The 72,089-nt window shown below is 32.7% G+C and overlaps 4 protein-coding genes and 2 long non-coding RNA genes across 24 annotated transcripts; 3 read left to right on the top strand and 3 right to left on the bottom strand.

Annotated features, from left to right (window-relative positions):
• The first annotated feature begins 8,326 nt into the window (after nt 1–8,326).
• LOC121212244 (myb-binding protein 1A-like protein) lies at nt 8,327–14,650 on the top strand. Of its 2 annotated transcripts, none has more exons than XM_041084648.1 (9): nt 8,327–8,485; nt 8,701–9,305; nt 9,647–9,772; nt 9,851–10,048; nt 10,522–10,746; nt 10,845–11,969; nt 12,339–12,626; nt 12,927–13,380; nt 13,543–14,650. In XM_041084648.1, the coding sequence occupies exons 2-9, from the start codon at nt 8,727–8,729 to the stop codon at nt 14,397–14,399; spliced, it is 3,852 nt and encodes a 1,283-aa protein (XP_040940582.1). In that variant the 5' UTR covers nt 8,327–8,485; nt 8,701–8,726; the 3' UTR covers nt 14,400–14,650. The 2 variants fall into 2 exon arrangements, with proteins under 2 accessions (XP_040940582.1, XP_040940581.1); XM_041084647.1 differs by having other exon boundaries at nt 8,333–8,496.
• Nucleotides 14,651–15,116: 466 nt separating this feature from the next.
• LOC107894181 (transcription factor GTE7) lies at nt 15,117–17,958 on the bottom strand. The gene is made up of 3 exons (XM_016819400.2): nt 16,286–17,958; nt 15,994–16,198; nt 15,117–15,910 (listed from the first exon to the last, which is right to left on the bottom strand). Exons 1-3 carry the CDS (start codon nt 17,732–17,734, stop codon nt 15,852–15,854), a joined length of 1,713 nt encoding a protein of 570 aa, XP_016674889.1. The 5' UTR covers nt 17,735–17,958; the 3' UTR covers nt 15,117–15,851.
• An 11,246-nt stretch (nt 17,959–29,204) lies between these two features.
• On the top strand, nt 29,205–29,867 carry LOC121212243 (uncharacterized). The gene is made up of 2 exons (XR_005907409.1): nt 29,205–29,345; nt 29,536–29,867. It is a non-coding gene; the product is annotated as an uncharacterized lncRNA (long non-coding RNA).
• LOC121212242 (uncharacterized) lies at nt 29,398–30,429 on the bottom strand. The gene is made up of 2 exons (XR_005907408.1): nt 29,861–30,429; nt 29,398–29,764 (listed from the first exon to the last, which is right to left on the bottom strand). It is a non-coding gene; the product is annotated as an uncharacterized lncRNA (long non-coding RNA).
• Nucleotides 30,430–50,795: 20,366 nt separating this feature from the next.
• On the top strand, nt 50,796–58,563 carry LOC107894186 (fatty acid amide hydrolase). 5 transcript variants are annotated; one of them, XM_041084639.1, is made up of 21 exons: nt 50,796–51,069; nt 51,175–51,284; nt 51,395–51,455; nt 51,650–51,840; nt 51,921–52,050; nt 52,188–52,265; nt 52,366–52,513; nt 52,641–52,753; nt 52,841–52,916; nt 53,083–53,154; nt 53,558–53,609; nt 54,394–54,474; nt 54,582–54,665; nt 54,768–54,871; nt 54,998–55,090; nt 55,287–55,355; nt 55,706–55,770; nt 55,866–55,927; nt 56,420–56,515; nt 56,619–57,956; nt 58,049–58,563. In XM_041084639.1, the coding sequence occupies exons 1-20, from the start codon at nt 50,991–50,993 to the stop codon at nt 56,679–56,681; spliced, it is 1,827 nt and encodes a 608-aa protein (XP_040940573.1). In that variant the 5' UTR covers nt 50,796–50,990; the 3' UTR covers nt 56,682–57,956; nt 58,049–58,563. The 5 variants fall into 5 exon arrangements, with proteins under 5 accessions (XP_040940573.1, XP_040940571.1, XP_040940572.1 ...); XM_041084637.1 differs by having other exon boundaries at nt 55,851–55,927; XM_041084638.1 differs by having other exon boundaries at nt 55,851–55,927; nt 56,619–58,563.
• On the bottom strand, nt 55,589–63,218 carry LOC107894185 (phosphoglycerate mutase-like protein 1). Of its 14 annotated transcripts, XR_005907407.1 has the most exons (12): nt 62,995–63,180; nt 61,873–61,934; nt 61,610–61,717; nt 61,387–61,466; nt 59,715–59,877; nt 59,085–59,159; nt 58,866–58,954; nt 58,230–58,349; nt 57,462–57,506; nt 57,192–57,363; nt 56,053–56,288; nt 55,589–55,950 (listed from the first exon to the last, which is right to left on the bottom strand). XR_005907407.1 is itself a non-coding variant. In XM_016819404.2 (10 exons), the coding sequence occupies exons 1-10, from the start codon at nt 63,152–63,154 to the stop codon at nt 57,267–57,269; spliced, it is 999 nt and encodes a 332-aa protein (XP_016674893.1). In that variant the 5' UTR covers nt 63,155–63,218; the 3' UTR covers nt 57,029–57,266. The 14 variants fall into 14 exon arrangements, 12 of the variants coding, with proteins under 12 accessions (XP_016674893.1, XP_016674894.1, XP_040940578.1 ...); XR_005907406.1 differs by lacking the exon at nt 62,995–63,180 and having other exon boundaries at nt 61,610–61,794; XM_016819404.2 differs by lacking the exons at nt 55,589–55,950; nt 56,053–56,288 and having other exon boundaries at nt 57,029–57,363; nt 62,995–63,218.
• Between the last annotated feature and the right edge of the window lie 8,871 nt (nt 63,219–72,089).

Below are 72,089 nucleotides of genomic sequence, written 5' to 3'. Positions count from 1 at the left end.
ACACAACCGTGTGGCTGAGGTACACGCCCGTGTGAGCCAGGGACATGGCCGTGTGAACAGGCTATGTAACTCTCTGTCCATTTGTGCTAAAATAGAGTACAAGGCAGACACGACCATGTATCCAAAACACACGCCCATGTGGGATCCCTAAATATTCAAATTAGCCACACAGCCATGTGGTCAGGCCATGTGGCACCAAATCACTAAATCCCTAATTCCCAAACACACACGCTCGTGTGCCCAAGGGGCACGATCGTGTGAAAATTGACTAATTTTCCCAAATCAGCCACACGGCCGTATGGCACCCAAATTAGCCCAGAAACCCTAAATCCCAATTGCACACAGTCGTGTGAACCGCCCGTGTGGTCAAGAAACCACACCAAAATTGACTGAAAGTATCATTTTTCAATCACTAGAACGACCCCTAATCAAGGTATTTTAGAAACACACCATAATAAACCGAATTTATGCAATTTAAAGCCAATACAAACCTCAATTGCTCAACTACCAAATCACACAAAAAGGGTTGCCAAATTTCAAAGCAATTTAGTAACGAGTTATATAGTTCAAAACACACTCATTACGTCAAATTACCTATAATCAATTCAGTATTTCAATAACAAAAACGAAGAGTTCAGAACCCAGACCTGACTTGCGATCAAAACGCCTAGAACTCAATTAACACACGTCGACAACCTCAATACGAACTCGAAGCTCAAGTTGACAAAAAAATATAAACAAACCAATGCCGCAGGAAAATTCAAAAGGTTAATTAAATAAATTAATTGTGCAAAAAAATAAATTGAGAGAGAAGGAAGAGAAAAGATATTAAGAGAAAGAATGTCAAAAAACACTTTATACCTCTTTTCTTTCCTTTTTTTTAAACCCAAAATAAAATTAAATTAAATAAAACAAATAAAAGTAAATATCTAACATTTTTAAAACAAAATAGTGCTAAATCAAAATAATTCCTTCAAAGCACACGTGAGGACTTGAACCCAAAACCCTAAGCTAAACTAACACATAACCAACCACTAAACCAATAAGCCAATTTTGATACTAAAACGCAGAAACAAACTCAAATGTTTGATCTAGCCACTGACCTACCTACAAATATCAAAACTTTTAACCCCAAAAACTAGGGTGTTACACTTATGTACGAAGAAACCAACTGTATGTTGAGCAAAAGAGCTTAGTGGTACATTTATAATTCAAGTATAACATAAGCATTAACAACCAATCGCAACATAATCATGTATATCTATATGCACATATCAACCACCTACTTACAAAATGGAGTTACCAAGCTTTACATTTTTAATCTAAACACATTATGTGTATAAAACAAGCACCAATTCATCCCAATAAAAAACAACATATGGACAAGTCATTTTACTTATAATTGCATTATAAGTCCTTTTTTGAAATATCATTTATAATATCACATACTTCATTCATTTCTAGAGTCTACAGACTCTTCCGTATTCATTTCGGCTCTTAGGGCTCAATTTCATTTTATTTACAACATTTCATTAGCATTTTATCATAATTCATTTCAAATGTACCAATTTATAATTTGTAACCCCTATTAATCTAACTCAGACTCGGATGAATACTTGGACCATCCAACCAACACACCACATTGGCACCAAAATGCATCCTAACATATAAAACGCATACCTGGCACACAAAGTGCATATTGGCGCATAAGCACATACCTGGCACACGAAATGCATACTGGCGTATAAGCACATAATCCCATACTCAATTCAATCCTACAGCATGCCAACTATAACCGATTCGGCCCAACCAGTTAATAGGGTAACAACATTCACTTCCTTTTTACAGTTTAGTACACATGTCATATTTCAATCATTTACACCATCACAATCCATTTCAATAGCATTTCACATATATTTCATAGAATTTCCATACATATTCACACAATTTTCATGGCACATAACATATTTATAACAATTCATATTATTTAACAATTTATTCAATTTAGTCATTTATTCCAAAAATTCACATTCAAGCTCAATTAACAACTCTTATCATCATTATATACTTACCTTGGTACTCCTATATGAAAGTAACATGAAATGAAAACAATCCATACAACTTAAATTATAAATGTACAAACCGAGATTTTTGCGCGTCATTCATCGACGATTTTCGTTTTTTCTTTTCCTCTCGATAATTCAATGTTGTCATCAACTAGAATAATCATAGAACACATCCCATTATCAAATATCAGATTCCCATCGAAACAGAATCAAATACCAATTTTTACAAAATTTTCAAATCATTCAATTTAATCATTAATACCGAGACAAGCATAACTTTCAATTTAAAGCCTCAGATTAAAATCCGATTTCACCAAAACTCATTAGGGACCTTCTATTTTCTATCCCTACTAATAATTCATTATATTTTTTCATTTTATTTAATTTGGTCCCTAATATACAAAACTAACCAATAAGTTTAACATTTAGTCTTTTTCTTAGACTAAGCTTAATTTCTATCAATTTACTACCTAAATCATCTAATTTTCAACAATGGAATCTTAACAATACATCACCAATTGATCAAATTGACCCTTGGGTTAGATAGATCAAGCTCTCAAGATAAAAATGAAAGAAAAATTGCCTAGGGGCTACTTGTAATGTTGGTTGAAGCTTCAATTAAACAAAAATGGTGTTTTTCTTTAGGTTCCTCCTTGGGCAGTTAAAGAACATGAGAACTCTCATCTCTCTTTCCGTCAATTTCCTTTTATACCTAGTTTAGTAATTAATTAAGCTTTGTTTACTTAATTAATCATAATTTCTTAACATTTTAACCTTTATTTACTTAATTTATTTTATTTAAGTATTATCGTCTCCTAATATATTTTTTAAAATGGTTTACTAATCATTTTGGACCTTTAGATAATTCCAATTTAAGTCCCCAAGCCTTATCCTAATTAAAAATCTATAGCGATTAAACGTTTACAATTTAGTCCCTAAGCCTTAATTACTCATAATTTCGGCTAAATCACTTAACCAAATTTCAATTCATCAATACAATAACTCTGTAAATATTCTTATTAAATATTTATGGCTCAATTTACGGAAACAGGATCCTGAAATCACATTTTCTAACACCATTAGAAATCGGGTTGTTATATTTTTAGTATTTGAAACTTGCTTAGTGGAATGGGTAAACTTATTGTTTCTCCACTTCTAAACAAAACATTTTAATTTTTGAAATATAGGGAACAAAATATGATAATATGCTAGTGTGAAAAAAGAAAGAAAAATAAAACAAATTAAGCATGTGTCAACTTATTCTAATATCAAATAATATAAAGTCTCTCATATTTAGTGATGTTTGAATTGGACTGGATTGGCCATACGGATTGGTTGGATCAAAAATTGGTAGGGTACCGATCCGAAGAATGGTATTGAATTGATTAAACCAGCTAAAAATCGATGGTTGAACCTTTGTTATTTTTTTAAATATATTTTTATTTTTATGATTTTTTATAATTTTTTAACCAAACCAGTTGGAACAACGAACCAATGGCATGACTGATTTTACCATTGATCTAATTTTAAAAAAGTTACCCAAAATAACCAAATATATATACCACAACATTTCTTTTTATTAATTCATCTCTTTATTTTTACGAATATTGAGAAGTTTGTTTGTATACTTAATTTGTATAAAAAATCATTCTCATACCTTATGAATTATGAAAATTGAGAGATTAGTCTTGTTGTTCATAAACTAGTGAATTTAAACTTTTGGTTTTGTTATTTTGTTGCATATAAATTATTGAATGGTAAAATTTAACAGTATTACCTAATTAGATTAACTTCTTGGTTTTCATAAAAGCATAAGCAATAAATTCTAACAAATTAATTTCAAGCGTATCAATTTTTTCTCTCTCTTTGTTCTCCCAATAAGAGTTGAGCTGTTAGTGCCATTCGTATCTTCAACTAAGGCTGTAGGCGATCAAAAGCTCTTTATCTCCTCTTCAATCTTATACCGAGCCTATAACTTCTACAACTTTCTTGTTGTGTTGCCTTTTCCAATTTTTGAATGAACTTGTGGTTCTTCTTTGGCAGCCTACTATTTTGGATTCAAAGTATCGTCATCATCACTATTCTAGCTTCGGACCCCATCTAAATCGAGGTAAGTGTTGCATTTAGCCTTATCTAGATCGATCTATTTGTTGCTTCAAACCATCATCGATAGTTTCCTACATGCGCCACTGGTCCACCTTAACCACTGGTCCACTCGGATCTCTATTAGGGGATTCTAAAAGTCGAGTTGTTTTTTCAATCTTAAGGATTAGGTATTGTAATGGTGGCAAACTTTTTGGTCATCAAATAGTTGGTCACTAGTCCCTGTTTCCGTCCTTGGCCTTCTCTCATTGTCGGGCTTGAGTCAATTTTCGGTAGGATGAGCCCACACCAGGATAATAGTTTTTTACAGCCTTTGGTTGGGCTATGACACTCAAGTTTCGTGTGTAACAATCTAATTTCCAGTGTTACTAAAAATGATGATTTCGGAATCTCATTTTTCAATGATCGAGTCTGTAAACATTATTTATTAATATTTATGAGTCTATTATAGGGTTATATTAAATTTTGGCCCGATAATTTTAATGATTAGATGGTTAATTAGGGTATAAGGACTAAATCATAAAACTTAATCGGTATTGATTTTTATTAGTTAAATGGAGTAAATAGTATTATTGCAAGGGTCAAAATGGTAATTAGGCTATTATGAACACTAGTGGATGGTTAATGCTTGATATATTAACAAAACATATGTTAAAAATAATGTTCACATTAGTGTTATGATTAAATTAAAATACATAAAAGAAAAACAAAAAGGTATGGTCATTTTCATCATCTTTTCCACCCTCCTTCATCATTTTCACCATTGAAGAGAAAACCTAAGCTTTTCATCCAAGCTTTGAGCTTCAACTGGTAAGTCGTTTTTAATTCATTTCTTGTAATTTTATGTTTTTGGAATTCTAGAAGCTTGATTTAGCTAACTCGGGCTTTGACCGTAAAAATATTAAATTTTTAAAATTTTTTTATTGATGATTTTTGAAGTTTTTGGTGTTAAATAGTTGCATGTTAAGCTTAGATGTTATGTAGGACTAATTTGTAAAGTTTGAATGCTTGTTTTGCATTTAAGGACTAAAATGAAATTTTGATAAAATTGTCATTTTTTTATAAATATGGGTAGTAGAAGGTTTTAAAAGGATGTGATTGAAAACATATTGTAAAACAGGGTCTAAATGTGAAAGTTATGATAGTTTCAGTTTTAATGACTAAATTGAATAAAAAGTAAAAGTTTAGAGAAATTTCGTAATATGATATTAAAAGGTCATATGCATATATTTAGACATTATAAGGTATTTGGAATTGATAATTTAAAATTAATTATTATATAAATCAAGATTTGAAGCAAGTTGAAGATAATCAAGGAAAAGAAAAATTTGTTGAATAGTCCCTATGAATAAACTCGTTAGCTGATTTTTCCTGGTAAGTTCATCGAGTATATTTATGTAATTATATGTATTTATTGTAGTTTAATTGTGAATTTATATTGTTTGAATATATTTTACAATGTTTACATGTTAGTACGAAATGTGAGAAATTGACTTAAAGATTTAATTGTAAAGTTTCACGTAGGTTATAAATATAGTTCATGTGGAATGTTGAATGGATATGATATGATATGACATATGATTCGATTCATGGAAATGCTACGGTAATGTAAATGTTCTGAATTCTATATAAATACCCATTTGAACTTAGTAAACGATTAGGATACAATTTGTATGCTAATAGGGTTAGTTGTTCGCTTGTACAGGATTGCACTTCAGTGTCTCTGTTTACACTTAAGTTCCTCTTTTTAGCACTACGATGATCTCTGGTGTGGTTTAGGTACCCGAGTATCAGAATCTTCTTACTATAATTCGTCGAGCTAATAGGATCTGAGTTTAAATGATCCTCTGTTTGTATTTTGGAGCTTTTGTTTGCATTACGGTGCCTCTGTAAAACACTACGATGCCTCTGTATAGCACTATAGTGCTCTCTGGTATGGTGTAGGTACTCGGGTATCTGAATCTCTTTGCTATAATTCATCGGCCAGATTTGAGTTTAAATGATATAAGATGTGATGGAATATGTTGAATCTATGTGAATGGACTACATTAAATATTATTTCAAATGTGGAAATATTTTATGATTCGGTATTATGACGAACTCACATATTCCTTGTGAACTGTAATGTCAGGTTAATAATATTATGCTAATTGTTTTATTGTGTATTTTTTAAGTTTACGTATATTTTAACCTATGAACTTACTCAGTTTACTTAAAGCTTACTCTGTTTTGTTTTCTGTAGTTGACGTTTTGCATAACGTGTCTATTGGATCATCCCCAAAGCTCACACTGTTCAACTTCAGTCTATGTAGACTTTTGAATTGTTCTAAACTCGATTATGTGCCATGTGTATAGGCTTGGTTGTGAATAAGTGTTTTTGTGTTTAAGTGATGATTTTGGAAAGATGATGAAATGGTCTATATGTAATGTTTGTTTTGAAAGTTTTATGGTATGTCTATAAGATTTGAATGTAATGTGTATGTTTAGTTGAGGTGTTCAAGTTATTGAATCAAAGAAGAAGGTGATTTTTGGTGATGCTTGGATATAAATTTTAAGGTATGTATACTAGTTTGTAGTCACTATATTAATTCCTGAATGGTTAAGTTTTAGTATGTGTAAAGGTGAGGTTACTGATATGAGAATTTGGAAAGTTATTTTGACAGTATGTGAAATTTGTAACATATGTTTTATATACATGTTTGAATTGGATGAATGGTTTAAAAGTTTCTTATCTTGGTGTGATGGTGCCATTGAGGCATATTGGTTAGATGATTAAGGGTTGATATAGTATGTTTTAGAATTGTTTGGGATTGTTTTGAATAAGTTTACCATTAGTCAAATTGTACTATGAAATTGTCTTTTTAGGTTAAAAATTGAATCATGTACCTTAGGGCATAATTTGTACCATATGGCCTGCCCACACGGTATGGTGACACGATCGTATGTCTACTAGATAATAGGTAATATTAGCAGCACATGGTTCCCAATCGTCACATGGTTTGGCCACACACCCTGTGAGTACTGTCGATTTGGTCATTTCGTTTTCGCACGGTCTTAGCTTATTACACAGCCCTGTGACTTTTGATGAATTTTTGCATTTTGGTCCACACAACTTCAGTGAGTTACATAGCCTTGTGACTCCAGTTCCGCACAGTCACAGTTTGTTACATAGCCGTGTGACCCTTCTTTTAAAAAATGTCCTACTTTTTAAATTTTTTTCAATTTGGTCCTTATTTGTGCTTGGGTCAACTTAAAAGCTTTCGTAAACTCAATTAAGACTCGAATTAGCTTGTAAATCATATTATGCGTGGATTGTGAAATGTTTTTATTGTTTAATTGAATTTTAAAGCCGGAATTGTATGTGATATACTTTGTTAACTATTGTAGCATCCTATAACTTAAGTCTGACAACCAAACCTGGTGAGGGGTGTTACATCGTGGGACTCAATTCTCTAAGTCCTTAATTACTTTGGTCTATTGAACCCTTTATGGATTTCGAATTTTTAAGATCTCATTGCTACTATTGTTTCAGGCTATCCACTGCCAGAGGCAAGAATTGCTCAAAGACTCACCTTATTAAGGCCTATTACCCTGATGGTTGAGTATGTCACAACTATATTGTTTGGGCCAATGTTTTGTGTCAAAGGTCTCTTATTTTCTACCATTAGGTGAGAAGCTTGATTCAATCAATGATGATCTTTTCCTAACATAAATTGTTAAATTTACTCACTTTTCGATATTTTGTCTCTATGAAGCTTGGGTTATCAACTGTTTCCTTTACCTTGTTTTGCTTGAGTTAGTGGCCTCAATGGCCTTATTTGTATAGAACATTGTTCCCACTTAGTGTACTCCTTTTCCTATGAATCAAATTTTAACTTTACAAAAAAAAAATACAAATTAAAGTTAGGGTGAGATTTATAATTAGACCACAATTTCTTAATGCATAAGTATTTTAATAGATTGATAAAAATATTTATTTGATCAAATTTTTTATGATTATTATTTCCTTAAATAATTTTCGATTTAAAAGATCAATATTTTAAAAATAATTTAAATTTTATTATAAAAAAATCTCCCTAATACGTGATGCGGGGAATCGATTATTTCTAATTTTATCATGTATTTACAATTATTACTGTCACTAAACCCTAATTTTTCCCCAAATCACTGTTTGTTCTATACATTAATAAAACCCTAAAAGGCGTCCCAATCGTCAACAGCCCTCTCTGTGCCTCTCTCTCTACTCTAAAACCTCATAACCCTAAAAATTTTCAAGTTTCTTTAACAAAGCAGCTTAAAAAACCGAAAAAAGAAAAGTAAGTAGAAGGTAATATATTTTTTTATTTGTTTTGAACAGATTTTTTATTTGATTTACAAGAAGTTTAGGATATTGAAATTTCATGCTTTTTGTCCTCAAAGTATAATCAATTTATAGCATTGTCACTTACAAAGGTTATATTTTGAATCTTTTTTTATGTTTTGATTCGTTCTTGTTGGGAAACTTGATTTTGATGCATAGTTATTATTGCAGAAGGTATTCTGGAATTTGGGTTTTTAATGGGTTTTAAGAAAAGAAGCACTAAATCTGAGGAAGAAGTTCTTGAGGGTCAAACTGATTTAGCTGCGGATAATACGGTTTCGGCTCCTTCCAGTAAGAAAATTAAGATGATTGGCAAAAAAGATGCAGACATGGGAGATGGGGTTGCTTCCTCTTCTGTTGCTAATTCCGTTAAACCAATGGAGAGAAAAAAGAAGAGAAAACAGGTAGACAAGGAGAGGCAGCGATCGGTTTTAGAAAATGAGGAATCTCAGCTGAAACAACCGATTATTGAACCGAAAGGAAAGGATGCCACAGAGCCTGTGGCAGCTTCGTCTAGTAGTAGTTCGCCTGAGTTCCATATCAGTGTTTTTAAGGACTTAGCCTCGGCAGATTCTTTGGTGAGAGAAGCAGCAGTGGAAACAATAGTGACTGAGTTGCAGGCGGTGCAGAAGGCATATGATAGGCTTGAGAATAAGGACTTGGTTGAGGGTGGTTTGAAACTGGAAGCTCAAAAGGATGATGGCTTGGAGAACTGTGCATCCTCTTTGGGATATGCCGTGCGGAGGTTGATACGCGGTGTTTCTTCATCAAGAGAGGTTTGATTTGCTGTCTTCACATGCTTTGTCTCACAAGAATTCATGTAGTTACTTGTTGAGGTTTTAGATACTTGTATCTTGCATTTCACTATGGAAGTCATGGCTTTCCTATTTTTCCAATTTGCTTTACCCTTTTATGAGAAGTAAAATAGTCTGAAACTTTTTTACCTAGGACTAGTGATCAAATTACATATGCTTTTGATGTGTTACTTATAAGTTAGCATTTGAATGCAGTTTGACATCCAGCACCTAAAATATACTTATGATCTTGGACAATATACTTTGCCATTATAACTTTAATTGGCCTATTGGTGAATTATGTTTTTCTACTTGTTTTGCAGTGTGTTAGACAGGGTTTTGCGTTGGGTTTGACTGCTTTGGTTGCCTCAATTCCCAGCATTAAAGTGGACTCCTTGTTGAAACTTATAGTTAATTTGTTGGAGGTCTCATCATCTATGAAGGGTCAGGTATGCATGCTTTCCCCCTTGCATATCATCAGGTTGTCATCACGCAATAATGCTCAAAAACTAGCTTCTATCTTGTAGGAAGTAAGGGATTGCCTCCTGGGTCGCTTGTTTGCTTATGGTGCTATTGCCCGATCTGACAGACTCACTAAAGAGTGGTTGTCCGATAAAAATACTCTTCTTATCAAGGAATTTATGAGTGCTATTATCTCCCTTGCTTCCAAAAAAAGATATTTGCAGGAGCCATCGGTTTCCATCATTTTAGAAATTATTGAAAAGGTATTTTCTGATGATGTAATTGGATTTTTTCCTTAATAATATTTTTACTTTTTGCTGCCATAATGTGGGGGGAAACTGTAATAATTCCAAACCCATGCTAAGCTTAAATCAATATTTTGTCTATTCTGATGTCAGCAGTTTATTTGTTTTGTAATATTAATACTAGGTGAGTTGCAATGGCTTCTAAGTGCATCATTATAAATAGTTGCTTTACTACTCTTTTGATTGGATGGTGTAACCAGTGCTTTTAATGCCGTTGCTTTTTTTGTATGCTTGTTCATATATTTTCTTTGTAACTTCCTGTAACTGTATACATATGTTGACTGGTAATAGTCAAGCTGGCAGTTTAAGTATTCTCTTTTTTATGCATGTCTTGTCAAGCTTAATGTCAGTATTGTAAGTGTTCAATTTGCAATCTATGAATTTGTTAAGTAGATGTTTCAGTCTTTATGTAATGCTTCTATATGTTGCAGCTGCCTGCTGAAGCATTGTTGGATCATATTCTTGAAGCTCCTGGAGTTCCTCAGTGGTTTGAAGAAGCCATTGATGTTGGGAATCCTGATGCCTTGCTGTTAGCTTTAAAAATTCATGAAAAAACATCCATTGACAGCAAATTCGGCAAACTTTTGCCAAATCCATTCTGCCCAAGCAAACTTTTCTCTGCTGATTATTTATCCTCAATTAGTAACTGCTTGAAGGTAACTTTTAATGCATCTATATACTGAAGGGATAATCATTGAGAAAAATAAAGTTTAAATATGTTCTAAAGTTATTTATTTGGTCTGTAATATGGCAGGAATCCACATTTTGTCAACCCCGGGTTCATAGTTTGTGGCCTGTTCTGGTAAATATTCTCCTACCTGATACCATTTTGCAGGCCGAAGATGCGGTATCTGCTTCTAATTCCTTAAAAAAGCACAAAAAGGGTCGCAAGTCTAGCTCTTCAGAAGAAGAAATTGCAAATAACGTCCAGTCTTTCTGTGATGTTGTTATTGAAAGATCCTTGCTCCTGTCATCTCATGATCGTAAACACTTAGCATTTGATGTTCTGCTTCTTCTCCTGCCAAGATTACCGTCTTCTTTTATACCTATTGTTTTCTCACCCAAAGTTGTTCAGTGCTTGATAGATATACTTTCCACAAAAGATTCATGGCTGTATAAAGTTGCACAGCATTTTCTTAATGAATTATTAGACTGGGTTAGGAATGATGATGTCAGGCGAGTAGCTGTTATTGTTGCCTTTCAGAAGCACAGCAATGGAAAGTTTGATTGCATTACAAAGACAAAAACAGTGAAAGATTTGATGGCAGAGTTCAAAACAGAAGCTGGTTGCATGCTGTTTGTTCAGAACTTGATTAACTTGTTTCTGGATGAAGGTCATGCTTCCGAGGAACCTTCTGATCAGAGTCAAACAACTGATGAAAATTCTGAGATAGGCTCAATCGAGGACAAGGATTCTATCGGAATTATGGGGAATGCTGATTTTCTGAAAGGCTGGGTCATAGAATCACTTCCTAGTGTTCTGAAACATTTAAAGTTGGACCCTGAAGCAAAATTCCGAGTGCAAAAGGAAATATTGAAGTTTCTATCAGTTCAAGGTCTATTCTCTGCATCTCTTGGTAATGAAGTTACTTCATTTGAATTACAGGAGAAATTTAGATGGCCAAAAGCAACCACCTCGACTGCTCTTTGCAAAATGTGCATAGAACAACTCCAATCTCTGCTAGCAAATGCTCAAAAGGTTGAGGAGCCCCGATCTTTGGCTAATGGACTTGAGCCTAATGACCTTGGTTCCTACTTCATGCGGTTTTTCAGCACATTACGTAACATTCCTTCGGTTTCTCTATTTCGAACTTTGAGTGATGATGACAAAGAGTCAGTCACAAAATTGCTAGAAATGGAGAGTAAACTTTATAAAGAGGTAAGCTTGATATTGTGCTTTACTATCAATAATAAATGCTTTAGATATGGGTCTGATTTTGAGGTTATTTTCTTTAATAAATCCAAGCTCTGAAACAATTTGTGTTCTACCTGTTTGTTGTCACTTGCAATTGAACAGTTGGGGTAAGCATGGTCTTACTCACATGTGAATATATTTTGACACTTGTCTGTGGGTTTGTGGTTTTTTTGATGAAAAGGGGATAATGGCTTAATCTATGTTGAACAAAAATAAGAATGTTTTACTTGTATTGGACTGTTGATCTTGTATGTATATTTGGAAAAGTAATGATCTTGTTTGCTATTGACTCTTGCAATGATACACAGTTTTTGAATGCTTAAAAAATGACAGGAAAGGAACTTTAGGCTCAGCAATGATGCAAATAAAGTGCGTGCATTGAGGTATTTGCTCATCCTATTGCTACTCCAAGTACTCCTCCGGCCTGGGGAATTCTGCGATGCAGCCTCTGAGCTTACAATATGTTGTAAGAAAGTTTTTACAGCTCCTGATGATCTCAACTTATCTGGAGAAGACGAGTTGGATGATGATGCAGCACCAGAATTAATGGATGTTCTTGTGGATACTTTACTTTCCTTGCTGCCTCAGTCGTCAGCCCCTATGCGGACTGCTATTGAGCAGGTGCACAACAATAACTTATTCTAGTCATTTTTATGCGATGTTGGAGATCATCTATACCTTCTTTTGATTTTGCAATACCTTAATTCTTTCTGTTTCACCCTTCTTTAATGTTTATAGCTACCACTTATCTATTCTATCCACATATTTCTTAACTAAATGTTTTCTTGATTGTATTTATATTACTCTTCTAAGTCCAGCTTTGGTTTTTCTGATTTGTCTTATTAGAACAACTCAGATGTTTTTTCATTTTTCTTATGTTTTTTCATTTTTCTTACTTTATTTGACACGTATTGTTTATAGGTTTTTAGATATTTCTGTGGCGATGTTACTGATGACGGGCTGATGCGGATGTTGCGGATAATTAAGAAAGACCTAAAACCTGCTAGACATCAGGAAGCAGGCAGTGAAGATGACGACGACAATGATGATGACCTTCTCGGTATTGAAGAAGATGAGGAAGAAGATGAGGATATGGATGAAGCTGAGACTGGTGAAACAGCTGACAGTGACGAACAATCTGAAGACTCTGAGGCAGTAGTTGGCAGCGAGGGGGCTGATAAAGATATTCCTGAAGATTCTGACGAGTCTGATGGAGGAATGGATGATGATGCTATGTTCCGCATGGACACTTATCTTGCTCAGATCTTTAAAGAGAAAAAGAATCAGGCAGGTGGCGAAACTGCTCAGTCCCAGCTCGTCCTGTTCAAGCTCCGAGTTCTTTCACTTCTGGAAATTTATTTGCATGAAAATCGAGGCAAGTGTATTTCCTATCTGTTTTGTTTATTTGTTAGTATTGTTCGAGTTTAGAAATGTTAAGTTTTGTAATCTAGACTGACTTGCCGAAATGTTTCTTTTTTAACTTGCAACTTATATACAAGATTCTAAGAAGTGTGTATTTATGATCTTTCTGATTCAGGTAAGCCCCAAGTCTTGACAGTATTCTCGAACTTGGCTCAAGCATTTGTCAATCCACATACCACAGAAGGCAGTGAACAACTCGGACAACGTATATGGGGAATTCTTCAAAGGAAGGTATTCAAAGAAAAGAAGTTACCCAAGGATGAATCCATACCGCTGTCTACTCTTGAATCTCTATTGGAGAAAAACCTTAAGTTGGCATCAAAACCATTCAAGAGAAAGAAATCTGCAAGCAGCCTATCAAAGAAGAAGCTGACGGCCTCTTTGACCAGATATAAAATGATTGTTTCGCTTGCTCAGAATTCAATATATTGGATATTGAAGATCATTGAAGCAAGAAATCTCTCAGATTCTGAATTACAGGGAGTCTTTGATCTCTTACAGGCTGTTCTGGAGGGGTATTTTGACAGTAAAAAGTCCCAAATAAAATCTGGGGTTTTGAAAGAAATATTTAGAAGAAATCCTAGAATCAGTCGTCAACTCTTCGGCTTCTTGTTAGAAAACTGTGGCAATGCAAAATCAGACTTTCGACGGGTTGAGGCTCTCGATTTGGTGATTGAAGTATTGAAGTCACAGGTCCCCATGAACTCTAATGAAAGCAAGCGAGATGCGTCGAAGAAATTTTTGAAAAGCCACCTGCAGAGTCTTGGTCATCTTATAGAGACCTTGGTGACAAAGATGCCCGAAAAGAAGTCTCGAAAAACCGAAGTGCATAAATGCTGCGATAAGATCTTCCAAATGATAACAACACTAGACCTAACCAAGGCTTTTTTGAAATGTTTGGAACCCGGCACTCTCTCTGCTTGTGAATCCCAACTCGGTCCCGTTTTTCTCAAGTTGAAGAAGCTCAAATGAGAGCCAAGTATAAAAGGTTAGCCCTTGTTTGTGGAAACAACTTATCAAGGAAACCTCATTTTTGCTTTGCCTTTTTGCCTTTTGTATGGTGCTTGCTCTCACATTGTTGCTTAGTGCCTTTGCTTTGTTTAAAGTGGTGACAGTGGGTGAAAATTTGTTGACATCCTGGTTTAATCATCCAAAAAAGAAAACCATGAGGGATTTTGTTTATCAGCCTTTATTTATTTATATATATATTATATTTAAGATGATTTACCTGCCTAAATGTCATCTGCAATTTATGTATTACTCTGCAAGTCATTGATGTGCCCTAATCATGATATAGGTACTATTTGAGAGCTTGTAACTCTTCGTTTGCGTCCGACAGGAATCTCTAAATACATGGAAAACTAAAAAAAGGAAATCTATGTTTGTGTCGGATACATAGTCTATATACACGCCATTTTATTTCAAGTATGCGAATTTGGATGATGGAAATGTGAATACCTCGTTGCTGTTTTACTGTCGGCATTTTGAGCCTGACTGTGTCAACGAATTGGTATTTGCCATCCAATCCAAATATTTTCTTTTCCTGTGAGACACGTCTCCATGCGTATAATTGAGGAAAACTTGGTAAACGGTAGGTACAACGTTTGTTCGCCGAAAAAGGACGACAGGAAGAGAATTGGATTGTCTACTGATTGAAGAGTGATGATGATATTTAGAAAGTTGAGTCAATTTTAGATTGAATTTGGATCAGTCTATATTCAAAATGTTTTGTTTTGAGTCGTCTCAAATTCAACTCAGCTCACATCATTTTGAGTTTAACCAATAGTTTACTTCAAAATGGCGCATGGGTATAAAGCAATTATGATTTCCCATAGCCTAAAAGACCTTTTTTAGGCTTCACTTTACACTGTTGTCTTCTTCACCTTCCTATCTTTCCTTGGTCCGAAAAATTTTGAGCATTGGCCAACATCCAAACGAAGGAACCCATAAACATAGCTTCAATCTGTAAAAATACCTCTATTGATGATGCTGAAAATCATTTAAGTAAATTTTTTTTAGGGTTAATGCATACAAAAGTATCCCCCCCCCATTCTTTTCCTTCACCCTAACCTACCTTCTCTACCAAACCCTACCCTCTTTCCACTAAAAACCCACCCCTTAAATTCACCATTTTCTCTTCCCAAAGCTGCCCTCCCCTTTCCATTTTCATACTTTTCTTTCCTCCAAAGTGAACAACCATTACAATTTCACACAACATTTAAACCCCCCACCACCACCACCCTGTACATCAACCAAAAAAAGAAGGAAAAAAAAATGTTCATATCTTCAGCATTTAATACTTACTAATATCCCTAATTTTTTTTCCAGTTTGTTAGCAGATGTTAGCAAAATCTACCTCTCATCTACATCCCCACCACCCAATTTTCCAACTGGATTTGCCCCAAAATCGAATAGCTCATGCCTTCAAGACCGCGCATCGTCTGCATCGGAATCACTTCCGGATGAGCTCCCAGAATCTGAATCTGCGATAACAACATTACAAGATGATTTTTTTTCCCGGAACACATTGGTTAAATTCCAAAATCAAAATGGAGAAGAGAAATACCACTCGAAGACGAAGAATCGCTGCTTGAACTACTGGAGCTGCTAGAGCTGCTACTAGCTCGATCGTTATCCTTCTCAATCTCCACGGGTGGGAAACTGCTCATCGGCATTTCGTCCCCAATATCTACATCTTCCTCTCCAGCATCGCCTTTTTTCGGTTTCTTCATCTCCATTGGAACCTCAATCTTCTCCACGGTTGCCTCTTCCTGAATTTTTCAAATCAGAACAAGCAAGTTGGTACAATAGACAAAATGAAATCATCAGTACACATCAAGCAAACACAATGTGCTTACCCTATGGCTGTCATTGGATACGGCGTTGTTCGCCATCAATGCTTGCCGCTTTATCTTGCTGACCATCTTCTTGTAATTAGTGACAAACCGATCTAACTCCCACAACGTCTCGGTATCCATTGCCTCAATGTCGAGTTCGATCTCATCCCCATCTTGCCTCAAATGCCCATTCCTTTTCCTTATAATCTGAACCACATTATCCATCTTCTCTTGAGGTAAGCTCTGCAATCCAATCCCCAACTTTTGCTTCTCTTCCATACTCATTTCCCTCTTGTTCGGATCCTTAGCCTTTGGCTTCGGCTGCTTCAATGACTTCACAGGTGGTGGCCTTACAGGTGAAGGCACCCTTGCCGGCGCCTGCAAGTGCATCTGTGGTGGTGGTACATTCGGGTTCGAAACAAAGCCCGATACCCCTCCAATTCTATCAATTCTATCAGATCTCGACACAAAATTACCCGAATCATCCCTATCGACAATTATCCTCTCACTATCTCTTTCCCTATCTTTCTTCAACCTATCAGCTTCACCGTGATCCCAAGAACTCGCCTGCAACTCTTCCTCGTAATAACCCCTTTCGGGAGGCTCATCTTGCTCCTCCAGTTTCAAGCTCAACGGCCGGAACAGTTCCTCGAATTTTGCAAGAAATTGCTCGGCCAACACATAAACCTCATGCCCCTTAGGGTTATACAACATGGCGTTATTAAAAGTGAGCCTTACATCCGCCGCAAATTCCAAGGGAGACCCGTAGAAATTCTTCGACATCCTCGATTTCACAGTGCCCAGATCCATCGGGTTCTTGATTATGTCGTAATAGTCATGAAGACCCATTCCAATAACATCCACAGGCGAATTGAAGATGTAGCCGTGCTTGTTTTTCATCAATTTGGTCAAGATTTGGGAACAGCTTTTCATCAAATGAGCCGTGGAAGCTTTTCCGTTCTCTTGAGGGTTCAATCTCTTAAATTCTTTGCTGAAATTCGACGGTAAAGGCCGTTTGTTGCCGGAAATGTTTTTCTTGGGCAACGATTTCTTGTTTGAGCTGGATCTAACGTGAAAATCATTCGACTCGATCCGATTCCTCAATTCACGAATCTGCTCCAACTCGGCAACCAACTGATTTTTCAGATCAATCAACTCCTTCCTTGAATAAGAGCTGATGCGAAAGCTGACGTAAGCGCCCGAGCTGAAATCATTCAGCTTCGGATTTATCGACGACGCATCATCAGAAGCTGCGGATTGGGTCACGGCGGGAGAATCATCCACGACATGGCCGACTACATCATCAGGTGGCGCCAAATGATGGTGGAATTGACGTTTCTTGTTGAATTTAGGGTTAGGGTTTGGTTTCGTTGCTGTGAAGGGAACCTTGCCCATGAATTTAGCAACACTGCCTTTCGGCTGCGGTGGCCAATTTGAATCGCTCCGATTCGCTAACACGGCAGATGCCATTAAATTATCAGGAGCCGGTAGGGTTCCGGCGAGGGATTCCCGATTCAAATTGACAGGATAAAACCATGAAAGAGAACAGCGTTTCCGACACGCGCCACCTCAATAACCACCACGCGCCAACTTACACCAGTGTAGCAAAGAATTCGACACGAAAAAAGGCTAAAAAATTATTAAACGTGAAGACTGGGTTTGGGATCTAACCCCTTCGTTGAGCGAGGAACAAGAGAAGGCTAGGCTCGGTTCTTAAAGGCGATGAGATCTGCCCGGTTGAGTTTCGGGCAACATGATAACCGTTGGATACAATCATCTTGTTGATCGAAGGGCTGTTAGAGGTTTGAGAGGTGACCGAAAGGCTGACCGGGTGATCTGGCGTGAACGGTGGAGATGAGGCATATGGGTACACGTGTAAGGAGTGGGACCGTTGATGGAGATCGTAGATTTGGGTTTAGGTTTGGGGTGAATTTGGGGTGCATGTGGCGTGAATTTAGGGTTTTTATGGGGGGAGTGCGGCCCCCACCACGGGGTGATGACGTGGACGGAAAGCCAACTGGGTGGTCCGGCTTTAGCCGGAAGCCACACGGCATGTGTGTTCCCAATGGTGTGAAACATCAAGGGTAATATGGTAAAATAAACTCAAAAAACTTAGGGATTAATTGCACTAAACATCTTCAATTATCATCTAGATTTTAAATTAACCCCCGAACTTCACAAAAGTTCTAATTGAATTTATAAGTATCAACGTGGTATCAATTTAAATCATTCTATCAACTTGAGGGTTAAATATTAGCTCAAATATGAAGGAAAGCATATTTAAAATGTATAATTCAGAATTTCATCTCTCTACTTCATAGAAACTGAAAAGTTAATCTATCTACTTCAATTTGTCATTTTTTTTTACACATTACAAGAATTGTTAAGTTAATTTAATTGTTGGTAAACATGTAAATTTGAGTTGTTGATTTTCGCGAACTTGTTGTTGCAAATAAATCATTGGACAGGTGATTTTTATTAATTTCATGCATATACATTGTTGAATTAATATGCATTTAGGTGTGTTACCCAATTGGAATAGCTTCTTAATTTTTATAAAGCATGATGACTAAATTTTGATAAAATAAAGTGGAATGATTAATTTTTTAATTTTCGTAAAAGTATAAAATTTATAATTAAATCATATTTAAAACACGATAATTAAGCTTTAAACTCATCATCACTCATCACATGAATAATTTGGGTATGACATAATAAAAAAATATTTAATTTTAATAACGTTTTTTTTTTAATTTACACATCAAATCTAAGTTGCTAATGTAAAAGGTATATACATCTTTAAAGTTTTTTTATCCACGTATTTTAAATATAATACAATCAAATTCGAGTTGACAATTAACACTTGGTGTTATGCTGATTAATGATTTAATTTAATTTTTTTAAAATTAGGATCAATTTAGAATTTGAATTGTAATTTGGGGACGTCTTAAGAATTAACCCATTATATATTAGTAAATCAGTCAGCCTCAGTTCCCTAAAAATGTCCTCATGTTTCTTCAAATCAGGTGTTCAACTACTATTAAAGTTCCCAAAAATACCTTTATTTTTCTATTTTAATATTTTCTTACAAAAACAGCGTTTGATTTTTTCAATAAAATAATCGATTCATAGTGCAATTAAATCAATATATATTTAAGCAATTATAAAATCAAATCAAATTACTATTAAATCGAAATAAATTAATAATCAAAATAATTTAAACGAAAACTCATTTAATTCTGCGTTGACGATATTAAATGAGTCAACACGTTGATTAGTATAAATTAAGAGTCATAGTTTGATTTTTTCTAGCTAGTCTAAGAAGAATTTACTATAATAATCTTTCTTTCTATTATAGAATATATTTTAATCTGCTTTGAAAAAAATCCCTTTATATACTTTTAAAGACTCTTAAAATGGGGGCTCTCTGAACTCCACTTTTTCCATCTTCTCCACCAGAAAACTCATTCCTTTAGACTCTAATCACCTCCCCAAGAAGAAGGTGAACTGATCAACTGGAGCTACCAAATAAATAATGTATCAACACTTTCTTATTAGTTAATTTTTGAAAATTTGATAGAATGAAATTAATAAAATTATATAGTTTTAAAATTAAAACTTTTCATTATTAAAAATATAAAAAGGAAATTATAATAATATATTAATTGCATAGTAATTCCTTTAACAATTTCGTATTATAGTTTTTTTTTATCAAAAAATATTCTTTATTTTATGGATAAATTATAAAAATAGTCACTTTTGTTTGCTTCAAATTACATTTTAGTCACTTATATTTGAAATGTTACGTTTTAGTTACTTACGTTATCATTTTATTACGAAGTGATCACTCTGCCATTAAGCTCTGTTACCTCTCTAACGGCAATCCAAATGGGTTTTAAATGCCAACTAGGATAAGAATAATTTTTTTTAGTCGAAATGGGAAAAAAAACTAGAAGAAAAAGGATTCGAACGATTTTTCTTTCTTTTCCAATTCAATGTGTAATTAATTTAAATTATTTAATTAATTAAAAACTTACTCTCATCCCAATCAAACATCCAAGTTGGCATTTAACACCCATTTAGACTGTCATATAGGATTGTCGTTAGGGAGGTAACGGAGCTTAACGGTAGAGTGACTACTTTGTAACAAAACGATAACGTAAATGATTAAAACGTAATCTGAAACAAATAAAATTGACTATTTTTATAGTTTACTCTTATTTTATTTTCTTTGCTAATATATTTTAAGAAAAAAACTTAAACTAACACATTCTTTATAATTTAAATTTAAAATAAAAACACTTTAGAAGAAATCCTAATACCTGATTTACAAACAATGTTGATGACATGTTGAATTGTCAAATTTATACATTTATAAACAATATTGCATTATCTTTTATTTATATGTTTTCTCTTCAACACATTACTATAAAATATTTTCATCTGATTTTAAGATTTATTTTTTTATTTCACGAATCAATATTTTAAATAATACACGAATGAAACTACTATTATTGGATTTCAATGTCAATTTTTGGTCAACAATGAGTACTCTTTAAATATTTAGGCAAAGAATTTTGGAGAATATTTATTTAAATATATTTCTCATAGAAAAAATTTAAGATAAAATATTGTCTAAGTTTCATTAGGTGGCATTTAAAAAATTATAATGAATCAAAAAGTGGAGTTCAAAAAACTCCAATAATAAATCACACTTTACGGCTTATTGATTAGTTGTTCATCTTCTTTAAAAATATTTTGGATTCTAATTATTTTTATATAAAAATATTTAATAACAATAAATAGAATAATAACATTGTATAATAAGAAATTTCTTTCATGTATTTTCAATGGAATTTAAAAATTCCACAAACGATATTAAATGAGTAACACCTGCTCCTTTAGGGTGTAACAAAATAATATCTTATTGTGGAATCAAAATTTTCACTAGCAATGTGTTAAATAATATATGACATATTTAAGAACTTACATGAGTAAAACATGGTTAAAATATGCTTTGTGTTATTGCGCTATTCGTACATTTGAAATTTAGTTTATCTACTTTTACTTCAGGAATATACCCCACCAACCTTTCGAGTTTAAAAATACAAGACCAAATGCTAACATCGTTAAAATTCTTTTATTGAATTCATGTTTATTACAAAATAATTTATGTTATATGACTATCAAGTGAGATTTTTTTTTAATTTCAAAATATTGCACTAATAAAATTAATAAAATACTTTAATGGTATTAACAATTGTACTAGAATTTTGAAATATGAAAAATATAATGATTAAATTTCTAAAAAAAAAAACTAAAATTCATATATACGAAGAATACAATAAATTTGACGAACATTTTAACCATTTATTTGGGTAAATGACACTTACCTCATAAGGATTGGTATAAAAATACACTTGTCTTATAATTTAAAAAAACCTAATTATCCCTTCATGTTTGGAAAAAAAATCGAATAAATCCTAATATATATTGACTAAGTAAATTTTAAATAAAAATAAAAAAATATTATTTATTTATGTGTTTTCTTCTCCATTCCTTCATTTTTAATTATAAATAGTAAAAAAAATTATAAATAGTAAAAAAGATAACTACTTTAAATTTATATTGTAGTAACATAAGACTAAATTGTAACTAAATTATGTTTGACTTCAAGTAAAAAAAAAGTATTTTAAATGTATATTTAATTCAATTATATATTAATATTGAGATAAATTCATTTAATTTTTTATTTAAAATTAATTAATTATCATTATTTAAAAGGTTTGAATGAAAAATAATTTATTTACAATAAAACCAAATAAATAAAGGGAAAAAAAGGATTCAACCCAAAGTGAATATTTAGTTGAATTAAAATTAAGTTAAAAGTATTTAATTTGTATTTTTATAAAAGGGATAAATATTAAAACTATACAGGAATTATGGTTTAATGTGTAACTATATATATGGAATTTTGATTTGATCCCATTCTTGTAAATTATTAACACAATTACTGATATAACATCATTTTATGTTTATATATTGCATACATAAATAATACTATTTATCCAATATAAAAATTAAATTGATGTATTTATTTTTTTAAATGTATATGATTAAATCAAAATTAAAGTTTTTAGTATACATTTAAATCACGATTAGAGTTTCACGTGAATAATTACACCAAATTAAAGTTCATGTATACAATTACACATTAAATTAAAGTTCATGTATAATTTTGAGATTTATCCCTTTTTTAAAAAAAGTTATATACATAAATATTTAAAAATAGTTTATATTAAAATATAATAATAGTAATTTTATAAATAATTAGATTCTTTTCATCACACTTTTAAGGGGGTTTTTTTTTTCTTAGTTATTTTTAGTGAAAAAAGAATTTAATTTTATTTAGTAAAGAGAGCCCAAAACGGCACCGAATTGACAGCCAAACAAACGGAGACCAAAAGGGCAAAACTGGCGGAATCCTAGGTTGATTTTGGCGGGGTATCAACATTGCAATTGGCGGGACGTTAACTTTTAAAAGGGCAAATTTGGAATTAAATGGTCCTTACGGACTCGATGCTGATTGTGATTACAGCGCGCGTGACGCGTGGGAAATAACAAATTGCTAAATCGGAGGTGATGGAGCCCCAAGGAAAGTAGTGAGCGCGTGGGAATACCTTGCCAAGGAAAGGGTAATTATGGCATAAAATAATGGAAGAGAATTATAGACCATGACTTTTGTTTTATTATAATAAAAACATAATATCATTTTTTTAAACAAAACTATATTATTCAAAAAATAAATTAAAAATATTATTTGTATTTTTATCTATTATTAATAATTAATCAACATTACTTATTTTAATACATTAAATCTAACTTCTCAATTGTATAATTCAAAAAATACAAAATGAAAGGATTTATTTTTCAAATGTAAGATAAAGCTTAAACAACAAATATAACTAGCGTGACTTAAACCCAGGCCTTTATCATTAGGCCATCACATGTGGTTAACTAAATCTTTAGTTTGAATTTATATATAACTGTAACACTAATTAAGTGATAATCTATTTATAATGTTAAATATTTGTTTTAATTCATAATATAACCATAACATTAATTAAGTGACAATCAATTTAAAATAATAGGTATAACTTAATATGAATCCAATTTTTAATTAGTAATAATAATTGTGACACTAATGATTAGAAAATTTAACAAGAAAATAAATAAAATTAAAATTATTTCATGTTTTATATAAAAAGGCTATTGATAAAATTTATATTATATTAAGAAAAAATATTTGGTACAACGGAGTTTTTAAAATCCACAAACAAGATCATAGGTTTGACAAGTATCTTATAGGGGTATAGTAAATTTTTAAAAAAAATTATTTGTGGAATAAAAAAGAGAGTATATTATCAGTATACCCAATACTCACCTTTATATTAATAATCTTTTAATATACTTATTTGAAAAGAACCGTGAAAGTAGATACTTCATTAATGATTAAATTACTATTGCTATTATATATTTAATATTTTTTGTTCAAATTTTTTTCAAACTCATACTATTATAAATGTTGTAGGTTATATTGTAATTCTGACGATAAAAATTATTAAAATTTCACCCACAAACTTAAATAATTGATTTTTGTTATTTTGTTGTATATAAATTATTGAACTATTGATTTTTATGTTAGTAATTTCGCAATAAAGTTTAACAATAATATATAATTGAATTAATTTCTCCATTTTTATAAAGTATGATGATCAAAATTTAATAAGTGAAAGTAATAATTTTTTTTAATTTCATAAAGTACGAGAATACTTTTTTATAAATTAAATTAAATTAAAGTAATTAATTTCTCAATTTTCTAAAATAAAAAAAATCAAAATCCTGATTAAATACATTATTAATTCCCCAACTTAAATATAAAGCAAGATTATGATTAATTAAGTAGAAGAGCATGTATAAAATGGACCATAAAAACATGAACAATATAAAAATTAACATTTAAAAATTTTATATTTTAATTTTTATATATTTTCTAACATTAACTAAATCTAAATTATATATGTATATTTTTCAAATTATGTTAATTATCCAAGTTTACAAAATTACCCATAGCCTCTCCCAACCTATAAATAGAAAGATAATACATTTCAGCGCACTTAAACCCATATCCTCCTGTATTAGTAATAATACCCGTGTCAATCGAGCTAAAACTCAAAGGGCAACAAAAAAATATTTTTTTATATTTGTATTTATTATTAAATCAAATAAATATTTTTTATTGTTTAATTTGAAATCCAATTGATAAGTCAGAAGGTAGAATATTCTTTGTCTAAGCTCCATTTAGTGACAGTTTCATTTCATTTTACATCAAAATGATACAACATCCAGTAAGAACATGCCACATGGCATATTTTATTTAATTAATTTTTTGGATTCAAATAAAATAAAATAAATAGTTTAAATACCACTTATAAAAAAAATTAATGTTACTTTTGACAGGAATAGTGTGTAATAAATTAATTCAATTGGTAATATTTAGTCATTTTCGTGACTTATTTTTAGCACAGAGATTTTTCGTTTATTTTGAATAGGTATTGTTTTTTTACAAGAGTTTTTACTCGTTTTTCTAATTTCAAGTTTTAAATTATATTAATTATTTTTCATTTTATGTCTACCTATTATAATACATATATAATGAACAAACATATTATTACACTAATAATTAAACGAAATATAAGTACACTTAAATGAAAATTTTTTGATATAATTTAAATGCGGATTTTATATTTAAAGGTAAACTACAAAAATGGTCACTTTTGTTACATTTTAGTCACTTTTGTTAAATTTTAGTCACTTATGTTTGAATGTTACGTTTTAGTCACTTACGTTATCGTTTTGTTACGAAGTGATCACTCTACCATTAAACTCCATTACCTCTCTAATGACAGTCCTACATAACAATCCAAATGGGTTTTAAATGCCAACTTAGATATCTAGTTACTGAGATGAAAATGAGTTTTTAATTAAAAAATTTTAACTTGGATTGTCACGTAGAGTTTAACGGTAGAGTAACCACTTCGTAACAAAATGATGACATAAGTGACTAAAACATAACATTTCAAACATTAGTAACTAAAATATAATCTAAAACAAACAAAAGTGACTATTTTTATAATTTATCTTATATTTAAACCTTATTTAAATTAAGCGCATTAGTAGGAAGAAGAAGAATGTTCCTTTCCCATTATTCTTTGCTTAAGCAGCCAATTTAGTACTTAATTTTGTTCTCAGACAAATCCTAGTTGTAATTTTTTAATATAAATATTAAAGTGAAAGAATATATACACGTATGTATGCATAATATGCTTTTTTTTTAGTGCATGAGTTTTTCACCAATAAGTTTTGATTGAAATAATATTTAAAATAATTTAAAGTAGACTTTTTTTTTATCGAGTTCTTGTTCAGTTAATGTTGACATTTTTGTCTATGGAGGAATATATTGATTCGAGCGTGCTGAAGCGCATTTATTTTTCTATTTAAGGATTGGGGAAGAAGTATAGGTAGTTCTAAGCGTTTATATTAAAAAAAGAGTAGACTTCATTTGACTATTTCATTTTTGCGAATTCTTGTTCAAAATTATACAAATGTGTTAAGTTATTAAAAAGTTATTTTTTTTCTAAAATGATAAATTCAAGACTTTAAACAAATAAATTACTAAATTAAATTTATTGTATTAAAGTCTATTTTTTTTTCATTTAGAAAAAAATATATACACTTATTTTATAACTTGAAATTTAGTTATATTGTCAATATAATTTTAGTTTGACCTGTATAAATTCTTGTAATTCAATTCAAATAAATTTATTCGACTCTACTCGATTCAAATTTCATTTACTCGATTTAATTTATAACAATCTCAATTTAAATTAGGTTATTAAAATAAATCTTACCAATTCAATTTTTTTCCACTCAATTCAACACGTTAAAACTAAAGCTTTTGAATTGCTTAATTCAATCGGTTAACTTATTGAAATGAAAATTAGATATTTGATTAATTTGACTTTCGATTCAATTTTTAAAAATTAATACAACAATATCATACGTAAAGTTATCATATAACTTTTTTTTTACCTGTATGCAAAATATGAGATAAATATTAAACTTATATATGAATTTTGATCAAATATGTAATGTTATAAATGAACTATGATTTTATCAGATTTTAAATTTTTATTTGATTTAATTTTCACAAATCACAAACACAATTTTCAATATAGTACCATTTTATGTTTACATATGTTGTATACATATATAAATTTATTTATCTAACATAAAATAAAGCGGTGTATTCATTTATTTAAAGACATATATTTGAACCATAATTAAAATTCCGTATATATAATTACACCAATCAAAATTATATATTAAATCAAAATTAATACATAATTTTAAGATTTAATTTGCAAAATATTAGTTAAATTGGTGGATCCTGCACTATATGCTAAAGGTAAAATTAGTTGATCTACTATAAAGTAAGTAATTTAGTCTTTGAAACAAAAAGTAAAAACTTTAAAAGGCAGTAATTTTTGTTTAGGGTATTGATCGTTTTGTAATTAGGGTATTTATTGTCAGTAATAATGATTATCTTTTTATTATAAATATTTTTTAAAAAGATAAATAATTAAACATAAAATGTTTTCCATTCCTAAAAACGGAAATTAAACCCCACATCATATCTTGTGATTAAAAGATAACAACCTTAAACTTTTAAAAATTCCAATTTATGGTGTTTAAAGCGACGTGAACCTCCTTCAATTTAAGGTTTTTTTTTTTTAATGTAAGAATTAAATTATTCATTTTTTCTTGCCACTTTAATTCACTTGATGTCAGCTTCCTTTAACGTTTATTCTTCCCATTGTTAAAGTATAAGAATTTTGAAAAAGAAATTATTGGAAAAAAGAAAAAAAAGGAAGTATAAGATTTTAGAATTAACTGAAATTATCTTTAACTTTTTTGGTTAGAAAAAATGACAATAAAATAGACATTGATAATGACAATAGAATAATTATAAAATAATAATAATAAAAAAAATATACAGATTTTACGTGAAAATTATTTCAAGAAAAAATCACGGACAAAAGATAAGAGATTCACTGTTGAAAAAATGAATAATACAAAAAGAATTTTGACTACATCTATTTAAAGGTTGAAAAACCCTATTCTAATCAATGTTGAATAGAGAAGTATAGTTCTATATAGATTCTACTTGTACAGTACTTAGCCTCTCGCCTCCACAGATCTCCTTATTTTGTCAATATATTTATTTTTTCAATAAGTGATAGAATTCAAGTTACACAAACTTTAACCACTTATTTTTCGTATTTGAATTAAATTTAAATCCTGAAATTATCATTATCAAAAAAAACTTTAATATAAGTACCACCCTCCGCTCTAACAAAATTATTTGCCAACATCTAACTTAACTTTGATAATTTGTTTTTGACTAAAAGAAAGAAAAAAAATGAAAGAAAGGACAGAATATTTACTAAGATTATTTTGGGGGAGGGTTAGTTGAGGGATGTATGACACTTCAAGATAGGGTCTAGGGTTTGAACAAATAGTAAGGGGAAGTGGTGGGTATTTGTATCTTTCTTCTACATGATTCTAGAACCTTCTTCATTGCTTTGCCATTTGCATTTGCTATAATGCCCTTAGAAAAGGACTTTTCTTGAAAAAGAAAAAAAATTGTTGCTCTCTTTGAATAATATACAAAAATGAAATTTCATTATACTTTTTCTTTTAATCCCAATTTTTTTCTCCTAATGTATGATGCAATTGATTGGTATTTAATTAAATTCATAATTATTGAAATGTTTTGAATGGAGAAACTTCAAATTATGTCATTGATTAATATATATTATGTAGATGACCAACTTATCTTTTGGGGGAAGATCAAATTATTAAAATTTTGTTGTTTCACAAAAGTTTTGGGGTATCTTCTTCTACATTTAAGATTCTAGATTTAATTATAATATCAGTCTTTGTATATTTTATATATTTACAATTTAGTCTTTTTATTTTTAATTTCAGGAATCTAATAATCTATTCTCTTGAGCTGAAAATTTTAACAATTTTTTATTCAATCAAAAACTTTAAAATCTCGTATGCAACATTTTTATTTGCTTATTTGAATTTTTAAGTGCGTAATATTAGCAATGTGACTAAATTTATTTTTGTGTTTAAAATGTAATAGTAATCTTTTAATTGAATTATTAAGTGGATTTTAATTATTATATTTTTTTAATGTAGAAAATTTTAGAATTAAAGTAGAAAGATTAAATTTTAAAAATATAAAGATTAAAAGTGTAATTAGACCAAAATAGTATTGTATTTACTTAATGATTATGTATTTTTGCTTATTGTTAATTAATTTTAAATTAAATTCTATACAAAATTAAATCTTGCCCATGTTTCAAATCACCATCTCACCCTACTTTGACATTTACATTCTCATTTGTGCAATAAATTAAGCTCTCTTTTAACAAATGGACATACAACTAAAACCATAGATGAAAATGTTGATAATACATGTTTTTCCCTCGAGACATTTAATCTTATAAATTATTCTGGTTTAGTAATGTATTAAATTAAATTCGATTTTATGATAATTTAAACTCAATTTGATTCGATTACACTCAAACTTGAAAAATAAACAATACACTGAATAATTAGTGGGTTTCTATTTGTAAATAGAAATGCTTAAAAAAGGATAGCTATATGTGGGGTTTATTATCACAAATTTTGCTTGAATTGTAAGAGATTTTGGGTCATCCGTTGTGTTGGAGCCACCTACTACAAAGTGCTAAGCCATCAAGCCATTTATGCCCCCCCCCCCCCCCAATTTCTACAATCTAAAATGATTGAATGGTGTATGTGGATCTAAAGTTAGGCATTAAGGTGGCAACAAGTGTTCCTTTCCATATATATATATTAGTCGTCTTTTATCATGATCAATGGGTCAATCACATGATCCACAGCTTTGTTGTTGATAGCTTAACATGTGACTCTCTAAGCCTTCTTTTCATTTTCACTTTTTGATACACACACTAAAATACCTGCAAAATCACTCTCAGATTGTAGAAATATATAAGAATTGGGATTTCTGTTACTTATATATATGAAAATACATACAGATTTGTTAATTCCCATCAGCATAATATATAATATAATATAAGTTATTGCTGATGCAGGATCTCAGCCCAGAATCATATCACAGAGGGGTTGTAGTTGCAGCAGTCATCCAAAGAGAAAGCAACAGCATAAAGCTTCCATGGCTGCAAATGACAAACAAGATCACCTTCTTCAACAATATAATATAAGTTATTGCTGATGCAGGATCTCAGCCTAGAATCATATCACGGAGGGGTTGTAGTTGCAGCAGTCATCCAAAGAGAAAGCAACAACATAAAGCTTCCCTGGCTGCAAATGACAAACAAGATCACCTTCTTCAACAATATCTTTGAAAAAATAATATTTGTGTGTATATATATTCTATACATTTAAACGCAAACTTACAGTTTTTTTTTTTAAAAAAAGGACTGCAGAGCGCATAGGATCCCTCAAGAAAAAAAACCAGGTTTCTCCACTAGGTGGTGGTGGGGTTGCATGATACAGAGGAGTCGGCCCTTGATAAACACTTCAACCCCAAATTTTTGACAGCTAAAAATGGATCTAAAACTGTATAAAATTCATCAAACCAAGATTTCCCATTCGTATGATTTGATAAGAACAGAAGAGATGGTGATGATTTGATACCTGGAGGTCTGTCAGGCATATAGGTTGTAGGTTTGGGATTAAAGCAGACAGCCATGGCAGGTCCTTGCACAATTTATGCATGACAAAACAGAGAATCATAAGCAAAGAATTGGAACCAGGAAGGGAAATGGAAAAAAAAAATCATTGGAACAATGCTTATTTCATAAACAATACAGTGCTTTCACATCAATATAACAAATTGTATAAATGTATTTTATATTACATGAACTCAACTTTTAAGACAATTATTATGAGTATGTTGTCTTGATGAACATTAATAAAGTTAAAGGAAAATACTGTAAAAAGGGTAGGCGTGGCAAAAAGTAAAAGCTGTTTGCACTTTATTTGATTCTATCAGAAGTTTCCTGGAAGTGGGTTCAATATTTGTTCAGATTCCGACAGGTCTTTTGGTCTGGTCTGATAAACCAATAGTTTTTGTTTCTCTTCTCCTTTTATTATTTATTATATTATATTATCTTTGTTCAAGCAATTAGGTGATTATTGATATATTTTTTTTCTTTTGTTATGGTTTAATTAAACATGTGGGGTCATTGGCCTTTGGATTATGAGAATATTCACTTATATATGTGAATTGGATTAATTCACTTGATTTTAAGTCCCATTCATTTTTTGTTTTAGGCTTAATTGAATGATCCCTTTTTAAATTATATCATTTTTAGTTTTTTCTCTAATTTTTTTCTTGAATTAAATACTTAAATTATAATTTTGTGGTCATAATAGTCTTCAACCATCATTTCGAGAAATATATAAATTTCTTACCACGTGATCCCTTTTTAATTATTTAATGACATTTTAGTCATTTTTTTCGTAATAATGACACATCATTTTAGTAATTTTTTTATCTATAATTTTGAACACTAAACCTTAAATATCGAACCCCAAACTCGAATCCCGTTTAAAGTTTTGAGTTTCAAGATTCAGGGAAAAAATTATCAAAATTATATATCAATGAGATAAAAAATTTATTAAAATATTTTTAAATAATCAGAAAAAGACCATAAATAAAGTGATAAGAATGATTCATAAATTAATTACTAAAAAAATTATATCAACCAATCAAAAATTGAAAAAGGTGACATTTTATTATATAAAAAAATAAAATTTAAAATTATATTTTTCCTGTTAATCTTCTTCTCTTCGAATTCCTCCTTTTTTTTATTCCCCTTCCTCTCTCTCTCATCTTCATGTAATTTATAATTTAATTTTCATTTGCTTTAGAATAAGTTATTTTACTCAAATAAAAAAAAATCTCATAAATGACTTTGATTTAAAAATAATCATCTAAATAATTTGAGATGAGCAGTAAAATTGAGTTATGCAAAATAGATAACCAACACTACTATTTTTTCTATTAAAAAAATAACTTTTGGGGTTTCGGACACCAGATGATTGACACCCAAAATTTTTTTTAAAACTTTTTTTTGGTGCTAGCACACTATGGTTGTCACCCTTTTATCTTATTTTTATTTTTTTAGAGTGTCAGGTGCTGGCCAATAAAGGCTCGAACTCACCCAACAAAAAGGGATTAGACTACTTATCATGTTTGTTAATTATTATTACATCGTTGACATTATTATTAAATTTAAAATAATTTTTGAATTTAATATGCACAATTAAATTAATTTTTTTTTGATAAAATTAGAACTTGCTTTAATAGTTTTCATCTTTTATAATAATTCAAATAAATATTGTTTTAAATTTATAAATATATTACACGTCACTTTTATAGGTAACGTAATTAAATTTTTTGGGTTATTTAAGTAAAATAGTCCTTTAAAATCCAAATGAGAATTTTATTTATTTTCTTATTTATGTATTTTCACTTCTTTTCTTTAACATTTGTTTTTTCATTTTGGGTTTCGTTGAAGGCACATCTCCGGATTTGATTCATCCTGTTCTTTATTTTACTTTCAATTTTTGTTTTTATTTTTATAAAAACCATCAAAATGACCACAACCGTTGAATTCCCCAAATACAAACCCTAACCTTAGCCTTATTTAAACTTGAAACCACCATTAAAATCCAAGTGGAGGCCAATGATTTCGAGTTTACAAGATGTAGCAGTAGTTCATTGGGTCGGGTTTTTAGTCGATTGCCCAATCTACCGATTTAGACCTCGTCTGTTCTTGTATTCGGATGCTGAAACACTTATGACATATTAGTGACTCACACAACCAATTATGAATGGGTTGTGTAATCGAGTTTGAGCCTAGTTAAAATATTATTAAGTTCGAGCTTAAAATTTAGAGTTTGATATTTGATTTAAATTTAACCGAACATCTATTTTTGAGCTCGATCTCGGCTTGAGATATAATCGAGTTATTCGAGCTCGAGTTCAATTAATCTTGTTTATCAAATTTTATACTAAAGTTAGAACTCGTGTTCAACTCAATAATTAAGCTTGAGGTTAATAAAATATTAAGGGCAGTAACATAATTTAATAATATAAAAAATATGAAAAGCTCAATAAGACTCATGAGTCGTTCGAGTCAAGTATTACTAAGCTCGAATTCAGCTTGACCGATAGCTCAAACTCAAGCTCGGCTCTATAGTTACCGAATCGAATTTGAATTTTTTTCGAGTCAAATTCGAGTAGCTAAAGGGAGAGAGAGTTGAAGATGAAACTGAAGGAATTGGAAAAGAAGAAGATGAAAAGAGAAAATATAATATTGAATAATAGTTTATTTTTTATTTAAGATTTAATTTTTTTTATATAACCAAAATGACACGTATCAACCAGTGATTGACTCTATATTTTTTTTATGAAGGGTAACAGTTGTGGCTCATAATGGTTACAAAATTATAGTTTATGCACCTAATTCGACAAAAAAAAAGTTTAGATACCTAACTCAAAAAATAATATAGTTTAAGGACACATCAACGCAATTTCAAACAGTGTATCGACATGAAGCGCTAGATAATTTCTTTCTTCTTCTTGCTTGTCGATGTATAACCAGGTATCATGCAATAGAAAATTCCTCAAATTCCTAGAGGTATTGGCTTGAGCCTAGAAACGGAAGATCAGGTAACCCGTGAATCCAACGAGTTGGTTTATAATAATTCATGAAGAAAATTCTCATATTTCCGCAAGCCAATTAAAAGTGAAATCTAAAAATTGATTTTTTTTCATAGTTGTACAAGAAGTTTTGTTTTTTGTTGGAAGCCCTCTATTTTTTTTTAAAGAATTGCTTAGTCGTCTAGTAACAAATAAGAGTAGTCGATAGTATTAGATATAGATAAAAAAAAGAGCAAGGAATAAAAGAAAATTCTACGAATCAATATTTGTGAGGTGACCTATAACACCCTAAACCCGGCCTAGATGTTATGGCCGAGTCTGGCAATGTCACATGAAATGGGATTTGAAAACGAATTTTTCAAGTTAAAATTGTTTCATTTATTAGCTTTTATTTATCTTTCATTAATTTCAAAACTATTTTCTCGTTAATTTGATTCGTTTAAAACCTATTCTGTAGCGGAAGCTTTTAAAACCGTGATATTTAAAGAAAATCGTTCGCGTTTAGGAAAAACGTTATGTTTAATAAAACCAAGATTTTGTTGTAGTTCGAAAGTTTATGAAAACAATTAAAAATCAAAAATAAATGCAAACCGTCCAAAAGTCCCAAATTACATAAAAAATAACCCATAAATATAGAGAGTAAAACTATTAATGAAGTTTAACCAGTGTAATAAACATGTAGTCACTGTTGAGTCCTCCGCCGCGCCGGTCCATCTAAGTCTGGGGATTACCTGTACAGTTAAAACAGAAAGGGATGAGTTTACATAAACTTAGTGTGTAATCCTCACAGAGGACATGCATACAGTTAAACAATAGCCATCAGTCAAATGCAGTCCGGGCCTAAGCCCATTTCAGTTTCAGTAGCAGTTCAGGCCTTAGCCAATTTCAGTTTCAGTATCAGATATGCATTAGGGCCTAAGCCCATCACAGTAACAATATCTTATATACATTAATCAGTAAACAGAGTCCTATCCAACCAGCCTCTGCATACCATCTCCATTCATTCCTACACTTCATGTGGGGTTTAAAACACCCACCCATCCCTACACTCCAAGTAGTACCGAATGCGGCACATAATCAGTAAATTGCAGCTGAGTTGCCAGATAATAGGCTTAAGAGCCTTTCAATACACTTCCTTCAAATATCACTATCCCAACCCAATGCAATGCAACATATAGTATATGTCATGCTAATACATGAATATCAGTTATACATACAGTTTAGTATTCATTCATATAATCATCATGCTCAGTACATACATCATACATACAGTTCATGCATTTAAGGGTCTAAGTAGTGCTTGCCGACCCTACAGTCAGTTCACAGTCGACTTGGGCGACCCGTGCAACCTTAGAATACATTTCAGTTAACTGGGCTCACATGCCCATGTGGGCCCACACGCCTGTGTGGCTCATACGGCCCAATTTGGCCTTGGCCGTGTGGATCACACGGTCTGGCCTAGAATCTCACACGCTCGTGTGGACTACCTGTGTAGACTCACACGCTTGTGTGGCTCACACTACCCAAATAAGTTTAGCCCATGTGTCGCACACGGCCTACCTGGCCATTACACGGTCGTGTCTTGCACGCACGGCCTGACTTCATCCATCACACGCCTGTGTTATGGCACACAGCCTACCACAGGGCGACCACACACCCCTGTGGTGTTGACAGTTTGTGATTTTGGCTTCTACTGAATCCCATTTTCTGCGTTTTTGGGTACACACCTAGTATCGATTCGCTGTGAAAACTATCCCAAACCTTTCAGAACCTAAAATTGATAATACCAAGGTCCGAATTTATCAATTTTAACGAAACTCAAGTGGAAATACTTCATAATTATAGCCCTACAACATCACTAAATGCACTCGAATACTTATCGCTACCGAGCCAAAACCTCCAACCCTTAATTCGCTGCTGAATCCTCAACCAAAACTTGTCCTTCGCCTAAATCGACAGCAACATAAACAAGCCCTTCATCAAACACTTAACTAAGAACATCGAGATTAAATAGAATAGGACTTACCAAATGAAATCAACATGAAATTGCACCAAAAGAGAAACCAATTGAGACCAAAAAGGAAAAGGGGAAGAAAATCAAAAGAAAAAGATAGGGAAGATAGAAGCACAGAAACGTAACAAAAAGAAAAGAGTTATTGGGGTAAATAAAATAAAATAAAATAAAATAAAAATTTTGATATCCCCTAACTCCCCACTACTCAGGTTTATTGGAAAAACTAAAACTCTGTAAGCCAAATGAGCAAAAATATTAACAATCCCGCTTGTGCCAAGATTCGAAACAATATCTCCAACACACATCTTAACCACCAGACCAGCAAGCCCATTCTGATATGGTTTTACTAATAATCTAATATAAGCCCGCTGAACAAGTTTAAGGTTTAAGTCAGAAAAATACCAAAATTTGTCAAATGCAAGGCTTGAACTTGAGACCTCACACACACACCCAGAACACTTAACCACTACAATAGGTACACAGTTGTCACAAATTCACAAAAGCCGGAATAGAAATTTTGGGGAGTTATAACTCTACCCCTAAAAGAAATTTCGGCCTCGAAATTTACTTGATCAGAATAGATGAGGATACTGCTGATGATCGTATCCTCAAGCTCCCACATGACCTCCTCAGTGCTATGATTATACTACAGCACTTTCACTAAAGGGATAGACTTCCTTCGAAAAACCTTTACATATTGATCTAGAATCTAAACCGGTTCTTCCTAGAAGGTCAAATCTGGCCTAACTTCAATCTCTTCAATAAGGATAATATGAGTAGGATTAGAGCGGTAACACCTCAACATTGAGATGTGGAATACGTCATGAATACGGTCTAGCTCTAGAGGTAACTCCAATTGATAAGCGACCGGTCCCACTCGCTTTAGAATTCAGTAAGGCCCAATAAACCTGGGCTCAACTTGTCCTTGCGCCGAACCTCAAAACCTTCTTCCATGGCGAGATCTTAAGAAACACGAAATCCCCTATAGAATACTCAATTTCACACCTCTTCAGATCAACATAAGAATTTTGTCTATCATAAGTAGCCTTTAGATGATCCCGGAACCTTATTCTCAATCTCGGAAACCAATTCAGGACCCAAAACACATCGTTCACCTAACTCAGTCCAACATAGGGGAGTGCGACACTTAAGCCCATACAAAGCTTTGTAAGGTGCCATCTGAATGCTAGATTGGAAGTTGTTATTATAGGCGAACTCTGCTAGCGGTAGATAATCTTCCTAACTGCCTCGAAAATTAATAACACAACTCCCCAATATATCCTCCAGCAACTGAATCACCCTCTCAGATTGACTATCGGTCTGAGGATGGAATACATTACTGAAGTCCAATCTTGAACCTAGAGCCTCATGTAACTTTTTTCAGAACCGAAACGTGAAGCAATAATCCCTATCAGAAATGATTGAGACCGGTACCCCATGGAGTCTCACTATATTAGAAATGTAAAGTTTGGCTAACTTCTAAAGAGAATAGTCGATCCTAACTGGAATGAAGTGCGCAGACTTGGTCAATCGATCCACAATGAACCATACCGAATCCTTCTTAGTAGGTGTTAAGGGCAACTCACTAACGAAGTCTATCGTTACCCGCTTCCACTTTCATAACAGAATCTTAACTGGTTGTAGCAAACCCGAAGGTAACTGATGCTTAGCCTTAACCTGCTGGCATGTCAAACATTGTGCCACAAAATCAGTAACCTCACGTTTCAAACTTGACCACCAGTATAGTTCTTAGAGATCTCGGTACATCTTATTCTCACCGGGATGCATAGCATAAGGGCTACTATGTACCTCTCTCAGAATAGACTACCTCAGATCAGTATCATTCGGTACACAAATTTGGCCATGGAAACAGAGTACCCCATCATTATTCAACCCAAAATCCGTAGTGCTGCCACTCTTAACTCGACGAAACCAAAGACCCAATGATTCATCCTCTAATTGTCTACTCCGAATTTGTCCTATCCAAGTCGGTTTAACCCGTAGCTCAGCCAACAAACTCCCATCGTCGAACAAACTAAGTCGAGTGAACATCACTCTAAGATCAGTTATTGCCCTACAGCTTAACGCATCGGCCACCACATTGGCCTTGCTAGGATGATACTCAATAATACAATTATAGTCCTTAAGCATCTCAATCCATCTACGTTGCTTAAGATTCAACACATTCTGAGTCAGGAGGTATTTAAGGCTTTTGTAATCAGTGTAGATAATGCACTTCTCACCGTACAGATAGTGCCTCCAAATTTTCAAGGTAAAGACTACAGCGGCCAATTCAAAATCATGCGTCAGATAGTTTGCCTCATGCGTCTTCAGCTGACGAGACATATATGCTACTACCTTACCATCCTGCATCAGTATGCAACCCAAACCTATATGTGACGCGTCACTGTAAACCACAAACTCATTTACAGGTTCAGGCTGTATCGGAACAGGAGCCTCAGTCAGAACAATCTTGAGTTTCACAATACTCTCTTGCCGTGCATCAGTCCAGACGAAAGGGACACATTTACGCAGAAGCTTAGTCAAGTGAGCTGCAATCAAAGAGAATCCCTCAACAAACTGACAATAATAACTAGCCAAACCCAGAAAGCTACGGATCTCTAACACATTCTTAAGCTATTTCTAGTCTAGTATAGCCTCAATCTTACGAGGATCAACTCGAATCCCCTTAGCAAAAACTACATGTCCCAGAAGTGTCACTTCTCGTAACCAAAATTCGCACTTACTAAATTTAGCATAGAGTTGTTTTTCCCTTAAAATCTGAATGACCACTCTAAGGTGCTCGTCATGCTCATCCTCAATCTTAGAATAAACCAATATGTCGTCAACGAAATCTATGACGAACTGATTCAGGTAGGGCTGAAATACTCAATTCATCAGATCCATAAATGTGGCCGGTGTATTCGTCAACCCAAAAAGCATAACTAAGAACTTGTAATGTCCATAACGAGTCCTAAATGCCGTCTTAAGCACATCCACCTCTTTAACCCTCAACTGATGGCACCCTGAACGGAGACCGATCCTAGAGAATACCGAAGCCTCTCGAAACTGATCAAATAAGTCATCGATCCTCGGAAGTGGATACTTATTCTTAGTAGTCAGCTTATTCAAATGTCGATAATCTATACATATCCTCATGGTCTTATCCTTCTTCTTAACAAGCAGAACCGATGCTCCTCATGTAGACACACTGGGGCGGATGAAACCACAGTCCAATAGTTCTTGCAGTTGAGCTTTAAGCTCTGTAAGCTCTTTTGGTATCATACGGTAGGGAGCGATAGACACCGGAGCTATGCTAGGAAGAAGCTCAATCTCGAATTTCACTTCTTGATTCGAAAGTAAACCTGGTAACTCCTCAGGAAAGACATCCGGAAAATCCCTTACAGTTCTAATATCCTTTACAGTAGAGTCCCTAAAAATGGAAACACTAACATAAGCCAAAAACGTCTCACATCCCTTACGAACCAGTTTTTCAGCCACCAGTGCAAAGATTACATTAGTCAAATAATCCTGATGTTCTCCAATCACGATTACCTCATTATCCTCCTCAGTTCTCAAGACAACCCTTTTTGTCGCACAATCCAGAATGACACGGTGCTTAACCAACTAGTCTATTCCCAGAATCAGGTCGAACTCCCCAAACAGAAGCTCTATCAGATTAGCCAGAAATACCGACCCTTGAACCTTTAGCGGAACATCTCTATACAATTTGCTAACCCGAACCGATTGCCCCAGTGGACTCAGTACAGTCACCTTACTAGAAGTACTCTTAACCAAAATCCCAAAGTTTCCACACACAGTGTTAGCTGCATAGGAATGTGTGGAACCTATGTCTATCAAAGCAAAGTAAGATACATCATAAATTAAGAACTTACCAGTAATGACGTTTAGAGCATATCTGTCCTCTCGGTGACGAGCAACATAAACAAGAGCAGGCTGTCACGCCTCTGTCTGTCCAGTACCTCTGCCTGGTGCTTTCTGTCTAAGCCTATACCGTTACCACCACTGGTCTGACCACGGCCCCTCGGTGGCTGCTGAATTACCCTGTGTGGCTATCCAATACCAGAACCCAAAGCTTGTATCTGATCAACCCTGGGCAGATACTCCCGTATATGGCGCTCTAATGACCCACACTTCAAACAGACCTCAATCCTCCTCCAACACTTGCTCTGATAGCGTCTCTCACAGTCTCCACACAGCTGCAATCTAATAGGAGCAATAGGGGGCCCAATTCTAATCGGCCTATTAGTCTTGACCTTTTTCTTTAGCCTTTACACTGAACTCGAGGGTTCTGAATCCCTCTTGTTCTTACTCCTCTCACGCTCCCTGTTTTGGCGCTCAGCGCACTTAACCTCTTATGCGATCTTCACATTCTCTACCAGAACGGAGAACTCTCGCTCTCTCTATGGAGTTATCAGTACCCTCAGATTATCCCTAATGTCGTCCTTAAAATAGACACATCTCTCATATTCAAACGCCACCATACCTCGCGTATAGCGGCTCAATCTAAAAATCTCGGCCTCATACTCGGCCACTAATCGGTCTCCCTGTGTGAGGTTCAAAAACTCACACCTACGGGCATCAATATAAATAGCTCTCACATACTTCCCTTGAAAGGTAGACTTAAAGAACTCCCAAGACAGACAATCGGGCTGTGTGCCCTCCTTAATAGTTAGCCACTACTGATAGACCTCATCGCAAAGCAACGAGACTGTACCCTTCAATTTCTACTCAGGGGTACAGTCTAAATCATTCATTATCTTCTTAATAGCCTCCATCCAGTACTTAACCATATTAGGGGCGACTTCAGTGACACCCTTAAAAAGTTTAGCTCCATTGGACCGGAGTCGTTTCGTAACCAACCCTCGGCCCTAGATCTGATATTGGGCCCAACGATCCTCTCCAGTATCCTTAATATAGCCTGGGACAATGCGTCGTCCCCTGTCATGCGATTTTGAGACCTAGTCTCAGTAGCAGGTGATACCAACGTCTCAGTCGTATCTAGATTCGATATGCTGCCTAGATAAGAGGATTCAGCTCGAGCCCCTACAGCCTCTACCTCGGCCTCTAGTACCACGTCCACGGATACCTAGTGTGCTCATGTTTTATCTACATTACAAATTTTATAAATCAGTTACAGTTTCAGTATTTGTTAATAGGTGTTTTATGTAAAGTAGTATCATAAATTCAGAGTTTGTTCATCATAAACACAGTTTCTATTAGTTTTAGTTTCACTACGGTTTCAGTATAAACTATCTAGAGTGTTTTCATGACAAACTATCTTATAACATTATAACAGTTTATTAAAATACTTACAGAATCGGCACCGGAGACTCGGTGTACCACATTCTCAGTCAAATCACTTCAAATCATTTGAAAATCAGTTCTTAAAAACCAAGTTTTAAAACCAAAGTCCACAGTTGAGTTTTGCAACCTGGATCTGATACCACTAATTGTAACACCCCAAACTCAGCCTAGACGTTATGGCTGAATCTGGCAATGCCACATGAAATGGGATTTGAAAACGAATTTATCAAGTTAAAATTGTTTCCGTTTATTAGCTTTTATTTATCTTTCATTAATTTCAAAACTATTTTCTCGTTAATTTGTTTGTTTAAAACCTATTCTGTAGCGGAAGCTTTTAAAACCATGATATTTAAAGAAAATCGTTCTCGTTTAGGAAAAACGTTGTGTTTAATAAAACTGAGATTTCGTTATAGTTCAAAAGTTTATGAAAACATTTAAAAATCCAAAATAAATTCAAACCATCCAAAAGTCCCAAATTACATAAAAAAATAACCCATAAATATAGAGAATAAAACCATTAATGAAGTTTAGCCAATACAATAAACAGGTGGTCATCATTGAGTCCTCCATCGTGCCGGTCCATTTAAATCTGGGGATACAGTTAAAACAGAAAGGGGTGAGTTTACATAAACTCAGTGTGTAAGCTCCACAGAGGACATGCATATAGTCAAACAACAGTCATCAGTCAAATGCAGTCCGGGCCTAAGCCTATTTCAGTTTCAGTAGCAGTTAGGACTTTAGCCCATTTCAGTTTCAGTATCAGATATGCATTAGGGCCTAAGCTCATCACAATAACAATATCAGATATACATTAATTAGTAAACAGAGTCCTACCCAACCAGCCTCTACACACTATCTTCGTCTATCCCTACACTCCATATGATGTTTAAAACGCCCACCCATCCCTACACTCTAAGTAGTACCGAATGTGGCGCATAATCAGTAAATTGCAGCTGAGCTGTCAGATAATAGGCTTAAGAGTCTTTCAGTACACTTCCTCCAAATATCAACATTCCAACCCAATGCAATGCAACATATAGTATATGTCATGCTAATACATGAATATCAGTTATACATACAGTTCAGTATTTATTCATATAATCATCATGCTCAGTACATACATCATACATACAGTTCACGTATTTAAAGGTCTAAGTAGTGCTTACCGACCCTACAGTAGGTTCACAGTCGACTTGGGTGACCCGTGCAGCCTTAGAATACATTTTAGTTAAATGGGCTCACACGCCCATGTGGCTTACCCATGTGGGCCCACATTCCGTGTAGCCCATACGGCCCAATTTGGCCTTGGTCGTGTGGATCATATGACCTAGCCTAGAATTTTACATGCTCGTATGGACTACCCGTGTAGCTCACACGGCCCAAATCAATCTAACCTATGTGTCGCAAACGGCCTACCTGGCCATCACACGGCCATGTTTTGCGCGCACGGCCTGGCCTCGTCTATCACACGTCAGTGTTATAGCTCACGGCCTACCACACGAGCGACCACACGCCTGTGTTGCGTCAACAGTTTACGATTTTGGCTTTCGTCAAATCCCGTTTTCTGCTTTTTGGGTACACACCTAGCATCGATTCGCTGTGAAAACTATCCCGAGCCTTCCAGAACCTAAAATTAACAATATCAAGGTCCAAATTTATCAATTTTAACAAAAATCAAGCGGAAATACTTCACAATTATAGCCCTACAACATCACTAAACGCATTCGAATACTTACCGCTACCGAGCCGAAATCTCCAACCCTTAATTCGCTGCTGAATCCTCAGTCAAAACTTGTCCTTCACCTAAATCGAAAGCAACATAAACAAACCCCTCATCAAACACTTAACCAAGAACATCAAGATTAAACAGAATAGGACTTATCGAATGAAATCAACAGGAAATTGGGCCAAAAAGGAAACCAATTGAAATCGAAAAGGAAAAATGGAAGAAAATCAAAAGAATACAGATGGGGAAGATGGAAGCACAGAAACGTAACAAAAAGAAAAGAGCTATTGGGGAAAATAAAAAAAAAATAAACTTTGATATCCCCTAACTCCCCACTACTCAGGTTTTCTGGAAAAATTGAAACTCTATAAGCTAATGGAGCAAAAATATTAACAATTCCGCTTGTGCCAAGATTTAAACACAAGACCTCCAACACACCAACACACATCTTAACCACCAGACCAGCAAACCCATTCTAATATAGTTTTACCAATAATCTAATATAAGCTCGCTGAACAAGTTTAAGGCTTAAGTCAGAAAAATATCAAAATTTGTCAAATGTAAGGCTTGAACTTGAGACATCTCACACACAATCAGCACACTTAACCATTACAACAGGTACACAGTTGTCATAATTTCACAAAAGCCGAAATAGAAATTTTTGGGTGTTACATGACCTTTCTTGTATTCTTATATTAGATCCAAAGGTTTTTTTTTACCTAACTGTAAAGATGATGAATTGATTTTTTTTCTTTTCTACTCTTATCCTGTCGCTCTATTTTTGAATACCATTTATAATGATTGATGAAGCAAAAAAAATTCAATTGAACTTATTACTTCAATTGGCATTTTTGCTTATCCCCCTCTCGTTTAAAAATTGAAACTTAGATAAGCGCTTTATAAACATATGTATAAAAAGAACATATTTCATTTAGCTCATTCATACCTACCATAACTAGTTATTTTGGTTTTTTACTAGTGGCTTTAACTATAACTTCAGGTTTATTTATTGGTTTGAGTAAGGTAAGACTTATTTGAAAATTAATTCAATGAACGAACAATTCATAAAAAACAAAGCTTTCTGTCCTATTCCATATATTATATAACTCCTTACCGTGTTAATTATCAATTGTTAGGTATTGATATTCATGGGTAATAGAAATTAATATTTAGGGATAGATATTATCTTTCTTTTTCTCCTTTCAAATAAATTGAAATGATTGAAGTATCGATTTTAGATAGAGTTCTAGGGGTGTGCATTTTTCAGATGTAACCAAATTAACTAGTTGAGCTGAATTAATCCTGTTAATTGGTCAGCTACCAAATCTAATTTGATCGGGAGTCGGTTAAAGGTTTTTTGAAATTTTTGTCATTAGTTAATTCAATTCAAAATCATGTAATTAATCAAATTAATTGATTAATAAAATATTATAGGTCCAGTATATTAGATAGGTCCAATATAATCTAAAATATAAAATTTAATAGATTTATATATATTTTTACAATGAGCTTAAAAAGTATTATGAAAATTAAAATTATTTGAAAAATAAATAAAACTAAATAAACAAAAAGTAAAATTAAAAATAAAAGAAACATGTCAAAATTTTGGTTATTAGCCACCTAAATTAATTTGAAATCATTCATGTCTGTTAATAGGCTTCTAAAAAGTTTAGTTCAGTTAATGGTTAAGGATTTTAAAATTTTGGTTAATCCAGTTAATGGTAATTTAATTCGGGTATTAATTGAAATGGCCATTTGAACATCCTTAATCATTTCAATTCAAGTCATTCAAATTATTTGATTGATTCATTTTGAATTCAAATCAATTAAGATTTAGAGTGATGAAATCAGTCAGGGTCAAATTTTTTGAGCCAGCTTACCACTGATTAATTAAACAACTTTTATTTTCTTTTGGGACAAAATGAGAAAATCATCCAAAATATTGATATATAGTTGGTTTAGGGTTAATTTAATTTGGATTGGATGAATTCATATTTTAAAAAAATTAAATTATTTTAAGTTTGGATTTTTTCAAATATTTGTGTAGGTATTTTGAGTTGGGATAAAACTATGTTTAATCTTGAATTTTATAATTTTTTCAATTTGGTTTTTATTTTATTGGGTTCACATTAGTCTATAAACTTAACTTTTCTCAATTTGGTCTATGAACTTGGACTCTATTTGTCGGATTGATGATGTGGCACTTTGAGATTGTTCCATGTAATCATCTAAAAATTACAAAATTTTATATAAAATAAAAAAAAACACAAATTTTAAAAATTTTAAAAAAATTCTACAAAAAACATATTGGTGATGATGTGGTACAATCTAAGTGTGCCACAATATTATACATTAACAAAATCCAAGTTCAAGGATTAAATTGGAAAAAGCTGCCAAGTTTCAAAACTATGATAGATGAAAATGGTTCAAGGACTAAATGTTATTGCATCTCTTTTGAGTTCGAACCAATTCATGTCCAAATTGAATAGTTCAAACTGTTAACTTTTTATAATTAAGTCAAGTTGGATTGAGTTTAGATTTAAATTAATTGGATTAAATCTTTGAATTAGAGATAGAATCAATTGATTGCTTAGCACTTCTTTATTAACAAAATTTAGTTCAAATTTTGGTCAAACAACTTTTTTGGGGGGACAAAACAGAAAATTATCCAAAATATTGATACATAGTTTGGGCCCTGACCCTAAACCCAAACTCCCATTTACAAACTATTGTTCTTTGCAATCTTTCAATTACAACTGTCTCTGGCCAAAATTATAGGCTTTAAAACTATAACAATGTTGGGCCTAATAACAAAAAAAAAAGTCCTTCAGTATAATTTTATGGTCCAACTAAAGACAAAATAATGCTACATTATTTTTTCCACTTATAATAATATTAATTTGGATTAATATGTATCCAGGTATTTGAATTTAGCAATTTTCATCTACTTTGTATTTAAATTTTCTTAGGCTTAACTGGTATCTAATTTTAAAAATTGTAAGTCAGTTTAGAATTTTTTTAGTTACCTAATTAAGACTGTTAAAATATATTGATGTGACACTAACAACCAATAACATGGCGATACTTGACATGTGAAAAAAAGTAAAAAATATGTATTTAAAATTATAAAAAAATAAAATTTATACACATAGGGAATGTACATGGACTAAAATTTATCCAGATCTATTTAAATCAGGACAACTATTTGTCTTTATTCATTTTAGGCATTTTTTTTAGTATTTTTATATATTTTAAATTTTCTATAACATATCAGATTTTTATATTGTTATTTTAAATTTTAAAATATTTAAAATATAAATATTAAAGAAGTATAAATTTATAAAAAAAATTAGAAATATTATTTGACTCTAAAATGGACCTAGATAATTGGTTTTCTAGATATATTTGACCTACAATTATAAATTGTCTAGATGCATTCCAAATATTTTTTTAGTAATCTTATATTTTTTTTTATTTTTTCATAAATTATCATATTTTTACATTTTATTCAATTAAAAATACATAATTTTTTTTTACAAAATATGATGTTTTATACTTTTTTATATTTTTTACATAAAGAAAATTGTATAAATTTGGACAAATATGATTTATAAAATTTGATATTTTATAATTTTTATAAAATATGAAGTGAGATAATATATTTTATATATTTTTAATTTCATCGTAATAAAATAAAAATATAATATTTTATGAAAAAATAAAATATATAAAATTACTCAAAAACTGTTTGGAATGAATCTGGACATATGATTATTCAAGTTCAAATGTATCTGGATAAAACTTTGTCTAGATTCATTCTAGTGTCAAATAAAATTTCTAATTTTTTTTATAATTTTAAAAATTTAAAATTATTAAAAATTAAAAAAACAATACAGAATATAGGATATGTTATATAATATATATATGTATGTATATATATATTACTAAAAAAAATGTCTAAAATGAACTTAGGAAAACAATCATTTCTACAAGTTCATTTTTTATGAGTAAAAAATATATTTCTTTTTATAAATTTAACTTTATTTTTTTCATGTGTCAAAATTTGAGGCTACTATGTATCACCATGCTATTAGTTGTCAGTATCATATTAATGTATTTTAATGTTATTAGTTTGGTACCTAAAAACAATACAAAGTTGGATTCCAGTTTCCAAGTTCAAGTACTAGTTAGATTTAAAAAATGTTGAAGTATCAAGTAAGTATAAGTTACCAAGTTTAGGTACATTCGTATATATTGACCCTATTAAATTTATGACAAAACCATGATATTAGTGAAAAGAAATTATGTGAAGAACATATTTATAAAAAAATCATATAAAATACAAATGACTCTTTGTTTGAAATGATTAAGTTGAAGTTATAAATATCATAATATTTTATATTTAAATATCATTACTATAAAATTTATAAAAATATTTTATATAAGAATATAAAATGATAAAGATATCCTTGTATTGTTGTTTCTTGGTAAAGTAATTGTCTTTTAGTAATTTTTTAACCAAATTGATATAGATTGATTCGTGATGCCTGCTTTGTTATGAAATTTTTTAGGCATAATGATTTAATTTAGTCATCCATTTAATTTTTTGCCGCTTTCAGTCATTGAAATTGCATTGTTTGTCAAAATCATCCCAAAATGGATGAAAAATTAACATCTATCAACTTTGCTGACGTGGCATTTACATGTATGCCATGTTGACAATTAATTAATTTTTTAAAAATTAAAATATTTTTAATATTTTTTATTAAATTTAATAAATTTTAAATAACTTTTTAAAATTTTAAAATTAATTAATTGCTGATGTGGCATCTACATGGATTGTCACATTAGCACAGTTGATAGATGTTAAGTTTTTCATATATTTTTGGATGATTTGACAAACAACGTAAGTTTAAAGAATAAAAGGGAAGAAAAAAATAATGAAAGGGTAAAATAACTTTTTGTAAAATTGAATGACCAAATAAATTATTATGCTTTTTTTAAATAACAATTACGAGTTTAAATAATATTATAGATTATCGTAGACATGTTTTTATATATTAATAGATCTACATGGCATTCATATTACTTAAATATTTTGAGCCATTTAGGAATGTGATTATTACTAGAAATTTTATCATATGTGTATTTGTGTGGAAATTATGTACTTAAAACACAAGCATATGTTTAAAAATAACATATAATAACTAATGAAACGTAAGGCTTGATACTAATAATAATAACAATACATATACAATATATACAATATTAAAATAAAAAATTAACTTGTGACACCAATACAATTAGTGACATTATCTATATACCTTTTTATTTTATTTAGTCACGAAAACAAAAAGACCATCAAAATAATAATAATAATAATAATTTGATAAAATGATATATTAGTCCTTTCCTACCTGAGTTGGTATCCGGTTAATTCATAATACCAACTCAGTCAAAAAATTTGTTTATAGTATATATACACAAATTTGGATGAGAGAAAATATTTTAGATTTTAGAATGTAAAAAACTCTAGAACTTTTTCAAAAAAAGCAATTAAGTCTCTACTTTTTTTTGCACTCAATTGGGTACTTAAACTTTCAAAATGTATCAAAAAGGCCCTCAAACATTTTCAAAAAAAAAGTAATTAAGCTCTTACTTTTTTTTTCTTGCATTCAATTGGGTACTTGAACTGTCAAAATTGAATTTATAAATTATTTATAAATGCATTAAACACGAGTTTGATTTAATACCTAATTCTAGTGCTTTTATTTAAAAACTATACAAAAGTATGAAAAGACATAAAATAATCAAATCAATAATAGTAGTCATTTAATAAAAAATATATTAATTATTTTTTAATTAAGTTGATACTTAATTGAGGTGAAGTCGGGCTGGATTTGGGTTATACTTTATACTTACACAAGCCCAACTTGACCCGAAATATGGCTTAAAATTTTGTTCAAACCCGCCTATATTTGTAAAAGATGAATCTAAGCCCATTTTAGGCTGCCCATATTATTTTAATCTTTAATAATTTTATATATTTTTATTTATTGAAATTTTTTATATAATCATCTTAACATTATTTTAATGTTTACATTATAGTAATATTATATATTTAGTATAAGTTTATTTTTTAATGTGTTTTAAATTACATAATATAATATAAAGTATTATAAAATTAAAAACGGGTTGGGTAGGGCGGAACTTGGGCCTTGAATGTTCAAAATTGGGTTAGACTCATATTTTAAATGAGCCTATTTTTTTGCCAAAACCTATATTTTAGACATAATATTTTTACCCAAACCCTTTTAAATTTCGGGAAGATTTTCGGGCCTAAATAGATAATCTAGTTCATAAACAAGTGTACCCGTAAAACAAATTTAATAAATCTTTTTATTAATAATATAAATAATTTACGTGACCCGCATTAAATTCGAAAGCACGTTTTGTTGCTTTCAAAGTCTCCCAACTGCCAACCAACTTTCCCACCCACTTCACCTTCCAATTTTTAAACCACTATGACACAATGCACGTTTTATTGTCTTTTAAGGATGACTTTCAGTTCTTTTATTTTTATAATATCCCAGAAGGTATTTAGTTTGTGCTTTATGAAAAATTAATAAGTTAGTTTAATTGGGTAAAATGGATAAGTTTATTCAGATTTCTTTTTTCTAATTTTTTCATTATATTTTATATTAATATGATTCTACATTATAATTATCGAAATATGTATTTAAATTTATATATGAACTCTATTTGTACTTTTGAAAAAAAAAAACTTATAGCTACTAAATTAACAATAAATCAATCATTGATGTTTATATATTTACCAACAATTGAATTTACTTCTAAGTTTTTATGAGGTGAGAGTACTAAATATTATAAAATTAAAATAGAATTAGACCGTATGAATTATATTTGAGCTTGATTAACTCGACATCAAATTTATGTTGCTCAAACTTGACTCGAATAAAAATTTAATCTATTATATTGTAGAAACAATTAAACTTTTAAACAAGTCTAATATAAACTTGACTAGAAATTTTTACCCAAATCTTTTTAATTCTCCGTTAACTTTGTAAAACTAGTTTTTGATTTTACACATTTAAGTTTTAATTAATGTAATTATTTTTAATTTATTATTTAAATTGTTAACTATAATTAAAACATATTAACTTATTTAATATTTCAAATATAATCAAAATAAATTTTTAAATATCATATTAAAATACTAATATTGTGTAGATTAATAATTTTTTAATAATATTAAAAAATTTCAAATCATAATTAAAATATATGTACTATTTCTAACATATAATATAATTTTACTTTATGTAATTATTATTTAAAATAAAAACGAATAAACATTAGTTAATTTGATAATTTAAATATAATACTAATAAAAAATTCCTATCATTAAAGCATTTGTACTAACAATAAAAATTGATATATTGTAAAATAAACTTATCACTACTCAATTTTTTTAGTTTCTTAATAGTCAATAAATTGACTATAATAATTTGTAAATAATATATAATTAATATGTAGCAAAAAAATTATAAGTATAATTATTTGTAAATGATTGTAATTGTAAAATTTTAAGTCAACTTTTATTTTAATTATAATTATTTTAACTAAACTTTTTAAGTGATATTTATATTAAATATTTTTAAAAATATAAATATATTTAAATATATAATTATAACAATTTCTATTAAATTATAATTATTTTAAATGTATAATTATCATAAATTCTATTTTACATCAACTTTTTAATTAATAATAATTTTAAATTAAATATTATAATTATTTTTAAATGTCAATTTAGTAATATGTTAAAAAAGAAAATATATTTTCATTGGCTTAAAATTTTTTCTAAACTCGTGCTTATATATATATATATATTATAGATTATAGATCTATGCTATTAAATATTTTTAATTGAATTTGATTTCATGTTGGATAGTATTTATTAAATTAAAATTTGATCAAAGTTTTTAGGAAAACATATAAAAATAACAATATAAATGTTATTTAATATAGAATTAATATTTAGTACACTAGCAATGTTTTTATTATTATTTCATAAGCAATCTTAAAGAATTGTCATTTATATATATTTTAAAATATTTAAATATTTAATATTTCATTATTATACCTTTATAGGGCACTTATCAATTTCCTGACTTTACTTGTGTAGTCTAAAAACTTCATTACCAGTGTACCAAATATTATTCTTTTAAGTACAAGTAAACACACCGTTCATCAAACCCACCCTAAGTGTGAGATTACATTTTACTTCTTTTACTAAAAAAATGAGTAAAGTAATCATTGTACATTATATTTAAAAGTAAACTGACCATTTCTATTAAAATTTTATCTTATACATTATATTTACAATTACCGTATCTTGACTTTTTTAACTGTAAAAATGAAAGAAACTTTAAAAAAAAATTAATTTATTTTTTCATTTAATATATATTTTAGTAAAGAGACGAAACCGACACTTAAATCAAGAGTCTCTCTAATAGGTATACCCAAAAAGATCCTATATAGCATTTCTTTATAATTTTAAAACGATATTGTCGTCTAAAATATGCCAAAGACCTAAAATGTCACAACGATATTAACAACGCAATAAATAGCGTTCAACTCTCAAAGAACCAAGTCGTCAACTTTCACGGTGCAAGCCATTGCCCATGTTTCTTTTTCCTTACGGAAAAGCCCATAGCTTATAATTCACAACATCCTTTGCTAAGTCAAAGCTCATTAGCAAAAGATGGGGAAGAAGAGGGTTATGGTGCCGGCCAAGGACCTGGACTTGTCCACCGTCAAATACGAGCATGAAGTGATCAAAGGTAGTCATTTTTCATGAATTATATGTGCTTCAATGTGTTTTTCGATGTTTGATCCCCCCTTTTGCTTAGAATTTGATGATTTTGTGGTTTTGGGGTGCTTTGCAGCTCCTCATTTGACGGGTTCGATGCTGAAGTTGTTTGTGAGGATGGTTGAAGCTCCTGTTTTAGGCTCTTTGATCATGTCTTTTTTGAAAAAACAGAACAAAATGGTTGAGGTCCATTTTTCTTGCCCTCCTTTTGTTTGTTTTAATGTTCTTCATAGTTATTACTATGGGCATTTTCAAGAGAATTCAATGCTGATTTTCATGTTTTGGTTATTATGCAGATGTTGCAGAACACTGTGATACCAGAAGCACCCATGTTTAAACCTGAATTTCCTCCTCAAGGTTTAGTTTATTACCACTTCCTCACAATTTTTTTTTGTTTGATTTTATTTTTAGAAGAAACTTTTGTTCTTTTGATGAGGGTGAACACCATGCCTTTAATGTTAATAATCAGCACTGATTCTAGATGTTAAGAGTAACTTTTTTTATAGTTTTATATTTTAACCTAACTAACCATTTGTATGATATCAAACCAGATGCAGAACCTTCTGTAGTCATTGTGGATGAAGAAAGAAAACCTGAGGATCGAGTTGAACTGGCCTTGAAGTGTCTGCCTCATTATGATCCGGCCTGTTGCTGGAGTGGGGATTCGCTTCCATCATTCCGGTACTGGAAGATTCGTGATTATGCTTATGCTTATCGATCTAAACTTGTGACACCTTCTATGGTAAGTCAACATTAAACGCCAGAGAGTTGCTTTCACTCTAAATCTATTTCTAAGGAAATTTTTTAATTTTTGGTTTATAGGTTGCTGAAAAGATCATCTCGATAATTGAGGATTGTAACTATCATAAGCCCCCGACACCATTATTGATTTCATTTGATGCTGAGGATATAAGGAAGCAGGCTGCAGCTTCAACACAAAGGTTCGAGGAAGGTATACCATTGTATTATTTGTTCATGATGGTATTTCCTCTGTCTCATCCGCATATAATGGATAATAAAAAGTCCTAATACAAAAATCTCTTATAAATCAAAACAACTGAAAAAGAACTGTGGGTGTGAGTCATGTAGGAAACCCATTGTCAATCTTGGATGGAATTTTCATGGCAATCAAGGACGATATAGACTGCTATCCTCATCCATCTAAGGGTAAATTAATAAGCTTACCACTCATTCTATAAAGTAACGTTTCCTAGAAAACTCTCTTTGTAGTTGCAGAGAAGATAGATTATTTTGTTTTTGATGATAGGTGCAACAACTTGGATGCATGAGGTTCGCTCCGTTGAGAAGGACGCAGTTTGTGTGTCAAGATTGCGGAGCTGTGGTGTGATTCTTGTTGGGAAGGCCAACATGCATGAATTGGGCATGGGCACAACTGGAAACAATCCAAACTATGGGTAAATTTTTGGATTAGAAGATATTCAAAAGATGCATGTTTAGATATGGCTAGCATACTTGAACCATACTAAGTTTTTGGAACTGATCTCATTTATTTACTTAATTTATCCGTATATTGAGGTACAGAACAACCAGAAATCCTCATGCACTGGAAAGATATACAGGTGGATCCTCCTCTGGTCCAGCAGCAATTGTAGCTTCTGGACTATGTTCTGCTGCCCTTGGAACAGATGGTGGAGGTTGTAAAAGTTATTACCTTAGTTGGAAACTTGTTTATTTCATTCACAATATACTGATGCTATATGCTTAACTGAAAAAAAGGGCAGGTTCTGTCCGTATTCCTTCTTCCCTTTGCGGTGTTGTGGGCTTGAAAACAACTTATGGACGGACGAGCATGGAAGGGTAAACTCTTGTTCTATAGGCTTTATAACAGATTACTGATTTATATTTCTGGAAACATAACTCTTTTCCGTTTTTGTGGCAACCAAAATTCTACGAAGCTCAAGCAAGCCTCTTTAAGATGTTCAGGACTCACCTTTTCTTTTTTGGCAATGCTTCATCTCTACAGGTCTATATGTGATGCTGGGACTGTGGAAATCATTGGACCAATAGCATCAACAGTGGAAGATATCATATTAGTGTAAAAATCTCGCACTTGGGAATAGGTTTTTACAGAAACTGTAGTAGCAAGCAGTTTCTAAGCTGTTACTCGATGCATATTTTGCATTTTTTGGTAAACTGAGATGTAGAACTTTCCTGTAGTGGGGGAATGCTATGTTACCCCGACAGTTCGACTCTTCTTTTGTCTTGAAGTATCCTTGTTTGACATCCTTTTCTCGTACATATCTGGATATAAGTCGGAGATGTGATCCTCGAAGGACTCCAAAGTCCAAATACATGACAAACTTGGGGAAAAAGTAGCATACTAGTGTCGAACACATGCTCATATCTGACATTAACACTTGAGTCTGAATAACATAGTTGAAAAATGTTGGTAAAGTTGTCTTTTCTTAATATTGCTAACTCCGCTGAGACATTTTCAGGTATGCAGCAATTTTGGGTTCTTCTCCAGAGGACAGAATCAGTTTGAGACCGGTATCCTCGAGTACCTTAATAGTACTTGTCCAACGTTTTGAAATATTTACCTGTGCTGAATTTCTGTTCCTTAAAGTTTCTCTAAAGACTTTTATGAACCATGTGCACCTTTTCATGTTATCGAACCATATATATCTCTTTTCAAGTATCTAGTTGAATTAAGCTACTCTTGTATGTGGAGATGCAATTGAGTCGACCCAGTGCCAGGTTTGAGCTGGCTTGATTTGAAAATTTGAGTCTCAAAGCCTTGTTCGTGCTCAACCTAGCTTTGTTTTTCATACCCAAGCTCGGCTCATAACTTACTTGAGCTCAGCTTGATAAACTTAGTAAAATTGTAAAAACTGATATCAGACATTAGATTTTTGTCATTTACTTATATGTACATCTTAAATATATTAAACGTTAAAGGTTTGATTAGGCTCGCGAGCCTTCAAGTTCAGTATTAAATTACTTGAGCTGACTTGACTTGTTATTTGGGTAGTTGCAGTTTGAGCTAGACTTCATAACGAATGAGCCAAGCTCAAGTAGATTCAATCATTTACATTCCTTCTTTTCATCTTTCTTGAAGTACTTGTGTTCAAGCATATCTAGATGTGTCTTAAGGGGTTATGAGCCTCTAAGGACCCTTCACATACATGAAAAAAGTTAGAAAAAGAATATTATATCTATCTGACACATACACACCCCCTATGTTACATCTAAGTTTAAGTCACATATGACTGCACTTTACTTTTTGTTGTTGGCATCTCTATTATTTAATCATCATTGTATTGTATTTTTGCAGCCTCCCCCCTGTTTTCCAGATTTGTCATCACTTGAGAATGCAAACACTTTGGGATCATTACGACTGGGGAAGTATACGGAGGTAGTTCCCTTTCCTTTTCTCTAGACAATACATAGATTGTGTTAAAGTAAAATATATTCTTTCTTTTCTAAGTAAAATACTACTAAGTACGCAGTTTCCTCCTGCAGTGGTTTAATGATGTGCATTCAACTGATATCTCGGATGTCTGTGAAGATGTTCTTAAGCTTTTGTCAAAAAGCCATGGATGCGAAGTAATTTTGTCTTAGCAGTTATTTTTGCTGTCAATTCCCATTTTCAACTTTAGCATTTACGGTATTTCATGCTATATGGAACTTATGTTGTTATGTTTCAAGACAATAGAGATAGTAATACCAGAACTACATGAGATGCGCACTGCTCATGTTGTCTCAATTGGATCGGAAACACAATGCTCGTTAAATCCGGATTGTGAAGACGGGTATGCTTCTTTGCTTTAGAGTATCCAACCTAACTAAAACGGGTTATGACGGTGTAGTTGTCTACCTTCGATGCTTTATCAGATGGTTGACAGATAATGGCCTCATTTCTTTTGTAAATTCTGTAGGAAAGGTGTGAAATTGACATATGATACTCGCATAAGTATGGCACTTTTTCGATCATTCACTGCATCAGATTATGTAGCTGCCCAATGTCTTAGGTAAGGCAAAATACCAATGGTATGATTTACAACTCTGCTGCTTGATCTTGCGATCTATACCCATATGTCTGGAATGGGTTGCAAGCATCTTAAAATTAAGTAAAAATTGGTATATTATCTAGAACCGATAGTTGATTATCCTCACAAGTGGAAACTTGAATGCCATTCAATGGCCTGACTTGCTTTAGCCTTGCAGACGAAGGATAATGCACCATCACATGGAGATCTTCAAGAAGGTTGATGTCATAGTGACCCCAACAACTGGGTATGTATGTTTAAACCATTTTACTAAATGAAAATTTTATCAGTGGACTCATCATCATTTGCCTTGGTAATGATTTTTTAAGCCTATTCTTCAAAGTATTTAACTAAAAAGCATGCCATTCGTGGCTCAAGTAGTTAATTATAGCGTGAGGCTACAAAGAATTACCAAGGCATTAGAAAAGATTGGAAATGGTGAAAATTTAGCAGATACCATTCTTTGTAGTGCTTGAGGACTAAGTCTTAAGTTTCGCTGCTTGGTATTGATTTTTTACTCGCTTGCATGGTTTACACATGAGAATTTCCTTATGAAAATATTAGCACTAAATGATTATGCTCTTTTTTGCACCACAGCATGACAGCCCCAAAAATACCATCTAGTGCTTTGAAAGATGGTGAGACAGATATGCAGGTTACAGGTTTGTCATCTTCATTATACAAAAGTAACATATACATGTACTCTGCTTATTCTAGACTTGCCATCTTTTCTGATATGTAGTTCACTCTGTTTCAGCCTATCTCATGAGGTTCATTATTGCCGGTAATCTTCTTGGTCTTCCTGCCATTACCGTCCCTGTACGTTCTGCATTCTTTTCTCCCTAATGATGTAGTATTGAATGTAATAATTGACAAAAGAGAAAAGGGTCAAAACGCTAATTTACCACAGCTTTATCCGCAAAGAATTTGAGCATTTTACTTGCCTTGACTTGAGACAAGAGCCAGGAGATCTTGAGGTGATTTCCATTGCTACAGTAGACAGAGGATTGATTGCAAAGGGTCCAATGTCTCAGTGACCGAGCACTGTCTAATTACTTAAGGTCCCAAAACAGATATAAGAGTTGGACCCAATTATGCTTTGCCAAGTCTAGCCATGGAAGAACTACAGTGTCTGGGGGTCCATTTCTTCTATCTTATTGAATTTTGTTCATTGCTGGACCTGGAAACATAAATCAGCTTGAGGGGTTAAGTTTTACCCTGAGGAATACTGAAACTATTGCTGTTATTAAACCATTTCTACCCTTGTATTAGTTTTCTGACAGTCTATGGGTTCTTGTTATGCTGTTTCAGGTTGGTTATGACAAACAAGGCCTTCCAATAGGCTTGCAGCTCATTGGCCGTCCGTGGGGTGAAGAGACAATTTTACATTTGGCTTCTGCAGTTGAGGTACAAACAAGTTTTATATTGCTTTTAAGCAATATATTCTCAACTCTGTATGACTGTATGAGGTGGTGCATCACTAATGTTAAAACAATTCTCATGTTTGCAGGAACTTTGTGCTAAATCCAGGAAGAAACCTGCATCCTTCTATGACATTTTAAATATAAAATAAAAAGCCTTTTACAGCTCCAAGATGCATAGACTACATTTTACAGAAGACCTTCAACGACCCTCAACTGGCTCCTCCAGAATCTAGTATGATCTAATCCTGGAATGATGTTTCTTAATACATGTTTGAATAAGCTCTGTTCTCTGAACTGATGTTCTAATCGATTCTACTATAGCTTCTCCAAAACCTACCTGGTGTTGTTGTTTTCGGTTTTACCGTTCCTTGTACTCTTCCATGATTAGGAAGCTAAAGGAAAAGAAGTTCTAGAAGCAAATAGCTATCCAGTAAAAGATAAGCTGATATGAATGTCTACATTGAAATGTTACAGTAAAACATATAGATAGTTGAGATTTGAGGCACCTGTAACTTCTTCAGTCTTTGCAAACCAAAGGAATTCCAACAACCGGTTCTTTACAAAGTTCTTACAATCTATTTGTATATCAATTACCATGTTGAATTTCCTCATCCACATGCCAAAATCACCATATGAATATATAGTACCATAAGCCATACCTAATTATGAGTTTAGGCAGCGCTAAATCACAAGCATGAAACATAATGTTCAGAGGACAATTTGTATCAGGTCCTTTAGTCAGCCTTCTCATCGACAACATCACTTGGGAGATCCAATCCTGATGGAATCTTTCCAGGGTAATTGGTTGTCGAAGGATCAAATCCTATCATACTAGAGAAAAAAAAAGAACCAATAAGAACACGAACCAGCCAAATAGGAGTTTAAAATAAGCTGAACTGGCAACATGTTTGTGTTTTACATGAGCTTACCTTCTATCCACAATGACCATGGAACGAAGCTCGCAATTTGCAAAGCTGCAAGTACAAGGTAAAAGAGTTATTTCTTCTGGAGAAACGTAACACCTCCACTTAATTCTAGTTGATGAGATTTGTACTTAAGGCTCTTTGTTATTGTCATTTGACGGAAGTATTTAAACTAAGTTAACAGTGTTTGCTTATCATTCTCCTTTTAAGTCACTAAAAATCATTATGCACTTTCTTTTCGGCTGGATCAACACTCTACTCTTGTTCGAAAATACCTTACAATAAAGAAATTTTTACTGCCTTACAATGTTTTCGAGTATAACTGGAATTAGTCAAAAACACTAGAAGCATAAAAAGTAGTTTATCTGGAATTCATGCATCAAATGTGACTAGATGCAAAAGAAGGTTCTTTGCCTGCTCAAAAGCTAGTAGCCGTACAGTGAAAGGAGAGGCCTAAGAAGCAACTAATAAGCACGACAACATGCAGCAACAAGTATACAGGTAGAGTATGAACCTTTTTAAATCTTTCAGAGCCATACATATGCTACAGATGTGAAGTGTATTACATAATTAAAAGTTGCATTATATGGCAGTTTTCGATCAAGTTCATCTAGAACAGCCAGGGACATCCACTTGAAAAGATTTGATGAACAGAAACTGCACGCATTGGGTGCAACAGAAATTACCAACCTAATAGTCAGAGTTCTCTTCGGAAAACGAACCCTAGAGTCACAGGATTGACCAGCTATAGTAGAAGGCACCTAACATACTTACTGTTTGCAGATCTCTTTCTTCACCAATGGATGACAATCATTTCCAAGTGCACTTAATGTATGAAACAAGAACCCACTATGGGTAACAATGGCTATCTCCTTCTCTTTCCGTGTCCACAACCTGTGAAGTGAATATAAAGAAGCCTCAGAATCGTTACTATGTCTTGGGTCAAATTAAACATCTACATGCTCTCATTGTAGCTTTCCATTTATCTCCTCAAAGGACATGTCAAAAGATATCAAGAACTTTAAAGAGCTATCTTTATTAGAAGTTGTAAATTTCACAAAAAGAGTAAATCAAATAAAACAACAGAAAATGGGATCAATTAGAAAGACTTCCTTGATGCAGGACTTTTGAAATTGATTTTTGATGACAGTACTCGAAAAAGCCATATCAGAAATTTAGGTTGCAAGAAATTGTGTTATAATGCGGCAGCTATATTGTACCTTACCTTCCGGCAGAGGATCAATTCTGGTTATGCTACTCAGAAATCTAAGATGATTTCAAACAGTGCCAAAGATGTAGTTTCCATGTACTATCCGGTTAGGGTCTTCTTACACTCATGTGCAACTCATGTGCAACGATCTAAACATTAAAGGAGCAAAATGGTAAATGAAGAGCAAATAAGGTATTCACCAGTTCAGGAACTTCTGCCCCCTGGCTGCAACTTCCTCTGTTGTCTCCCTAACATCAGCCTTCCAACATGTATCCTCGTCACTTTCTATCTGAATAGCGGTTCAAAAGACATTCAACAACACCTTTGAAATGACAAAGCATCTAACACATTTGGTTCAGATAACAAAATTTGAAACAATAGCCCGTTTCAGGGGCATCCTAGAGATTGAAATCACTTGCCAGTGAGAAATCAACCGCAGGAAAAAGGAATTGATAGTCACTGATATTTCTCCTCTTATCGCAAGGATGTACTCCCTGCAAAAGGGAAAAAGGAAAACATTAAGAGAAGAGACTAAGCCTGAATATATTGCAGAAATGAAACCAATTTTAAAAGACCAAAGCCTAAAGATATAAAGTAAAAAATGAACCCTGGAACTGATTTGCACTAAGTGCTATCACAAATCTGAACTTGAGCTATCAAACACCTAGTACATCGTGAGAACCCTTGACCGTAAAAAAAAGAAAAAAAGATAAGAACAATGCACTGATAGATGCTAACAACCTTGCCTAGGTTATCTGGAAGCAGAATGAGTGTCAAATATGGGGTATGTCCGTATCTATCTGACATGGGTATCTAATTTATTTCTCCTATGCTTTTCCATATATTAGGTGGATCATATGATTCACACCCTCCATATCCATATCCAAATATGTCAAACACGTGTCAGTCATAGAACAATAAGAAAAACGAAGCAGCTGATTAGCATAGGTCCTCCTGGTTAACTACTATTATTCAAGCAATCTCAAGGTTGTCCGTGAACAATACATTGAGAGGGAACCTTTACAGCAAAAAAGTGACATGAGACTAACCAAATGTTCTCGGCAAAGTTCTACTGCAACGATCGGTGGGCAGTTTAGACTTGAAATTGCAGCACGACCACTATTTCCTGCATTTGCCACCATAAGTGGCACTACATCCATCCTATCTGTATAACCATCACCACCAAATACCCCAACAGCTGTTTGCAATGTCCTAGAACATAAAGCAACCATTGTCAATTAATACATGTCTGATGATTTAATCATGTTTTTTATAAACCAAATTTAACTTCAAAGAACATCAATGTTAAATTATGATTCTACACAATAAAATATCTTCACCAAATTAATATGGAGCTTTACTAAACTAAGCTTTTACCTATTCAAAGCAGACTAACATCTTTTACAAACCATAAGAAAACAGCTTTGTTGAAGATCAAATGACTTGGAATAAATAAATAAACAAGTCATAAGAACTAATAGTGATAATCCCAGCTTTGTTGAAAAGGTTTACTATTGAATTTGGAATCAAAATTTGTGTCAACGCTTACACAGATTAACGCTAAGGTAGCTTTTGATGCTTTCCCATATTATGATTCCAATGGAATGTGATTGTCGGAAAAGTTACTTTGCAATGTTTGATATACATTGAAAGGTATTGATTAAAATCCAAGAAAGTTATATTGTTCCGTTTGGTTTAATAAGTACTTTCCTAAAATGTAATGTTAATTTACGGATTTAGCCTTATTAAATAAAATATAATATTCATGTATTTAATTTTTATAATAAACTTTATACTTAACAAATATTTGGATTAAATATTTAATAAAATTTTTTAATTGATATTTTTAATTTTTTTAGTTTATAATGTACATTGTTTCAAATTTGTCCTACATATATTTTCTAAATATAATAATGCACATATAAAATCATGTATATATACAACTTGTTTCGGAATAAATTAAAAAAAAATATTTATATATAACACTTGCGAAGAATCCGTTGAAGTAATAGAGAAAATCAAGTAGTAGGACAAAGGAAGAAGACAAAAACTTCTCTTTCTTTTTTCTTTTTTACATTTATTAATAGACTAATACCCTAAACCAATATAAAATAGGGTTAATTTTCTCTTAATATCTTTTTTACTTTCCAATCTACGTGGGAAAGTAACTCTCTCACATTTTATATGGAAAATCACATTGCCATGTTTATGGGAAAGTGACTCTGAAGGAAAAGTTAGATTTTAAGGAAAGCAAATAAAATTTGACATACCAAACATTGGAAAGTGTTTCCAACAGATTAAATTTCCAGGGAAGTGACTACTTTCCATCATACCAAACGCTATCTAAAACTTAATATGAAACTCAGTGGTTCCATTAGCATTACTCCTGTCACATTCTGCTTCAATTAACAAAAGTTCCCTTAAAGCAATATTCTAGTAAGGAAATGTTCCACAAACCTATTGAGCATGAATTATCAATCATAAATGGATTGATCCAGAAAGTTAAAATTTCATAGGCAACATGATTTAATTCTCCAAAGGGGAGAATGCGGTTATTAGATCCCTAAGCTTCCCACTCTTTAGCTAACATAGATTGAAGAATTCAGCAAATTAGAAACCTGCACGATACATATAGGTCCGAACTCCATGCATACGATGGCATAAGAAGACATATATCAAGGAAAGATTCTTAAAAGGAGTACAAAATCCTGGCACCATTACCTTAGCAAAGGGGATGTAATCACCAAATCAATCCTCTTAGCAAGGCCACATTCATGGACATGCTTACGCAAATTATCCACCTGCAGAATTACCAAAAATAAGGCTTCATATAATATTCCTCTCATAAGTATGCTTTGGATTGCAAATAAGAACATGACTTGAATGAAAATAGATTCAAAATGCGCCCAGGGACATATATTACAACACAATGACTGCTACTCACCTGTTGCCAGCCAAGAGGGGTAATGTGTGCATCAAAATATTCTGGAGACATGTATGCTTTATAGTTCTTATCTCCATCTACATTGTGGATCCCCTGAGCATGCCTCACCTGGATGTATTGTTTTATAAGACCACATTGCCTTGTTTTGCGAGCAAAAGCCAAGAAAGAAGGCAATCTTGAATATCCTTCAAACCAAATATATAGCAGCTTCAAATCTGCAGTGGATGTACTGCATTAAAAGGAAAAATAAATTCAATACCAACCAAGTGAAGAGTTTTGCAGCGGTGCAAAGGGAACAAGCTCGGGCCAGCACTGGTATCCATATCTGCAACCAATATGTAAGCTATAAATCGAATGTATGACGGAAAAAGATTGTCTAAGGAAATTAAATACCTTAAAGAAGTTCAATTAGAACAAGGATTTCAGAACTGCATACGGTCAATAGTATAATTACTTCATCAGATCAAAATATTCGTGTACAACAGCAAAAATACATGCAAGTTCAAAAGCAAAGCTAACTCAAGAATGATGCATGGCGTAAGCAGTAACCAACGTAATCAAAGACAACAGGAATCAACAAGGATTCCAAAACTGCATATAAGCAAAGTATAATTATGTCAACAGATCAATACATTCAGTTACAAATAGCAAAAATGAAATGCAAGTTTAAAAGCAGAACTAGCTCAACAACGATGTATGGTGTATGGCAGAAACCTATGTAATGCACCATGGAAACAGGAACTAACATGGCGACTACTGATACCATTATATTGGGGGAGCTCAACTGAATCTGTAATTAACATTTTACAATAACCAAGTTTGAAAACACCAAGTCAAATCTAGCTTTTAGGTGTCGTATTGACACCTTAATATGTATTTATAATTATATTTTGTCAAAAAACCTCCAATTTCTAAGGTTTGCTTAATTCATGAATATCATAAAAAGAGATCCAAAATACTTGAAAAAACTAGAGATCCCATCTTGTAATAAGTTCAGTGACAACTAGAGAATTCAAAAGGCAAAGGAATTTGCCCCAGAATCAACTAACCCAGAAGCTAAAAAGCACTAAAAGTAATTCAAGCTGGTGTCTTTCAGAGAAAAACCACAGATTTCCAACAAACCCACTTTTTTTTTCTTCAAAAAGTCACCAAATCTGCACCTTCAGGCAAAACCCATAGAACAAATTTAAAAAAAGAAAAACATACTGAATCAAACAAGAAACATAGTAACATAAAACCCAAAACAAAACCCATAAAATTTAAGACTTTTGGATGCTAATCTAAATAAATAAAAAACTGAAAAAGGAAAAAAAAAGGTATGGACCAAGCTAGAAAACATCAAAAAGGTGGGAAGTTGATAGGTCTTGAGGGATCTAAGAAGTAACCAGATGGGTGTTGCGAGAGAAATTGAAGATGTTGACTGACTCCGACTGGGACCTTACTGCAAACAATAATAGAGGAAAGGGATGATGAAGAAGACACAAGAGTTGGAGAATTGGGTCGATGACGTGGAAAACAATGACTGCAGTTTACTCCGATAGACATGGTGCTGTGATGCTGTCTTGTACTGCTTCCTATACACCATTTTAATTTAAGAATAAAATAATATGTACCTAAGATTAAAAATGAGATTAATTATTATATTGGGTGAGATTTAATACTATAATACTTAGTGAGAATAAAAATGAAAATTATTATAGAATATATTAGTATAAAATTAAAATTATTTTTAATAAAATTTTAAATTGTTAAACCTTTATAAACGTAAGAAATAATTGAAAACTACTATAATTACATTTATATCAAATAATGACTTTATTAATAACTGGCTAAAAAATAATAAAAATGTTAGAAATATATTATTGACACATTATTTTAAATAAAATAATTACATAAATCTATTTTAGAAAAAAATCATTATTTATAATTAAAAAACACAAATAATATAATTATAAATGAAATATTTTTTTAAACTTATTACAATATAAAAAAGAATTTGTTTTTTTTATTCTGTCTACTTTTATAGCACGTTTTCCGTTTGTTTTTATAGCCTATATTTTCTTTGTTTTTTCTTCTTCTTGTAATTTTTTTTTTGGATTTTCTTCCATTATCTCATATATTTCTACAGGTTTTCATTTAGTTGTATAACGGAGAACAAGATAACATGGTTATCCATTGGAGGAAGCATGGCAGATCACGTTGGAGGGAAATGAAGTGGTTTCAAACACTGAGTTTTGTCTAGTAGGTAATTTCTTAACTATAAGTTTTATATATTTTCAATCCATAGGCAACACTATGGTGAATCTATGGTATCCCATGGGGGTATGGCGATTACTAACATTGGTGAGAAAATATTTCAATTTTGATTTTTCTATGAGGTGGATGTTGATAAAGTGGCGGATGGTGACTCTTGGACATTTGACAATCACCTTCTTGGGTGTCATAGGTTGTCTAATAGTGAGGATATCTCTTTTTGTTGATTTTTAAGTCCAAATTCATGATATTCCAAATGGCCTTATGTTTGGAACGATGGTTAAACAATTTGATTATTTCATTGGCTCTTATATTGATTATGATGCAAAGTCGATAACATGAGGGTATAGAAGTTGTACAAGGATTTGAGTAAAGGTAGATGTTCACTTTTTATTGAAACAAAAGAAGCAAATAGTCATTATAAGGGTCAAATTTTCGTTCGATTCTAATATGAGAGATTATCATTATTTTGTTTTTTTAGTGAAAGACTTGGTCATAGTGAGAATTTTTATCTGATTCGAATTTTTCAAGGAAAGAAAGATTTGGTGATGGAATGAGACCTTTCAATCGAAATTGCATCAATGAAGGCTAGTCGAGTTTCCTGTATTTGGTTGAGAGATGATGGTGATTCAAACTTCCCTAATTTTAGGGAGGATGACAAGGGAAAGGAGAATTAACAATCATCTTCTTGTGTGTCATATGTTGTCTAATGGTGAGGATCCTTCATAAGTTCTTTTATCTTTTTATTGATTTCTAAGTTCAAATTCATAATCTTCTAAATGGCCTTATGTTTGTAACTATGGCTAAGCAATTTGATAATTTCATTAACTTTTATATTGATTATGATGCTAAGTCGGTAACATGAGGCTATAGAAGTTGTACGAGGATTCGGGTTAAGGTGGATGTTCACTCTCTATTGAAATGAAAGAAGCAAATAGTCCTTCCTTATAAGGGTTAAATTTACGTTCGATTCTAGCATGAGTGGTTATCATTGTTTTGTTTTCTTAATGAAAGACTTGGTCATGGTGAGAATTTTATCTGATATGGATTTTTCAGAAAGATTTAGTGATGAAATGAGACATTTCAATCAAAGTTGCACCAATGAGGACTAGTCAAGTTTCCTATATTTGGTTGAGAGATGAGGGTGATTCAGACCTCCCTAATTTTAGGGAGGATGACAAAGGAAAGGAGAATTATTAGGGTAATTTTCAAAATGCAAATTTCATCAAGGAATTTGGCATTAATCTAAGAATAAATTTAGCATAAAAATTCAGTTTTAGGCAAGATGGGCTGACATCTTCGATGGTAGACAAGGAAGTAATTATTGATGATATGAGGTTAGATATGGAAGAAAGCTCGATTGAATTGGCGGATGGAAAGAAAATACCTAGAGTTGATTCGATTGTTTTTAGTGTTTCTAAACATAAGCCTTGAGACATAAGTTGTAATGACATTTTTTAACCCGAAATTAACGCTTCCAATAGCTTTATTTCACCCTTAACAAGCATAAATGTTCGTAAACTTATTTTTTAGTATAAATACTCTTCAAGAATACTTCCAAATATACGAGAACAATATCCAAATTTAAAGATCAAAAGAAAAATCTTCAAATCTTCATTTTTTTTCATTTCTCCAGTAAATATTTTTTGAAGAGATTAATGTCAAATTTTTTATCATTCACATATCCTTGCATTTAGAATTCAAAGTGGTAAACTTCCACCTTCCTAGAGGTTGTTGTTATTCGTTTTCCATTTTGCTATTTATAAATTGTGAGAGTTTTAGTTAAGTCATAAAAGCTAAAAAGGGTTTAATTTAGCCAATGAGAAATGGGAAAGGTTCTATATAAACTTTAAGAAAAGAAAAAAAAACTAGTCTTGTAAAGGTTATACCTTTTCCTCCTTAGTGGCAGTGTAACACCCCTAACTCGTATCCGTCGCCGGAGCAGGATTACGAGGTATTACCTATCAATACACATCACTTAACATACAAAACTCATACATTTATGCATTCATAATTAAATGCCATTTAACACAACCATATTGTCCCTTATAAGGATTTACGAGTCCTTAAATATGCTTTAGAAATGGTTCGAGACTAAACCGATAATATATGAAAAATTTGAAATTTTAGAAAAATTTCCAACATGTAGGGACCACACACGCCCGTGTGAACAGGCCGTGTGCCTCACATGGCTAGTAGACATGCCCGTGTTTTAGGCCATGTGGAAACAGGGCATACATATTGACTTGCATCACACGGCCAAAGACACGCCCGTGTGCCAGGCCGTATGAAAACTAGAGAGTATACTAACTTATGCAACACGGCTAAGTCACACGTTCGTGTGCTAGGCCGTGTGCCAAATTAGGGGTACATTGACTTGTATTGTAACATCCTAAACCCGGCCTAGGAGTTTAGACCGAACTCAGGATGCTACATTGATCACCGAAGTGATCATGGGAAATTTTTTTACAAAACCAGTCGACCTTCATTTCATTTCTGAAAACCATCCATATCTTTACGAAACAAAAACATTTAATCGTTTAAAGATCTTTCGATAAGGTTACCATTAAGTATGAAAAATAAATAGAATAAATGTATGAATGAAAATCTAAAGTGGAAACTGTACCACAATCTTAAAAACCTTACAGTTCAAAATTAACCAAATAACATAATCGTAGCAGAAAACAAAACTGTAAATTTAATGTTTACGATACTGCTCGAGACCTCTACATACTGAGTCCATCAACAGAATCCAAAACTGTACCTAAAAGGGGAACAGAAGAGGGGGTGAGCTACACGAGCTTAGTGTGACATCAAAACCGTTTAACTACAGAATCAGATACAAAAAGCCAAAAATCAGTTCAAAAGCAGAACATACTTACATCGCTATACAAATTCAGATGGTAGGCTCAAAACAGAAGTTCCGACAATTATTACAATTCGAGCCACAACAATTCACAAACAGTCACAAGTACTATCAGTTAGACAAAACATTAAGAGTTCACGAAGTACACACCGACATAGGTACTTTTCAGTCAATCGATACAGTTAGACCAATACATATGAATTCTGTTCAGTTATAAAACCCACCCGTCCAGCCAACACACCACCCCATCCCCCATCATTCCTCATAAGAGCTGTGTGAGCTCATCCAACAATCACACCACATAGGACCTCGTAAGGCTCATCCATCCCTGCACTCCAATAATGTCCACGACCCTTAGGGTATTGAGACTGCCCACGCCCCTTTGGGTATTGGGGCTATCAGTAAGTTGTACAATGCCATGCGGTAAACCGCGTTACAGACATGCAGTATGAACTACCAGATTAGATAGTGGTACGTAGCGTAGCTAACGTATATGCGGTATAGTGCAATGCGGTAATTCGCTGTACCGTTAGATTGCAGTAAAATTGCCAATTCTGTTAATGGTACGTAGTGTAGGTAATGTACATGCGGTACAGTACAATGTGGTAATTCGCTATACTGATATCAGTAAAGTCCACGACCCTCAGGGTATTAGGACTGCCCACGACCCTCTGGGTAATAGGGGCTATCAACCAGCAGATCAGCTGCCAGTTCAGTTCAGTCAATCTTCCTTCTCTTTAAAATCCCACCTAAAATACTTCATGCACATGAATGTGTGTATGCAGTCAAACATACAAAACGGAACAACAATTTCAAACAATCATTCAAAACCAGTCACTCACATCCTGTCAGTCAGTTACAGAATCAGATATGTGCACACTTATAATTCAAATTCAATATCAAGCTTATCACACAATCAATCACAAATACACACATATCAAGTTCAAATAAGAGTTATAATTACCCTCAGTAAAGCTCAGTCGAGGGTTGGAACACACAGAGTTGCGATTACACTTAAATTTGACCTAGAATCATTAATTGGCGAGTTAGGGTCACACGCCCGTGTGGAGCAATCCAGGCCGTGGGGTCCAAACTCCCGTGTGAAGGGTAGCACACGGCCGTATGAACAGGCCGTGTAACTCACTGTCCAATTTCGCTAAAATAATGTGCAGGGCAGACATGGCAGTGTGAGGATCTCACATGCCTGTGTGCCCACTAGACACGGCCATGTATCTTGAAACACACGCCTGTGTGAGATCTTTAAATCCCCAAACCAGTTACACGGCCGTGTGACACCAAAGCTCATAATCTCTAATTCCCAAACCCACATGTCTTATGCCCAAGGGACACGGGCGTGTGAGAAATGATAAAATCCCTGAGTCGGCCACACGACCGTGTGCACCCAATTTGGCCTGAAAACCCTAATATCCAATTTCACACGGCCATGTGGATTGACACACACCCGTGTGGCCGTCGGGGTAGTCATGAAACCACCCTAAAACAGCTCCAAAACCACTATTTCAGCCACCAGATTCATCCCCAACCTTTGCCTTATCAACATATATCAAAAAGTGACAATTTCTCATCACTTCCGTCGACTAAAAACATGAAACCAATGGTTTAGCCTATGGTCAAGAAAAACTGAACATAAACTTTGTAAAAAGAAAATAAAATAGTGTAGTAACAGTGTCAATCCCACACTTGAATCGACAATGAAGAAGACGACAGTTAAGCAGAAATCCCTGATGCTAAAATTAAAAAAAAAGGTAGAACAGAAAGAAAATAAAAACCCAGAAAAGAACGTCCAGCCAAAAGAGAATAAGCAGAATAAAATAAAAATCAAAATAACATAAAATATAATAATAATAATAATAATAATAATATAACATAATAGGTTATAAATTCTAACTAAAAACCAAATACTATTTAACAAAACAAAATTTATAATATCCCTCACAGAACGCATTCACAAGGACTCAAACCCAGAACCTTGTGGTATACTAACACTCCACTTACCCACCAGGCTAGTAGGCCCGTTTTGTCACTAAATTTCACAACTAAACACATATGTGTAGCCTTATCATTGTCCCTATGCTCAAATCCCAAAACTTCTAGGCCTAAAATTCGGGGCGTTACATGTACCACATGGACAGTCACACGTCTGTGTGTAAGACCGTGTGGAGCATATTGATTCATTTAATATCATTATCAGGGGACACACGGCTGTATAATATGACTGTGTATCACACACGGTTGAGACACACGCCCGTGTGGACAAAAATAGGCTATTTGCAAAGCCATTATGCCACCCTATTTTCACATGTATACACAAGCATAAATGGTAACACTTTTACAAACCAATTGGCAGCCATTCCATAATATTTCATACACAAATGATATCATTTTCTCATAGTATTCAAATACTTAGCTAATATCATACATTTCCCATTCATAAGCCTACCATATAACAAAACACATTTGCATATTTCCATTCCATTAACTAATTGCCAAAACATACCAAAACATAATAACAAGTTTAGCCAAATCACATGGCTTAGACTTATAACACAAAATGTACTAAAATCACAATCTCAAGTGACCATAATTATCACCATTATAATTAGCCTACACATGCCATATTTACATATAACCACAAGTTCAAAAGTACCAATTAGCAATTGGATAGTGTGATGTATAACTCCGACTTATCCGAAATGAGCAGCTATCGAACCTCTATAAAACATGGAAAAGAAACAGAGTAAGCTTTTTAGCTTAGTAAGCCCGTATAATTCAGAACTAAACTTACCATTTATACATAATCAAGGCAATAATTAAAGTGTATTCAATTCAATTACCAATTACCTAAACACACCATTCATCACAAGTTAGTCATCTAAACACATGAAATCATCCATATTCTCAATGTATATGCTCAATACATTGTATCGTATCAAATTTACATATATCATGAACATCATTTGTAACATTTTACTTTCAATCGTATAACAGTAATTCGTTCGTATAAACAATACTTTACCAAATCACAGAATTTATGCCCGTTAAACCTATTAGAATCTCGAGGGATACTCGGGTAAAATACAATACATATAAATCTGTCATCCGTCAATTCCTTATCATTTTCTGCTCTTTCGAGATATGAACAATAAGCTCCTCCTGAGCTGATGGATAGTAAGCTCCATTGAGCTGAAATAGTAAGCTCTAACGAGCTGAAATAGTAAGCTCATACGAGCTGGGAACAGTAAGCTCTTACGAGTTGATATATCAGTAAGCTCATACGAGCTGAGGTGAGTCCAGAACACATGCAGGATCTCAACCAAAATGGTAACCCTAGTGACATGTCACTCGTATCCTACAAATTCTTACGGTTCAAACGGGGCTCGGTAACAAATAAACTATATCGATAAGGCATTCACATTCTAAATATATCAACTACTCAATTATACACATTCATTACAATTATTTCAAGTATTTAAAAGTTTGATTTTAATTATATGAACTTACCTCAAGTTGTTCGAATAACAAATATCGGCTAAAACGATAGCAACACTCCTTTGATCTTAGGAATGCCCTTTTTAGCAACTGCTAAAACGATTATTGATGTTGGCACAAGTGAACTCACACTCCGTGTGGGAGATGAAACAATCACTCTTCAAGGTCGCAATTCTGGCAACACACTGAAAATTGAAGATGATCGTTTAACCTATTCTACTAAAACTGACAATATGGTACAACCTACTTTGCACGAAATAAGTCTGAAGGCAGCACATGAGCCATTTTCAAGTAATAGTAGAGGACTTGTTCATGAAGATCGAAGGTTACAAATTGAGGAGATAGATGAATGACGGACGCATAAACCGAGAACACACGATAAACTAAAACTACGCCAGAACGATCTCAATACCTTTCTAAATCAACTTAAGGTTGGAGATAAAGTCTTATTAGATGCCGCAGATCCTCACATTGTCACTACCACACCGAATGAAGAAATCCCTCTTGCGGTACTTAGCATTTTCCCATTCGGTACAGTCGAGGTGAGTCATCCCAAGTTCGGCACTTTCAAGGTAAACAACACCCGTCTAAAACTTTATTTTGATGAGAATGATAGCAGGAATGAGGAGTATAAACTCCTCAAACCACCATGATCATTTAATGGAGAGGTAAGTTGAGCTTAGACTATAAATAAGCGCTTCTCGGGAGGCAACCCGAGTACTAACTGTATTAACTTCTTTAAATTTAGTCTTCAACACCTAACTTACTAACGGAGCTCTTGAATACAAGTTTTCCACAGAGATACGACCAAGCACACGGGCGTGCTTAGGGCCGTGTAAAAATAGGGTAATAATTTTCCCAAAAATGGGCTACAATAAAACGCCACGATCGTGTGACATGGCGGTGGTCGAACTGCCAAAACAACATGGGCGTGCGACACACCTGTGTGGAAGAACCATGGGTGAACCTGTTAAAACAGCACGGGCGTGCTACACGCCCGTGTCTAGCACCCGTGGTCAAACCTGTTAGATTGACACGGGCATGGGTCTACATACACGGGCATGGGAGAAGGGAACAACGCCAGACACGGCCATGCGACATGACCGTGTGCACCTACACACCCAAGGAACACGGGCGTGTACTAAATGCCAGACGCGCCCAAACTCAAAATTCACGAATCACAAGGGCTGAAATTGGGGAACAAGGCGTATTACCTGGCCGTGTGCCCCAAAATCTATAAATAGGCTGCACTGTTCATTGTCTTCTTCACCCAAAAAACCCTAACCCTAGCCGCTGCAAGTCCACACGCCCTCCCCGCCACACCCGTGCGCTGTTTCCAACTTCATTCCTGACGCTTATTCTTCCATTTTTTAGCGTTTGTTCACTCTTTTACCTTTAACTCCACGCACTTTTAATGCTATAATCTTCATGTATCTCACACCATGCTATCGTTCAAGTTTCATTTCTTTTAAGATTAGTTATCATTCATTTCCCATGGCATATTTTTATGAAACTCTCATGCCTTATTCACCTATTCTAAATCAATATTCATAGTTTTCAATTGCTTTTTGTTATTTACCATTACAACTCATGCCATGTGCCAAATTTATGCTCTTTATATTTCTATGAAATTCGATGCCCATTCTCATGCCCTTACAATGCCAATGTCACAAAATTATGCTATCAAAATTATTATGTTGGCTGAGATTGGTTAGTATTAGTAATTTTGGCTGAAATTGTTAGTTCAAATACATAGCTTTTCAAATTCGTTTACCTGCTATTATTCTCTTTTATAGTTGCAGGTACCATGTCATCCTCACGTGGTAGAAAGGCCACTGTCCCTGTTTCAAA

Source organism: Gossypium hirsutum, chromosome A13 (assembly GCF_007990345.1).
Source record: "Gossypium hirsutum isolate 1008001.06 chromosome A13, Gossypium_hirsutum_v2.1, whole genome shotgun sequence".
NCBI classification, from domain to species: domain Eukaryota; kingdom Viridiplantae; phylum Streptophyta; class Magnoliopsida; order Malvales; family Malvaceae; genus Gossypium; species Gossypium hirsutum.
This window is presented reverse-complemented; position numbering and strand designations above follow the sequence as displayed.

What these genes read in the sequence shown, in the direction of transcription:
- LOC121212244 (XM_041084648.1), top strand. Translation starts at nt 8,727, where the DNA reads ATGGGTTTTAAGAAAAGAAGCACTAAATCTGAGGAAGAAGTTCTTGAG. An exon ending in GTGTTTCTTCATCAAGAGAG is followed by an intron (nt 9,306 to 9,646) that starts GTTTGATTTGCT and finishes CTTGTTTTGCAG; the next exon opens with TGTGTTAGACAGGGTTTTGC. An exon ending in AGAGTAAACTTTATAAAGAG is followed by an intron (nt 11,970 to 12,338) that starts GTAAGCTTGATA and finishes AAAAAATGACAG; the next exon opens with GAAAGGAACTTTAGGCTCAG.
- LOC107894181 (XM_016819400.2), bottom strand. Translation starts at nt 17,734, where the DNA reads ATGGCATCTGCCGTGTTAGCGAATCGGAGCGATTCAAATTGGCCACCG. An exon ending in TATCCAATGACAGCCATAGG is followed by an intron (nt 16,199 to 16,285) that starts GTAAGCACATTG and finishes TGAAAAATTCAG; the next exon opens with GAAGAGGCAACCGTGGAGAA. An exon ending in CGATTCTTCGTCTTCGAGTG is followed by an intron (nt 15,911 to 15,993) that starts GTATTTCTCTTC and finishes TTGTTATCGCAG; the next exon opens with ATTCAGATTCTGGGAGCTCA.
- LOC107894186 (XM_041084637.1), top strand. Translation starts at nt 50,991, where the DNA reads ATGGGGAAGAAGAGGGTTATGGTGCCGGCCAAGGACCTGGACTTGTCC. An exon ending in GGACGGACGAGCATGGAAGG is followed by an intron (nt 52,917 to 53,082) that starts GTAAACTCTTGT and finishes TCATCTCTACAG; the next exon opens with GTCTATATGTGATGCTGGGA. An exon ending in AATCCGGATTGTGAAGACGG is followed by an intron (nt 54,872 to 54,997) that starts GTATGCTTCTTT and finishes TAAATTCTGTAG; the next exon opens with GAAAGGTGTGAAATTGACAT.
- LOC107894185 (XM_041084642.1), bottom strand. Translation starts at nt 62,412, where the DNA reads ATGTTAATTACAGATTCAGTTGAGCTCCCCCAATATAATGGTATCAGT. An exon ending in AACTTTGCCGAGAACATTTG is followed by an intron (nt 59,160 to 59,714) that starts GTTAGTCTCATG and finishes TCCCTTTTGCAG; the next exon opens with GGAGTACATCCTTGCGATAA. An exon ending in AAGAAAGAGATCTGCAAACA is followed by an intron (nt 57,507 to 58,229) that starts GTAAGTATGTTA and finishes TTGTACTTGCAG; the next exon opens with CTTTGCAAATTGCGAGCTTC.